This window comes from Callithrix jacchus, chromosome 11 (genome assembly GCF_049354715.1).
Source record: "Callithrix jacchus isolate 240 chromosome 11, calJac240_pri, whole genome shotgun sequence".
Lineage (NCBI taxonomy): Eukaryota > Metazoa > Chordata > Mammalia > Primates > Cebidae > Callithrix > Callithrix jacchus.
This window is the reverse complement of record NC_133512.1, coordinates 59,754,668-59,826,756: the sequence shown is the minus strand read 5'-3', so window position 1 is coordinate 59,826,756 and position 72,089 is coordinate 59,754,668.

Below are 72,089 nucleotides of genomic sequence, written 5' to 3'. Positions count from 1 at the left end.
GATGGACACTTAGGTTGCTTCCAAATCTTGGCAACTGTGAACAGTACCATAGCAAACACGGGAGTGCAGATATCTCTTCAATATACTTATTTTCCTCTTTTGAGAATATACCTAGCATTGGGATGGCAGGATTTGCTGGTAGCTCTATTTTTAGTTTTCTGAGGAAACTCCAAACTTTTCTCCATAGTGATTGTACTAATTTACATTCCCACCAACAGTGTAAAAGGGTTCCCTTTCTCCACATCCTTGCTAACATTTGTTATTGTCTGTCTTTCGAATAAAAGCCATTTTAACTGGGGTGAAATGAGATCTCACTGTAGTTTTGACTTGCATTTCTCTGATGATTAATAACGTGGAACAACTTATCATGCCTGTTTGTCATTAGCAAGTATTTTTTGATAAATGTCTATTCGGAGCTCTTGCCCATTTTTTAAAAACCTTTTACATTCAGGAGTGCATATGCAGGTTTGTTACATAGGTAAACATGTGTCATGGGGGTTGGCTGTACAGATTATTTTATCACTCAAGTATTAAGCCCAGTACCCATTTGTTATTTTTCTGGTCCTCTTCTTCCTCCCATCCTCTACCCTCCAATAGGTCCTATTGTGTGTTGTTTTCCTCTGTGTCTCACCATTTAGCTCTCACTTACAATGAGGTATTTGGCTTTCTGTTCCTGCATTAATTTTCTAAGGATAATGGTCTCTAGCTCCATCCATGCTCCTACAAAGAATGTGATACAAATGAAGTCATTTCTTATGGCTGCAAAGTAGTCCATGGTGTATTTGTATCACATTTTCTTTATCCAGTCTATCACTGATGGGAATTTAGGTTGATTTCATGCCTTTGCTATTGCAAATAGTACTCCAATGAACATATGCATGCATGTGTCTTCATAACAGAAGAATTTATATTCCTTTGGGCATATACCCAGTAATGGGGTTGCTGAGTCAAATGTTATCTGTCTTGAGGTCTTTCAGGAATCACCACACCGTCTTCTTCTATGGTTGAGCCAACTTACACTCCCACCAACTGTGTATAAGCACTCCTTTTTCTCCACAGTCTCACCAGCATCTCTTTTTTTTTTTTTTTTGACATTTTAATAACAGCCATTTGACTGGTATTAGATGGTATTTCATTGTGGTTTTGATTTGCATTTCTCTGCTGATCAGTGATGTTTGTGCCCATCCTTCTTGAAAAGCATTTCCAGGTATTTGAAGGGACTTGGGCCCCAAGCCCAATGTCGCTGTGGGTTTTGCAAACTAATAGAGATATCACCTTGGTTGTCTTGGATAAAATCTGCAAGAATTCTCTGGATAACTAGGCAGAGACTCTTGCTCTTTTCCCGTACTTTTTCCCAAACAGTTTCTCTCTTTTTGTGCTGAGCTGTCTGGAACTAGGAGTGTGGTCATGAAAGCATCACAGTAGCCACCACCACTTGGATTGTGCTGGGTCAGACCTAGTGTTAGCACAGCACTGGGTCTTGGGCACGGCCCACTGTAACAACTACCTGGCTACCACCTTCATTCACTCAATCAGCAACTGAAGCCAGTGAGGTTTGTGTCCTTTGCTTCAGGGCACTGAGTTCCCCCAGGCCCCAAACACATCCAGAGATGCTGCCTGGGAGTCAGGGATTGGAGTTAAGAACCTTAGAAATTTGCCTTATGTTCTCTTCTCCTATGGCTAAGCTGGCATTCAAACCACAATATATATCTCTTCCCACTCTTCTCTCTCCTTTGCATAGGCAGAAGAGCCTCCCTGTGAGCACCACCACCACCACTGGCCCATTGTGGGGTTCTGCCAGGTCACCACTGATGTTCACTTAAAGCCCAAAAGCTCCCCATTCATCTTATGGTGGATGCTGCCAGTCCTGAAATTCAGGCTTTGGAGCAGTGGGCTTTGATCTGGCCCCAGGGCATATCCAGAAAGGCTGTCCAAGAGCCTAGCTCTGGAATCAGGAACCTGACATGTTTGCTTAGGAGTCCACCACACTGTGGTGGAGCTGGTACCGAAGGTGAAAAATAAAGTCCCATTTACTTTTCTCTCTACTTTTCTCAAACAGAAAAGAATTTCACTGTAGCCACAGCAGTAGGGAATGTTCTGAGTCACATCTATAGTCAGCACGTCTCAGAGTCCAAGGACCACAGCATACTACTTGGGTATCTCTGATGGTTATTCAGGTGCCAAGGACTCTTCGGTCATTAGGTGATGTATGCTGCCAAGACTGGTCCTTCCTTCAAGGCAATGGGTTCCCTTTTGGCTCAACATGTTTCTAGAAATGTCATACAAGAGATAAGACTTGAAAGGGGGACACTGAGACCCTGACTGCTGCCATATCCTAATGTGGCTAAGCTGGTAACCAAGATGTAAGACCCAGTTCCTCTTTACTCTTTGCTTTCCTCCCTTTAAGCAGAAGAAGATGACACTTTTGTTGCTGCAAGTTGCTTTGCCTGGGGTTGGAGCTGAATTGGTTCAAGCACTTCTTCAGCCACCTCAGCTGACCTAGGTGTCTCCCTATGTCATGTGCCTCCTAGTCCTCTGGCTCTGAGCCCAGCCAAGTGCTAGGATTTGCCTAGAAGTTGCAGTTCTTGTGTCCTGTATTGCCTTTCAAGTTTACCTATGATGCCAGAGTACTTTGGCTCATGGTGGCAAGGCTTTCTAAGTAGCTGAAGATCTGACAGATGGGATGAGTGATTCTCCTTTGGCTAAGTCTGGTCCAAATGCTTCCTCCATGTGCTGGCACTTGCTGAATCTAACCCGGCTTTTCTTTCTGCTATGACAGAGCAGCACTGAGTTCAGTGTATGTCTCCCAGTCACTGTGCTCTCCCTCCTGCAAATGCACAGTCTCTCTGCACTGCAGAGCCACTGTCAGGAAATTGGGAAGGGGTGATGTCCATGATTCCTGTTTCTTCAACCCTTCTCTGTGCCTCTTTCAATGATAGAAAGTTAAAACCAAGTACTATCACTGATCACTTGATTTTTGGGTCTTGTGAGGGTGCTTTTTTCTATGCAGTCGTTAAAATTTGGTGTTTCTGCAGGGAATATAAATGGTACAGGCTTCTATTCTGCCATCTTGCTCCATCCCTCCTCTTCTTCCTTTTGGTATAGAACCCTCAGAATTTTCACGGATAGTCAAATAGAGCTATTTTCTTTTGGCTTCCTAGGGTTTCTAATTGATTTATTTGCAATTCCGTTTGGTAGACCAGATTCCACTTTTCTACCATTCACCACTCACTTCGGTACTATACTCGGCCAAATGCCAACATTCATGACTCTTTTTTGATATCTATGGGCTCCTCTGTGTATGATCACTAAACCAGATGATCTCTAAGGAGTCTTCCAGCATTCAGTGGTTCTGGGAAAACACTTGCAATGACGTTCATTCCTCTATTAGTCAATATTGCAATTACTAAGTGGGTTTTCTGATTTTCTCAAAACTTAAGAGGAAGTTTGAAATTGTCTTGGCTTTAAAATTCCCAGATGTCTTCTGCATGTTAAACCTATCAAATATTATTTAAGAGATGGATGGCATATTGTGGCTTCTGTAATAAAATACCATAAAACTGATGGCTTAAAACAATAGATTTTTCAGTCTTTTACAGTTCTGGAGGCTAGAGATCCAAAATCCAGGTGTCAGCAGGACCACATTCCCTCCAAAGACTCTAGGGGAGAATTATTCCTTCCCTCTTCCTGTTTCTGGTAGCTTCAGGCCTTTTTGGGTTGGTGGTTGCATCATTTCAATATATGTTTACATCTTCATATGACCTTATCTGTATTTTTGTCTGCTGTCTCTTACCAGGACACTTGTCATTAGATCTTGGGTCTCATCTCAAGGTCTTTAGTCCCATCTGCAAATATTTTATTTGTAAATGAAATCACATTCACAGGTTCTGGGGATGAGGACTTGGATATATGTTTTGAGGAGTCACTATTGAACTCATTTACTACAGGTGGCTACATAAACAATCATTCACTTACAAAACATATGCAGTAGAGATATCTCATACTCTAAAGAAAATAATCATATTGCATTTTAACTACAAAAAATGAAAAATTTAAGGTGTTTTAATATGAATTGTAAAGCTATAATTTAAATAGCAATCTTTTCAATCTATCAATATCTTCTACATTATCATATCATTTTTATTATTGTGAATTCTGTTCTAATTTTGGAATCTGCTCCTTTATAAATAGATAACAATTATTTGCAAAGAAGTCTGGGAAATAACCCATTTTTTCTTCTGTTTAAATAAACAAGTAATACATAAATACAATCTTAAAATTGAACACAAAAGTATAGAGAAAAAAATTATCCTCCTTCAATGCTCCTTTTCAATTTCTCTCTCTTCCTTAGACAAGTAACAGCTTAAAATTTCTTTCTGAAATGTTTGGGCATTCATAAAGGGCAGCTGTTTGTGGACTTTTTTGTTTATTATAAATGAGATTATGCTTGGTGAATTGCATTTTCCCTTTACCAATATCTCTTGAAGTTATCTCTGTCTACATAGAAATCTATATTATTTTTGTAACTGCACAATATTGACAGAAATAATGTGCCATAATTTATTGATGGGCATTTACTTTCAAATTTTTGATATCATAAAAATGTTTTAATGTAATATATCTTTAAGAATGTACAAAGATTTCTATAGGATATTTAGAGGTAAAATTGTTTGGTCAAAGTTAGGCACATGTCCAGTTTGATTTATCCTGCTTATTTGTCCTCCAAAATGCTCTGTGAACTGGACAATTATAGCTAAAAAATAATTCTTACCTGGTCAATTAACCAGCAATATTCTTCTATGATTGCTTTACAAATCATGTGGACAAGATGATATGTATGTATATGTATACATGCATCTGTATATTTATATGTACATGTATCTGTGTATATCTATAACACACTGAGGTTTTTTTTTCTATCTAGGTGTTATAGAAAGTCACTCAGTATCAGCTGGATAAATTTTAGAAAAAGTCACTTCTGCTAATATACTCTCTCTCCACTCAAATAGGCTAAGCATCACACACTCAAAAAAGGAAAAAGAGAGCCCCTTTTTCAGTGTAGTAAACCCCTGAGCCCCTCACCACCAAAAAAAAAAAAAAAACCTAAAAGAAAAAAGTAGCATCTGTTCTGCTTTATTGACCAGAGCCATGGTCCCAGGGCAGAACACTCTAACAGCTCAAGAATTCACCCTCAGAATGGAGGCAGTCCAAAATATCTAATGGAGGCAACTTAAGTCAACACAAGAGTTCAGTACAACAATGCCATCAGAACTCTGGGCTTTTTTTTTTTTTTTTCAAAAGTTCTAGCAAGAGAAAACTTGCTAAAAGCTATAGGTAACATGAATTCCAAGGTGATCTGAATAAAATGAGTGCGGTACCACAAATTATGTATTTAGATGCTTTTCAGCTAATCTAGGAAAGGGAGAATATCTTTTCCTCAGGCAAAAGGTTAAACTGGAGTGACAGTAGCAAAAAACTTACTGTGGTGCCTCAATAGCTGTCACTCCTGACTTCTGCACTCGGCATAATTATACCAACATAGTAATAAAAATAATTCCAAAGCATTTGAACATCATATATCTTTAAAACAGGTTGACAACTAAGGATGCACATATTTTGAAGGTAGTGAATTTACAGCTCTTTAAAATGCAGCAGGAAACTGCATTTCTAAAATACAAGAGTACATAGAATTATTTATCAAGTCATTATAGAGTATTTACAGGCTTGGAAAATTTATGTTCTATTAAGTAGAGTTTGCTTCCATCAAATTATTCCTTATGCAGAGCTTCAAATATCTTTCATCCAACCTCAGTAAAGTCCAGTATATACTTTCTGCTTCTGAAATATCCCCGCATATATCCTTATCACATATTTGCAAAATAAGGTGTCAAGCAATAAAAACCTGATGCGTTGTATTGCATGCAATTGCTTTCTGATGAAAATCTAAGATGCATAAAATGTTGTGTTGTTGCAGAGTTTGTTTTATTTACAACAAAGCAGAAATGTTAGTCAAGTTAAACATGAAATCAGCTGCACTAAAGATTAGAATACCCTAGGGATCAAAGACATACTTCAGGATGGCTGAGCACTGACAGTGACATATTTCAGGACAAAGGGATTTTGTACTGGGGGAATCATTCTATTCTGTCAACTAGCAAATGGGGCAAGTGATTATTTTTGCATTCTTCTTTTTTCACCATTTGGAAATCAAAACTGGTTTTAACTGTTCTGTGATTTTTTTTTAAACCAATGATCTAATACCTTTTTCCCTGCTTGTTTTTACTCACTTTTTGGTTTTTTTCTTTTTGTGAGATATAGTTAATAGTCAGTAGTATGCACAAACTTCAAATGTTCAGTTTGATGAGCTTTGACAATTACAGATAGTCATATAACCAATATTCAAAAAATACATCTTCAAAAATCATTTGTGCTGTGTTCCAGTCTATTTCTGTCTCCATCCCCACAACAATTGAGATTTCTATCAGCATAGATTACATTTGCCTGTATTCATACTTCATACAAATGAAATCCTACAGTGTATACCTTTTAATCATTTAACATAATGCTATTGATTATCCTCCATGTTGCTCTGATTCTCCATGTTGTTCTGCATATCAGCAGTTTTGACTGCTAAATAGTGGTCAATTGTATGAATATACCACAGTTTATCTATCAAGTCTCCAAGTGTTGGATATTTGGGTTTGCGTCTAGTTTTGATTATATAAATCTGGTTGCTATGTTTGCTGTATTTTTACAAGCCATACTAATATCTATGAGTAGTATTGCTAGGTCACAGACACTGCCAGTTTTCATAACCATTTTTATCACTTTACACTCACCAGCAATATATGAGAGATTCTTCAATCCACCATCCTCATCAAAATTATATGTTTTCAGCCTTTTTTTTTAATTCCAGCCACTCCTGTGGTTTAGTATAGCATCTCATTGTTGCCTGAGTTTGCAGAGCTTTATAACTAGTAATGTTAAAGACTTTTTAAATGTACTTATTGTTCATTCATAGATTTTTCTTTTGTGATGTCTCTAAGTCTGTTGCACATATGGTAATTGGGTTGTCTTTCTGTAGTTGATTGGTAGGAATTTTTTTTTAATTATTCTGCATATAGGTCTGTTTTAACTGTTTTGAATTTAACTTTAATATTCAAAGAAAATCTTTGAATTTTATTTCCCAGTTTGAGGTTTAATTATTAATTTTTCATGGAGTCTTTTGATGAGAATATTTAAATTATTTAATTTTAATAATTAACTTCTTGTCTTTTATGGTTTATTTTTGTGTGTGTTCTATCAAGTAAATCTTTGCCTAATCTGAGGTCATGAAGATATTTTTCTTTTTTCTTCTAGAAGCTTTATAAGTCTGGTTTTATGTTTCCATCTAGGATCCATTTTGAATTAATTTTTGTATATGGAATAAGAGTCAAAACACATTTTCTTCCATACAGATATCTATATGTTTCAGTAACATTTGTTGAAAAGACTTTGGCCAAAGAATTGCTTTGGCACTTCTTTGAAAATCACTTGACTGAGTATCTGAAGTCGAAAATCACTTTGCGGAGTATTTGTGTTTTGTTTCTCTTCTATTAATTTGTCTACACTTATGCCAGTCCCACAGTTCCCTGATTACTTTATGTTTATATAGTAAATTTTGAAGTCAGATAGTCTAAGTTCTCCAATTTTGTTCTTTTTGAATATAGTTTTTGCAATTCTATTTTCTTTTCATTGCCGTATATGATTTAGAACTATCTTGTATATTTTTTCAGAATAGCCTGTTGACATTTTGACAGAAAATGCATTGAATCTATATATCAATTTAGGAAGCATAGGCATTTCTACGATGTCGTGTTTTCCTATGTAGGAACATGCTATACTTCTCCATTTATTGACATCTTTTATTCTTTCTTATCTAAGGTTTTTTGATGCTATTATGTATTTTTAACTGTTATTTTCCAACTGACAGTGGGATGGCAATTTGCTCTATGGCTGTGGTCCCTGTAATTCCAATTTACTACAAGAGCCCACACACAGTTATTAAACATGTATTAGCAGTTCAGCTGGTTTCTGTCTATCCTGTCTGTGATTAATTCTTCTTCTAGCAAAGATAACAGTAATAAATCTCTTCTCTCCTATAAAGAGCTCCTCACTCTCTGGTGTCTTGTTCATTTGGGTTTCTTTATGTGGTCACCTTGATGGTGTTTTTTAAACTATCATCTTTTATACTTTATCTGGATTGTTTGGGTTATTAATTTAATACTAATGGCCTTTTGTGACTTTTTACATCCAAACTAGAAATCAACCAGTGATGTAGAGTACTTTTTAATAGTTTTAAGGTAATCTTCCTCTTTATGATGTCTGAAAGTGCAGAAAGGAAAGGAATAAAATAGTGGCCAGGAATAACAAAATTATGAAGAAAACTGTTTACTCAAAACTTGCTATGCGCTAGGTCCTAGATTTAGAAGTATCACCAAATTCAGTTCTTAGAACAACCCTATGAAGGAGGTATGATATTCATTATTCTCATTTTACAACTGAGTAAACTGAAATACATTAGTAGTTTGTCTAATGAAACATAACTCTTAAATGAAAAAACTGAGATTAAAATACAAGTAGTCTGGATTTCAAGCCTACATTCTCACCACCTTCTCTTCTATTTCACTATATGAAATCTTATCATTTCTACATTTATCCTCATTTCTGAAATACAATACCTATCTGGAATTTTTACTGTAAATGCTCATTTCTTTTTTGAGTTATGCCACTTCCACATTTTTCATGTGTATAGTCTCTTACACTTAATATTTTGATATAATAGATACAACTTATTAAATGCTCATATAAAAGATATTGTGTGTTATCAATAGTTTTGTGTATTTATTTACAAATCTCACAAAAAATCTTAAAGATAGATGGCATTATTCTCATTCTATTTTGGGGTCCAAATTAAGGCTCAAAGCAAGCAATTTTCTTAATTCACACAAAAATCAGTCAAAGGTTAAGATTGGAATCTGACCAATCTTGGGTCTAAAACCCATGGTCTCTCTCCTGCTTCCTGTAGCCTCTCATGAATGACTCTCCAAGTCTTGTGAAATCATCATCACTACTCCCTTTCCCCATCTTTTATTAGGTACTCTACTGGATATTTGTTTAAATGCCACTCCTCTGTGTATCATTACTTTATCTTTCTTCTGCTATTTTAAATTCATTTGTTTGAAGTTAAAGTCTCAATGTCTACTTAAGTCTTCTTTGAGAGCTATTATAAAAACTGAAATTTAGATTTAAAAACATAAGGAAACAATCATTAATGAAAATGAGTGAAAGAAGTCAACCAAGCAACCTTTCAGATGTGTACAGTAGCCTGGGGTCTGGCGCCCATACTCTGGACAGGACCTGGTTCTCAACTACTGGAGTTGGGAGAAATAATGCAAAATCTCTCTGCAGATGCTCAAAAAGGTATGAAATTACATATGATTCCATATTACCATGATTATCATTTTTTTCAAAAACCATTCACCCCAACTTTATCTACTTCAAAATACAATACACCATTAATGTCCATTTTAACTTGGATTTGACAGAAGGAAAGGAGTTCAAAAAGGCTCCCGAACTCCTCAGGGTTGACTATGAGACTTGTGCTCCACCACCATGACTGTCAGTAAAACTTGTCCAATTCTAGCCTCGTAAATGAGAAATGTGATGCAGTTTCCACATGCATATAGTTTCTTGAATCATTTAGATAAAAGAAGAAAAATTCTATAATAAGAGCTTGCAATCAGAGAGACTGTCACTTGATCTGCTAATACTCAATTTATGGTAGGCTCTACGCAAAAATCTATAATCTGTAATTTTGGGCCTATTTCTGAAATTTAATGGCACTTAACAAGATTCAAAAAGATTGAACACTTATCTTCATTCTCAGTACAGAAACTCTTCAGAGAAAAAAATCTGCTACTCTCTTAGGACTGAATCTCATTTCAGACACATGTTCCTTTCAACAGCCCATGTGTAATTATTTAAATGTCATTAAATCCTGCAAATGTGTTTGATAAAGTAATTGAAATTAATTCATGTAATTTATTTTACTTTCAATGATGGAAACGTGTGCACATAAATGTCACTGCACTGCTAAACCCACCGGATGGCAGCTGAGTTTTCTTTCTGAGGATTTCTAGTCAGTAGGGATTTTAACTTTCAAATGCAAAAATTTCTCTCTTCCAGCACATGAGTGGGCTGAGGCACTGATTAGCAAGTTGCATTAATAAAAAACTTTCTCATTCAATCCTCTGACCACAGAGATGAGGCCAGGACGTTACTGAGACCAAGTTCCTGCTCTAAAGTGAACCCTGTAATACTATCACAAATTGTACAAGCACCTTTTAAAAACCAAGGAAGACAATAGCCGCAAATAAAACCCCTTTAGGAACTGAGTTTTGCATGCCTGGAACAGATGCTACTACCACTTGTAGTCAGTAAGCACTTACTTACAACAAAACTGCTACAGACAAAATGAGCCAGTAACTGACCCAAACTAGTGTTCACAATGTTGCTTCAAGATCTCACTTCCTATACTTCCCTACATATTTGTTCAGGTGAAGGTACAACCTGCCTTTTCTTGAGGAACCTGCCCTTTGGTCCTCTTACTAAACACAAGAGTGCAGACAGTCTTTGGCTGGTCTGATATAAAGCTGATTTGTCATTGCCATTTGTCTATAGCATACTTGTTACAGAACAAGGAATGTGCTTTCAAATAAAGATATGAAATCTGGCTTGATGAAACACAAGGAGTGAAGGAGCACTTAGTCCTCACCTATGTACTTGTAACATACTATTCAGTCTGTTGTGGAATATAATAATCTACAATTGACCTGAGCAAATACTTCTCTCTGACTGGGAACAGTGGTGATAGAATATTCCAGCAATGTTAAAAAGGAAGAATGTGGTTTCTCCCTATGGTGTAATCCCAGGAGGAGTTCACTATCCTTCCTATTTCAGAATTACTGGCAGTTGAAAATTATCTTTAGTTACTATATTATCTTCTTAGATTTGAAGACAAATGGATCAAATATCTAATTTAATGCAGAGTCATTTAATTCTACTTGTTACCTATTCCCATGTATGCAATTGACTTTTGAATTTCATATCAGAGAGTATCTTTACAGCAGATTAATATCTAAACCACTAGAAAAAAAAACTTTTGTAAGTGAAGATGTATATATGCTCAGACATATTTTAAAAACTTATATTCTGTGAATACTACAAATGTCAAATGACAGAAAATAGGAAATCATATTGAACTTTGTGATTAACATTCTAGTAATAACTACAGTGCACAAAAACACAGATGTATATTCATTGCCATAACAGTTTCCTTAAATTACATGATTTATAGCATATCTTATCACAAGTCATATTCTCCTTAATTACTCATTTTACCTCTAAAATATCCATTTGTAAATATGTGGACAGAAAGTCTATTTTGTATTTGGATTGCACAATCTACACAAATGCAACCTTTAAAGCAATGTAACCATTAAGTAAAGCAAATGACTAAATTTCTCTGTTGCACTCTCAGCAGTACCATATAAACTTGAGGGCTACTGGCCTAAGGGCATGCTTGAGCAGGCTGCTCTTGCCCTCCTTCAGGTCTGCCCCTCCACGTGGGTAAGGAAACTGCAAGGCCAAGGCTCTGGGAACTTGGAACTCTGGAATTACTAAGTAGGCAGCTACGGACCAAAGTGTACACACATGTGTACATAAGGCACCAAGCACCCTGTGATGCAAAATAGATCTTGGCAAGAGAACTAAGAAACCATAGGCCTGTATCTGGCTATCCCTATGAAGATTTAAGTGGTCTAAGAATCTCCAATTATTCCAGTTCATTACAAATGCATACTCATCAAGGAAGGAGAGCTCATATTTTGTAATCACTTTGTTACCTTGATTTATAACTTTTCAATATTTAGATATATGATGATATATAAATTGCTCTTTTTAGTTATACCTTCATCGTAATACAGTTGGAACCAGGTTTTTTCTGTAACAAAGACCCCAGTCTTCCTAAGCATGACTCACTTTTCCACTTCACTGCAGAATGATTTGATCACAGGCTCTGAAGAACTAAAGAGAACTGCCTATACATAATACATCATAAGTGCTACAATATGCAAGCAAAAGAGGAAACATGCTGCACACATATATTATCAGATAAAGTACATCCAAGAACATAAATGTATTATTCATGACATGAAATGAAGTGATTAATGTCTTTAAAACTACACTGCTCCCTACCCATGAGACATAAAATGAAGAATTCTTTTAAATGTGTAGATGATGACATTACAATCTTTACTAAATAAATTTTAAACACCAACAGGAGCTATGAGAAAAAAACAGCCAACTACAAAATTACCTAAATGACATTTTATCAATTTTAACAAATTTTCTCTTGCTTACTAAAAATCTCATAAAGTCAAAAGATATACAGAAAATTAAAGATTACAAGGGTATAATTCCAGAAAATACATTGAAAAAGAAAGAGTTTATCCTTAAAGACTTTGCCACAATATACTTCTCTTCAAACAGCTTGAGAGAAATCTTCATCACGGAGTGAATCAAATGGAATATGGTAGAGTGGTAGCAGAGGCAGAATCTATCTGCATTAATGCATGGAATGTGTCGGCGACTTGACATTTTAACTTATTAACCATACCTGTACCACATTTGAAGACTATAAGAAACTCGCTTTAAGTCAAAGGAATGAGAAATCTAATATTGATGAGAATTAAACATTCTTTTTAGCTAGTATCCAAAGTGTTATACCTAAAATGGCTCACTAAAGTAACATGAAAATGCTTTAAAAACAGAATACTTGATGATTCATAAAAATCATTAATTTTTCATTAATCATTGTGTTGGACCAAAATTTTATCATGATGAAGAATAATTTTGCTACCAACAGAAATGTAGCATATAGTGCATATTTCCTGTGCATATGTTTTGCTCTTTTTAAAGTATGTAAAAATAGACTTATATTCTTTAATTTTTATTATAATTACATAACTACAATAAACAGAAGCTTAGATTTGCTTCTGACTGGCACCAACAGACTCAACATATATTGTCTGAAATTTTCAAAATCAGATGCAGTAAGATTAATAAAAATTAAAATAGTTTTCCTTCAAAATTTTGATCTTTTAAATTTTTTTCTTTTTAATTATTATGGATACATAATAGTTGTATGTATTTATGGGGTACACATAATACTTTGATACAAGCATACAAGGTACAATGATTAAGTCAGGATAATTGGGATATCTGTCACCTCAAGTATTTATCATTTCTTTGTGCTAGAAACATTTCGTATCCACTTCTCTAGTTATTTTTTAAACATACAATAAATTGTTAATTATACTTGCTCTGCTGTCCTACAGAACACTAGATCTTATTCTCTAACTACATTTTTTGTACCTCTTTCTATTCCCCTCCTCACTACCCTTCCCAGCCTCCGGGAACTATCATTCTGCTATCATTATGAATTGATTTTTTTCACTTCTCACATATGCGTGAGAACAATCAAATGCTTGTCCTTATCTGCCTGGCTTATTTTACTTAACATAATATCTTCCAGTTCTATCTATGTTGTTGCAGATGACAGGATCTCATTCTTTTTTATGGCTGAATAATATTCCATTGTGTGTATGCATCACATTTTCTTTATCCAGTCATCCATCGAAGGACATTGCAATGATTTCATACCTTGGCTATTATGAATAGTGCTACAGTGAATATGGGAGTGCAGATATCTCTTCAATATACTGATTTTATTTGTTTTGTATATAACCCCACAATGGGATTGCTAGATTGTATGGTAGTTCTATTTTTAGTTTTTTAAGGACTGTTCTCCAAAGTGGCTATAATAATTTACCTTCCCATCAATAGTGTACAAGGGTTTCCATTTCTCCAACATCCTTTCCAGCATGCATTATTGATTTTTTTTTTATAAAAAGCAATTTTAACTGGGGAGAGATATCTCATTGTAGTTTTGACTTGCATTCCTCTGGTGATTAGAAATGTGGAATATTTTTTCATGTAACTGTTGGCTATTTGCATGTCTTCTTTTGAGAGATCTTTTGCCCATTTTTAATTGGATTAATTTGCGTTTTCTTCTGTTGTGATGTTGAAACTTTTCTTTCCTTGTACTTTTCTAAACGCTTGGTAATGTAAAAACAGAATATCAACAATGTAGAATTTTACTTGTATGGTCATACAGATGCATTTCAGAAAAAAAGAGCTAAAAGCATACTACAAAATAAAAGAAAATCATTATCAATATTCACTAATAATTTTGTAAAATCTGAATCCCTAGCAAAAATTGTTCTTTGGTTAATTTGAACTCTTACTTGTGATATATTTGGTTTTCTGTATTAAACTGTAAAAGAAATAAGTCTAAACTAAAAGGGAGTGAGTAAAGGAAGGAAGAAATAAAATAATATTCCACTGTAATCAGAGTAGAAGACTGTACTAGCTACATGGGAAGGCATTTGTGCAGTATTCTTCTCAGTTTCCTTTACATTTACCCAGTGATTGAAAAGACAGCATCTACTGTAGTCAAATGACGCCTCTACTTCACAGAAATACAATAGTACAGGGAAAAGTTTTAAGTTGCAGTAAGATTATTTTAGCTTAAAGTACAAAGAAATTGTTGAAAAAATAATACTCTACACAAAAAAAAATTTTGGAAGGAAAGACATAACTGGTCTATTGTATATATATTTCTTGCTAGCAAAACACAATCTATTTTCTAACTCACTAGGTGATTTGCTCTGACCTAAGTTGAACCTTACATGTTTCTTCACTGAGATTTAAAAAAGCTAAGATGTACTACTTTGCCAACACAGACATTATTGCACAATTATTTACAACATAACGTTATCATTTCACTTTAATTATAGCTTAGTTTTCCTTTTGCATTTTTGAAATATATGATTCTAACTGCCTTCTGCATGAATATAGATTTTTTAAGAGTCAGTGGACTTTTTAAATAAATAAATTGACTTTCATTTTCACACATAACTCAAAAATGGCAGAAAATATTTTGTTTCAATTTTTTAAAAAATGACCTCAGCTGAAACCCAAAAGTGTCAAGTTGATTTTTTTTTCAAGAAGTTTCCTTTCAACAAAATGGTTTCAATATTGTTTAGACATTCATAACCCCCAGTCAGTTGTATAAAAACTCATGAAGAAATTCTGCAACATAAACATGAAACTAAACATAATATGCAAAGACACAGGTGCAAAGACATGCTTTTGAAGATGTACTACAGCACCAAAAGAAAACCATTTTAAAAACTGCTTTGCTCTCTCGAGAAAATTAAATAAAACAGACTCAAACATGACAAGCAAATATGCTTACATGCTTACATGAAAAGGAAGATTATGAGGTTAAGTTAAAATATTTTGTTTAAATCTTTGAAGAGCTAAAAATGATATTAGAAGTCACATAAGCTTAGAAGCTATTGAAAAATAAAAGTAGAATCAAAAGTGTCAAAAAAATCAAATCACTGCTTTGGATAAAGAGGCTTTAAAAATCACTCAGAATATGATGCAAAGGAAAGTAAGAGACACTGAGAACAGACAGCACAAATCCACATTTAGGAATAGGATTTCCTGGAAAATCCTATTTGAAAACACTGCCGTGTGTGTACCTATGCAACTGTCTTGCATGCTCTGCTCATGTACCCCAAAACCTAAAATCCAATAAAAAATTTAAAAAAAATATCTAAAGCATATTTAAAAAGTATTTCCCTGGTCAAATATAAACTGCATTTACGTCAAAATAAAAATCAAACATTAACTTGAGGCAAGCAAAAAATGAAACACAGCATGCTAAAACTTATGGGGTATGGCAAAAGCAGTTCGAAGAGGGGATTTTATAGTGGCAAATGCCAACATCAGGGAAAAAATAAAGATCTCAAATAAACGACCCAACTTTACACCTCAAGGAACTAGGAAAAGAACAAACTAAGCCCAAAGTTATTATAAGGAAGGAAATAACAAAGATCAGAAAAGATATAAGTGAAATAGAGTCAAGAAAAATAAGGGAAAAGATCACCTGAACTAAGAGTTGATTTTTTGAAAAGAAAAACAGAATTGACAAGACTTGATCTATACTAAGAAAAAAGAGAGAAGACTCAAATAAATAAAAAATTGAAGTTATTTAATGAGAAATGTCATTTTGGGTGAATCTAGTGAAATTATGCAATTTTTGAGAACAAAGAAAGAACCCTGCAAGCATCCAAAGAGAAGAGACATTTCACCCACAAAGAAAAAAGCAAATTGATCACATTATTTTTCTACTTGACTTCATTAAATGCTAGATAATCTCTACCAACATTTGCATGTATTAAAAGGAATTGGTTCTGACTCATGAAATCTGTAGTCTACTAAATCACCACTCTGGAAAACTGGCAAGGGACAGAAATTTTTTATTTAGAAAATAATGTACGAACTACATCATTTATGTGCCATTTCAAGGGAAAAGAAACTGTTTGAAGATACACACCAGTAAAAGAACAGAGAAATTGAAATCTAGAGCCCACAAGTGATTAATTTGTTAATGAGTATGCAGGCAAGAGAGAGAGAGAGAGAAGTATAGTAATAGTGGAAAATCTCGGTACAAAATATAAATAAGAGAGATTAAAGAAACTTAAAGTTTTCTGAGTCTCAAACTTATGCAGAAGTCAATAGTTATCACAGCTGATATTCTGAGTAATACAGAATCCTGAAAGTTTTTTAAAGTCTTAGAATCAATCTCTAGCAATTTGAATCCTTCCAAATTAAAAAAGAAAAAAAAATCAAAGAAATTCAGGCCATAAAATAAAACAAAGAGGAAAAAATATTAAACAAGGTTGCAATATCAGTAAGAGGCAAATTCGAATTTATGATACGAGCTTCAAAGGAACAAAGAATGATACTTCTATAGATAAAAGGACAGTGTTCAAAGGCTATAAAACTGTCATCAACTTTTCTGCATCAAATAAAGGATAAAAAGCATAAAGCAAAAAAGGATTGTAAACAAAAGTTGACATTAATGGAAACATGATAATGCAGTAAGAGCTTGCTTAATTGACCTTCTAGATTAATTGACATTGTCTATTCCTCTGTCAAATATACAATATATCCATATCCACATAAACGCTAACCACTGACAGGTTTCTTCCACTGTATGTGCATGCCCTTCTGCTCACATCAATCGACTTGTAGGCTTAGCAAGACAGTTATGTTTCTCCCAAACATGCTTATGTTTGTTATACTTGATATTGATATTAGGCATAATATTATATATAAAATATTATATATTAATGAAATAAATGTGTAAAATGTTTGTACTTGATTGAAACTAAATAAAACACTTTGAGACTTTAATTGGTTCACTTAAAATGTTCTGTGAAAATAGGTGTAAGAAAAACAAATGTAAATTATTGGGAAATATGAACTGCAAAAACCTAGACGTCTTATTGTACATTCAGATCACTTTCAAAAATGTCTCTAAATTCTCATTTCACTTAAAAGTCCACAATCAAAAATATTAGATCTTACATATGGGTATGATTTAAGCTACATGAATAATAGAACTCCAATTCAGGGCCCATACTCCTAGAAAAGCCCTGCATCACAGGATTACCAAACAAATGTATAATTAATAATAAGCCAAAATAAAAGGCTTTCAATATGTACAGACATTCTTCTTTACTGCCTTAGCAGACATTTTTGATTAATTGATTTACTCCAGTCCTGATGTTAGATACAGGGCTTCTATTGTTGTGAAATACTTTAATACTCCTCTCTCAGTATTTGGCATTAATTAGTCAAAATAAAGTGAGCTTATGGAAATGACTAATAATAACAAATAACACAGCATATAAATTTGGTTTTATAGATTTATGACTAGACCTATTCCCTAAAAAAAAAAATACTCCTCTGTAAACTTTCCTTGACTATTTATAAACACTGACCACATATTATACCATTTGCTATAAAACATACATTTTTACAGTAGTGATATAAGAGTTTACATTTTTTGGCTATGGTGCAAACATGCTGATGCTAGAGAATATCTTCTGTGTTTGCGGACACAAGGGATTCAGAATAACTGAAGCAGAATGGCCTTATAGGCCAGTCATAAGGACTTTATTCAAAATTTGAAGGTTTAAATAAAAGGAAAATTATCTACATTTTTATTGTTTTCTTTTTAAAAATTTCAAGGAATAAAATGCATTTGTATGGATTTTACTAAATGCACAGAACCATGTAGCTACCACATGTTTCAGTATCATAAAAAGTATTTTAACTAATATTTTACTAAAGGCACAGAATCATGTATCCACCACATGTATTAGTATCAAAAAAATATTTGAACAGTCTGACAGTTTCACCAGAAATAGGATGAAGGAGTCAAGGACATGGATAGAGGAACTGGTTAGGAGGCTATATCAAAAATCAGAAGTAATATATGGCTTGAACAAAAATGGTGGCTGCAGAGGTGGTTTAAAGTTTCTATATTCAATAGGAAATTTTTAAGGGTAAACCTGCTTGATATCTTGCCAGAATGAATGCCAATTAAAAGGGAAAGGAAGGTTTCAAGGATGAATCTAAATAGTTTTAAAAAGCATATAAAAGAATGATTTTGAGATGTAAATGATAGAAGGGTGAGTTCAAGTCAAAACATGTTAATTTTGAATTGTCTATAAGATGTCTAAATCATGAATGAATCACTATTTGAATATGATTATCAAGTAAAGAAAAAGGTCTTGACCCAAGATATAAATTTGAGAGCTGTCAGTATATAGATGGCATTTAAATTCATGCGATAGGATAGCATCACCAACGAACTTTGCGTAGAGAGGAAGGAGGTCAAATGTCTCAGCTTTGGATGATAGAGAGGTTGGAAAGATTAAGAAGAACCAACAAAGGAGACTCAAAATAAGCAGTCATTATAAACAAGGTAAGTAATATTTTGGGGGCCGAAGCAAGAAAAATGTTCCAAGGATGAAGGAATAATCAACTGTTTCATATTCTGTAGATAGGTCAGTTAAGATAAGGACTAAGAAATGCCACTGGGTTTAGCAACTTGCAGGCCATTGATGACCCCCCCAAGGACACCGTTAAAAGAGTTCTGTGTACACAGTCTGACTGAAGTAGGCTCAATTCAAAAGAGAAAAGAACAACTGCAGCCAATGCAAAGAGCCAAATCTTTTGAATATCTTTATTATAAAAGAGAGAAATCATGGTAGTAATAGTAGGAAGAAAAAGTAGAAGCAGTTTGATTTGTTTTTATAAGAATGAAAAAATCACTACATGCTCATCCACAAGATAAACAGAAAGGAAGAACTGATAATACAAGAAAAAGAAAGAATTGCTACAATGAATTTCTCAGAAGGATGAGAGAAAATGAGACCTTGTGTACAAGTAGAGGGGTTTTCTTTGCTAGGAGTTTAGACAATTCTTTTACAAAAACGGAGCTCAGGCAGAACACATGAGCATGAATATAGGTGGGCAGAGAGAAAAGAATGGACAGACTCTGGCAAATCCTCTCTGATTGCTTTCCTTTTATCATCAGCAGCAGACAGTGAGAATGAGGGAGGAGGTGATGGAAGTTTTATAGAGAAAAAAAGGTCTGAAAGATTATGTGAAAACTGAATATACGAGGGAAATATAGTCATTGGTCATCATTAGGGAACATTTCAGTTTAGATGTCATAAATTTTTGTTTTGTTTTGTTTTTGTTTTTGTTTTCACACTGTATCATGTGACTTTTTTTTCCTTTTTTTTTTTTCTTTTTTTTTTATTGCATTTTAGGTTTTGGGGTACATGTGCAGAGCATGCAATACAGTTGCATAGGTACACACAGGGCAGTGTGTTTTGTTTGCTTTCTCCCCTTCACCCACATTTGGTATTTCTCCCCTGGCAATCCCTCCCCACCTCCCCCTCCCACTGGCCCTCCCCTTTCACCCTATAGACCCCAGTGTTTAGTACTCCCCTCTCTGTGTCCATGTGTTCTCATTTTTCATCACCCGCCTATGAGTGAGAATATGCGGTGTTTCACTTTCTGTTCTTGTGTCAGTTTGCTGAGAATGATGTTCTCCAGATTCATCCATGTCCCTACAAACGACACGAACTCATCATTTCTGATTGTTGCATAATATTCCATGGTGTATATGTGCCACATTTTCCCAATCCAGTCTATCATCCATGGGCATTTGGGTTGATTCCAGGTCTTTGCTATTGTAAACAGTGCTGCAATGAACATTCGTGTGCATGTGTTCTTATAGTAGAATGATTTATAGTCCTTTGGGTATATACCCAGTAATGGGATTGCTGGGTCAAATGGGATTTCTATTTCTAAGGCCTTGAGGAATCGCCACACCGTCTTCCACAATGGTTGGACTAATTTACACTCCCACCAACAGTGTAAAAGTGTTCCTATTTCTACACATCCTCTCCAGCATCTGTTGTCTCCATATTTTTTAATGATCGCCATTCTAACTGGCGTGAGATGGTATCTCAATGTGGTTTTGATTTGCATCTCTCTGATGACCAGTGACGATGAGCATTTTTTCATATGATTGTTGGCCTCATATATGTCTTCTTTTGTAAAGTGTCTGTTCATATCCTTTGACCACTTTGAATGGGCTTGTTTTTTTCCTGTAAATCTGTTTGAGTTCTTTGTAAATTCTGGATATCAGCCCTTTGTCAGATGGGTAAACTGCAAAAATTTTTTCCCATTCTGTTGGTTGCCGATGCACACTAGAGACTGTTTCTTTTGCTGTGCAGAAGCTGTGGAGTTTCATTAGGTCCCATTTGTCTATTTTGGCTTTTGTTGCCAATGCTTTTGGTGTTTTGTTCATGAAGTCCTTGCCTACTCCTATGTCCTGGATGGTTTTGCCTAGATTTCCTTCTAGGGTTTTTATGGTGCCAGGTCTTATGTTTAAGTCTTTAATCCATCTGGAGTTAATTTTGGTGTAAGGTGTCAGGAAGGGGTCCAGTTTCTGCTTTCTACACATGGCTAGCCAGTTTTACCAGCACCATTTGTTGAACAGGGAATCCTTTCCCCATTGCTTGTTTTTGTCCGGTTTATCAAAGATTGTATGGTTGTAGCTATGTTGTGTTGCCTCTGATGCCTCTGTTCTGTTCCATTGATCTATATCTCTGTTTTGGTACCAGTACCATGCTGTTTTGATTACTGTAGCCTTATAGTATAGTTTGAAATCCGGTAGTGTGATGCCCTCCGCTGTGTTCTTTTTGCCTAGAATTGACTTGGCTATGCGGGCTCTCTTTTGGTTCCATATGAAGTTCAAGGTGGTTTTTTCCAGTTCTGTGAAGAAAGTCGATGGTAGCTTGATGGGGATAGCGTTGATTCTGTAAATTACTTTGGGCAGTATAGCCGTTTTCACGATATTAATTCTTCCTAACCATGAACATGGAATGTTTCTCCATCTGTTTGTGTCCTCTATGATTTCGTTGAGCAGTGGTTTGTAGTTTTCCCTGAAGAGGTCCCTTACGTTCCTTGTGAGTTGTATTCCAAGGTATTTTATTCTTTTTGTAGCAATTGTGAATGGCAGTATGTTCTTGATTTGGCTCTCTTTAAGTCTGTTATTGGTGTAGAGAAAGGCTTGTAATTTTTGCACATTGATTTTATATCCTGAGACTTTGCTGAAGTTGCTTATCAGTTTCAGGAGTTTTTGGGCTGAGGCGATGGGGTCTTCTAGGTATATTATCATGTCGTCTGCAAATAGAGACAATTTGGCTTCCACCTTTCCTATTTGAATACCCTTTAGTTCTTTTTCTTGCCTGATTGCTGTGGCTAGAACTTCCAGTACTATATTGAATAGGAGTGGTGAGAGAGGGCATCCTTGTCTAGTGCCGGATTTCAAAGGGAATGCTTCCAGTTTTTGCCCATTCAGTATGATATTGGCTGTTGGTTTGTCATAAATAGCTTTTCTTACTTTGAGATACCTTCCATCGATACCGAGTTTATTGAGGGTTTTTAGCATAAAGGGCTGTTGAATTTTGTCAAATGCCTTCTCTGCGTCAATTGAGATAATCATGTGGTTTTTGTTTTTGGTTCTGTTTATGTGGTGAATTACGTTTATAGACTTGCGTATGTTGAACAAGCCTTGCATCCCCGGGATGAATCCTACTTGATCATGATGAATAAGTTTTTTGATTTGCTGTTGCAATCGGCTTGCCAATATTTTATTGAAGATTTTTGCATCTATGTTCATCATGGATATTGGCCGGAAGTTTTCTTTTCTTGTTGGGTCTCTGCCGGGTTTTGGTATCAGGATGATATTGGTCTCATAGAATGATTTGGGTAGGATTCCTTCTTTTTGGATTATTTGGAATAGTTTCAGAAGAAATGGTACCAGCTCCTCTTTGTGTGTCTGGTAGAATTCGGCTGTGAACCCGTCTAGACCTGGGCTTTTTTTGAGTGGTAGGCTCTTAATTGCTGCCTCGACTTCTGCCCTTGTTATTGGTCTATTCATAGTTTCAGCTTCCTCCTGGTTTAGGCTTGGGAGGACACAGCAGTCCAGGAATATATCCATTTCTTCCAGGTTTACTAGTTTATGCGCATAGAGTTGTTTGTAATATTCTCTGATGATGGTTTGAATTTCTGTGGAATCTGTGGTGATTTCCCCTTTATCATTTTTTATTGCATCTATTTGGTTGTTCTCTCTTTTCTTTTTAATCAATCTGGCTAGTGGTCTATTTTGTTGATCTTTTCAAAAAACCAGCTCTTGGATTTATTGATTTTTTGGAGGGTTTTTCGTGTCTCAATCTCCTTCAGTTCAGCTCTGATCTCAGTTATTTCTTGTCTTATGCTGGGTTTTGAGTTTTTTTGATCTTGCTCCTCTAGCTCTTTCAATTTTGACAATAGGGTGTCAATTTTGGATCTCTCCATTCTCCTCATATGGGCACTTATTGCTATATACTTTCCTCTAGAGACTGCTTTAAATATGTCCCAGAGATTCTGGCATGTTGTGTCTTCATTCTCATTGGTTTCGAAGAACTTCTTTATTTCTGCCTTCATTTCGTTGTTTATCCAGTCAACATTCAGGAGCCAGTTATTCAGTTTCCATGAAGCTGTGCGGTTCTGGGTCGGTTTCTGAATTCTGAGTGCTAACTTGATTGCACTATGGTCTGAGAGGCTGTTTGTTATGATTTCATTTGTTTTGCATTTGCTGAGCAGTGCTTTACTTCCAATTATGTGGTCAATTTTAGAGTAGGTATGATGTGGTGCTGAGAAGAATGTATATTCTGTGGATTTGGGGTGGAGAGTTCTGTAAATGTCTATCAGGTTTGCTTGCTCCAGGTCTGAGTTCAAGCCCTGGATATCCTTGTTGATTTTCTGTCTGGTTGATCTGTCTAATATTGACAGTGGAGTGTTAAAGTCTCCCACTATTATCGTGTGGGAGTCTAAGTCTCTTTGTAAGTCGTTAAGAACTTGCCTTATGTATCTGGGTGCTCCTGTATTGGGTCCATATATGTTTAGGATTGTTAGCTGTTCTTGTTGTATCGATCCTTTTACCGTTATGTAATGGCCTTCTTTGTCTCTTTTGATCTTTGTTGCTTTAAAGTCTATTTTATCAGAGATGAGGATTGCAACTCCTGCTTTTTTTTGCTCTCCATTTGCTTGGTAAATCTTCCTCCATCCCTTTATTTTGAGCCTTTGTGTATCCTTGCATGTGAGATGGGTTTCCAGGATACAGCACACTGATGGGTTTTGGCTTTTTATCCAATTTGCCAGTCTGTGTCTTTTGATTGGTGCATTTAGTCCATTTACATTTAGGGTTAATATTGTTATGTGTGAGTTTGACACTGCCATTTTGATGCTAGCTGGCTGTTTTGCCCGTTAGTTGTTGTAGATTCTTTATTATGTTGATGCTCTTTAGCGTTTAGTGTGATTTTGGAATGGCTGGTACTGGTTATGCTTTTCTATGTGTAGTGCCTCTTTCAGGAGCTCTTGTAAAGCAGGCCTGGTGGTGACAAAATCTCTGAGTACTTGCTTGTTCGCAAAGGATTTTATTTTTCCTTCACTTCTGAAGCTCAGTTTGGCTGGATATGAAATTCTGGGTTGAAAATTCTTTTCTTTAAGGATGTTGAATATTGGCCCCCACTCTCTTCTGGCTTGTAGAGTTTCTGCCGAGAGATCTGCTGTGAGTCTGATGGGCTTCCCTTTGTGGGTGACCCGGCCTTTCTCTCTGGCTGCCCTTAGTATTTTCTCCTTTATTTCAACCTTGTTGAATCTGCCGATTATGTGCCTTGGGGTTGCTCTTCTTGCGGAATATCTTTGTGGTGTTCTCTGTATTTCCTGCAATTGAGTTTTGGCCTGTCTTGCTAGGTGGGGGAAATTTTCCTAGATAATGTCCTGAAGAGTATTTTCCATCTGGGATTCATTCTCTTCATCACATTCTGGTACACCTATCAAACGTAGGTTAGGTTTCTTCACATAGTCCCACATTTCCTGGAGACTTTGTTCATTCCTTTTTGCGTTTTTTTCTCTGATCTTGGTTTCTCGTTTTATTTCATTGAGTTGATCTTCGACTTCTGATATTCTTTCTTCTGCTTGGTCAATTCGGCTATTGAAAGTTGTGCATGTTTCGTGAAGTTCTCGTATTGTGTTTTTCAGCTCTTTAATTCATTCATATTCCTCTCTAAGTTATCCATTCTTTTTATCATTTCCTCAAATCTTTTTTCAAATCTTTTTTCAAGGTTCCTAGTTTCTTTACGTTGATTTAAAACATGTTCTTTTAGCTCACAAAAGTTTCTCATTATCCACCTTCTGAAGTCTAATTCTGTCATTTCGTCGCAGTCATTCTCCGTCCAGCTTTGTTCCCTTGCTGGTGAGGAGTTTTGGTCCTTTCTAGGTGGCAAGGTTTTCTGGTTTCGGGTGTTTTCCTCCTTCTTGCGCTGGTTTCTTCCCATCTTTGTGGATTTATCCACCTGTCGTCTGTGTAGTTACTGACTTTTTGATTGGATCTCTGAGTGGACACCCAGATTGTTGATGATGGAGTATTTCTGTTACTTGGTTTTCCTTCTACCAGTCTAGCCCCTTCGCTGTACGACTGCTGAGGTCCACTCCAGGCCCTGCTTGTCTGGGGTGCACCTGTAGCGGCTGCAGAACAGCGAGGGATGCTACCAGTTTCTTTTTCTGCTATCTTTGTCCCAGGATAATGTCTGCCGAATGTCAGTCTTATGGAAATAGAGGGGTCAGGGAGTTGCTTGAGGAGACAGTCTGTAGGAGCTCAAGTGCTGAGCTGTGAGCTCTGTTGTTCATTCAGGGCTGCTAGCCTGCTATGTTTAGTTCTGCTGCAACCTAACTCGTAAGAAAACCCCTTTTTTTTCCTCAGATGCTCTGTCTGGGGGGGGGGGTTTGGGCTTTCCTTGTGAGTGTCCGCCTCACTGTCCTGCCCAGCTAGGAGGCAGTCTAGTCACTTTTTGCCTGCCGAGGCTCCGCCCTGCTGGTGTGAGGTTCGCCCTTTTCCTGCAGGCTCTGCCCTTCTGCTGTGGTCTCCGCCCTGTTGCCTCGGGCTACGCCCTGCGGGAGTCTATCTGTTGTACCGGGTTGCCTCGGCAGCAGCATGGGCGTGTACCTCAGTAGGGGCTAATTGCCTCGGTAATGGCTGACACCTCTCCCCCGTGGAGCTGCACTTTAAAAAAAAAACCTATTCACCGGGACTGTTTGGAATCGCCATTTTGTTTGTCGCACTGCGCTCCCCCAAACGCTGAGTCCCTGGGATTTCCTGGGCTGGGTCACAGTTCAAGACCCATTCAGTCTCAAGTTCAGCCCTCTCGGGTCTTAGTTTGTTGGTTCAACAGGGCACCCGTAACAGTGCACTTTTGTATGGAGCGCTGTGGAGTGCCTCTGTGCTCCGGCACGGGCCGGAGCTGCACCAGCTGCCAGCTACGCCAGTGGAGACCTCTGCCTGGCGTCCCGCGTCTCTTTTATACCTGGGAATTTCCCCGTTCTGTGGGCAACTAAGATACGTCTGGAAATGCTTCCTCGACTCACCCTCTTTGTGCGTCCAGCGCGAGCTTCAATCCTGGGTTGTTCTCACAGCGCCATCTTGAGTCCTCCGAGATGTCATAAATTTTAAGTGAGATAATGACAGTGAGAATATTGCAAGATTTTCCCCAGCCATGTTCAACCTTGCATGCAACAGTCTCAAGGTAGGCAGACAGATGGATTTCACTAAGACTGCGATTTTCCAGGAAGTATAAAGAAGCAAGAGAGAGACAATGAAGTTGTAGATTTATGGCAAAGGGATGATTACGATGAAACATGGAATTATCACTTAATAAGAAAGGGTGTACAGACACATGCTGAGTTAGGGACAAGAAACAGGTGGTAGATCCATTATTTTCAGTTCCCTGTGATGGGTAAAAGGATCATTGGAGTATTGGGGGAGTTGACTGAAATAACAAAAGGTGATAGAGAATGAGAGGCTTGAAATGAAAATTATAGAAGGGATATGTTGACAGTAATGGCAAAATCTAGCCTATAAACAAGAGTGAGGGATAGAAATAGGACCAATAGATAGAAATAGGTCAAGGGGATGAGAGGCCAAAATATCAGGTAGATGATCTCATAGATGTTGACAGCACCAGGAATTACAGCAGGCAGTACTAGTGTTGGAGGAAGAAACAATAATACAAGAGTTTACTTTTTCAGGAAATGAAGAGAAATTAAATACAGACAATAGATAACTACAAAAGGAAGGAATAGCAGGTGGTAGAGTATACTAAGAGGAGATTCAAAACTGGAAATTCTTTTAGCTAGGGGGAAAAGAAAATTATAGTCATCAATGAGGAGCTAAGAAAACTCCTACAGTCACTCTAAGGAAGCAGCTTCAGAAAGAAAGCAAGGGCCTAAGATAGCTCTCCAGCCTGTTACCAAGGCATGGAAGGAATCCAGAAACTCTCAAATACCCTCAGGAGGGTTGTGCAAGGTAACCGATGCGATGATTAGCAGGGGGTCAACACCTGTAACCATGGGCAGCAGACCATGCAGGCTGGAGATCAAAAGGAAATCACAGCCAGACCTCAGGAATAGCCACTGAATTTTGAAGAGCTGAAGTAAGGTCAAGACAGCAGATAACATTACAGTTTCTATCCAAGCCAAGAGAAGAGAGATCACTTATTCTTCAGTCTCAAATTTCAGCAGAGGAGGCCAAAAAAGCAAAACCTGTGACAGATTAATAATGTACCCCACTGCTGCAGAATTCAGTACCAATCCAGAAAGCAGTTCAAGGGCACACACAGAGCTCAGACCCTTTCTCTGCAGTGAAGAGAGACAGTGAACACCCTTGCATACTCACTCTACCTTGGGAAGGAATGTGAGGAGATAGAATTCTGAAAATCTGAACATACTCTCAAAGGGAACTGTTGTAACACAGTCAGTAACTTGTGATAAAGATTAGATTTATAAAAATGAAGAACCCATGTCTTCACAGATCTGAATGCAGAGACCCTTGTAACACATGTATTGAGTAAATAAAAATAAAAGTAAAATAAAGAACTATTTATAGATAGTTACGGATTCTTTTATATATAGACAGGCTATCTTCAGCTAAGCTCTAAAATCAGCCTCAAATGTTCAATCAAAAACTGAGTTCTGATCTTGTGGTCTGTTTAGAAGATTTAGGTCAGGAGTATGAAACAGATTAAATCACACTGCAGTAATGAAGGTCAAACATGAAGTGATCACAGTGTATCTAAGAAGAATCAGGAGATCAAATGCTGGAACATTACAATGCTGCAATTCTAGGGGAGTACGAGGAGGCCACGTCATCCTTCTAGAAAATGGATTCTATCTGGGCCAAGTGTCCGGGTTCTCACAGGTTCAGTGGCCAAAAATGTGCTGCCAACAGGGATGGAGGTAGAACAAGTACATTACATTCCATGTTCATGCACGCAACAACCCCGGTTCCCCTGACCTAGGAGTGCTTCCTGTACAGGCTGACAGCAAATAGGTAATCCTTTTTAATATACTGGTTTGCTTCAAACTATAAGCTTTTAAGGTAGCCAAGAAAACTATATTTATATGTGAAAAAATAGATCATAAAGCCTGGATTTAAAAAAAAAAAGAACTCAAATCTTGTGAGATGTCGATAGAAAATAACAAATGGTAAGAACAACCTCAATTAAACCCGGCTGATACTGCAAATGTCCTTATCCAGATTCCCAAGTCTTGTTAATACACTTAATAATCCTAATAATAATAACTAATGTCTATGAGTACTTAACATTTTCCAGGCACTAGGCTATAACACTTACAGATATCATCTCCTCTAATTCTTACAATAACCCTATGAGGGATTTGTTGGTTTTATCCCTATTTTATAGATAAAACTGATGTTTGGAGAGGTTAAGTAATTTGTAGAAAGACAAATAACAACTAAGAAGTGAAAAAGAAATTTAAGCCCAATAATTTTGATTTCAGGGCCCATATGTTTTACAAGTGAACAGTAACTCCCATATGATTAGCATTTATAGAAGACTTAAAGTCTTGTTATTAAAGACTTAAACTTTATAGTTGTTTTGCATACCTCACCTTGTGTGCCTTAAAACAACCCTGTGAAGTAGGGAATGGTATTATCCTCATTTTTCAGGGGAGAAAATTAAGGTTAGGAGAGGTACTGAGCCCAAGGTTATCTCCTGCTATACAGAAATGAAGCAGGAAGTGTGGAAAGAGAATTTAAAACAAAGAACACTCACTCATGTTTTATTTGGGATTTTTTATGTATAATTTTAAAGAACACAAAATAACATGAATTTAGTAACAAAAATACATCTTCCAAATCTGGCCAAATTCTTGTCTAATCTAATGACTATGGCATCAATCCTTTCTATTCCTAATGAGTAAGTAAATATCTGAAGAGATGCTGTACTTAAGACACAATGTACCAGAATGCTGCACTTGCCTAACTTATTGGTGGTGGCGTTACTCATCTTTCACAAATGCCTCTTCTTCCCCAGATGCCACTGCCAAACTTGACTAGTCACATTGTTGAAAGAATACACGCAACTGCCCAGAGAAAAGCATCTACTTCTTCAGTTACCAAGTGACTCAGAGAGTTTAAGAGAAAGGGAAACAAGAAGTATCACAGGTAGGGACCACATATTCATTGTTCAGGAGTGCTCCAGTTATAGCTGCCATCCCAGTAGCGTGTTTGGTTTAGCATTTGTCCAGGACTGAAGCATCATGATTTGTAAGATACACGATATAATCATCCTAACCATAGTCAAGATCGTTTCATCTATGGCTAGGTCCCCTTGTTTAGAAAACTTGTCAGCCACATCCTTAACAGCTTATGACCCAGACAGCCTTGCTGCAGAGATTCAGTCCAGGATGTGACAGAAGGCATGGGAGGCGAAAGGCAGAACAGAAGCAGCAACATTGGAGGACCAAGTTATCATTAATAAGGCACTTCTGCAAATCTATTTCTCCCTATGTTCTAGATTCATTGAATTGGTTCAGACGGGAAAATAGAACTGTATAGGTGAATATTCATTTTATTAGAAAAATTTTAGAATCTGCTCTGCCTAAAATGTGAGGAATATGTGTATTTAAAGGTTAATACTGGAAGATTGATACTATCATATCACAACTAAGAAATATACAACAGTTATGGTAATATAGTCCTAAAATGCTCTATTTTTCTCTTCTTAATACTACTTAATAATAAATAATACATGTGGAATAAATGTATTATTTAATATAAATGTTCAACCTTTTGAAACTCCTTTTATTTTCATCATTTTATCTGTTCTCTATAATATCTGGTAGGTAATAGGGAAGATATCTTATTTTCCTGATATATTTATAAAATCACATTTTTGCCTTATTCTCAATAAAAGGATACAAAGTTTCAGTTAGACAGGACAATAAATTTTTTAAGGTCTACTGTACAACATGGTAACTACAGTCAATAATAATGTATTGTACATTTCAAAATTTCTTTGAATAAATTTTAAATGTTTTCACTACAAGAAAGATAAGAATTGAGGTGACAGGTACATTAATTAGCTTTACTTGATTATTCCATATTTTTAAATATATCATAACATCACTTCATATTCCAAAAACATATACAATTATAACTTGTCAATTTACACTAAAATAAGGCATATTTCAGAAACCAGAAATATGCCCTTTAAAAAGTTCTGACATAAGTTTGAGTAAGATGATAATACTGATATCATGTTTTTTTGGATTTTCACAATCCTCTTTAAAAAGCTAACAGAAGTGAGGCAAGATGGCCAAGAGGAGACACTACTGGAATGCAGCTCCCAGTGAATGAGATGCAGAGGGCTAGAGGACTTCACACTTCCAAGAAAGGTGTGGGTTCATTTCGGTGGGACTGGCAAGACTCTGAAAACAGCCCAGGGAAGGAGCCGAAGCAGGGCGAGAGCTGCTGGGGAAGGGTGAACTGAGACAGAGCAGGGCGCATCCTGACCTGGAACGTGCAGCCAGCTCAGGGGGTCGAGGACTTCACCCCCTCGGTACTCCCTTTCAGATCCTGTGCTTATCTCATCCCTCCTGCAACCCATGGTCCATGAGAGCCCCGCCAGACTGAGGGGTGCCATGGGTTGTTGATGCAAATCTGAATGACAGCTCCCACATGGTGCCACAAGTTGTCAGCAAGGACCTGGGCAGAAGTGTGGACCAACACCAGTGGGACAGAATAACCCATTCCATAAAAAGAGGCAGAGGTGAAAGGAGGCAAACAGGCCATAATGCCTGGCAGGCCCCACCCCCAACAAAACTTAAACTGAAGCCTGAGCTAGAGAACTTGGCAGCAAATACACCAATTTGACCCCAATGGGAAGATAGAGCTCTGGGAAGAAGAGACACCATTGTGTCTTGTGTGAGAAGGTGGGGCTAATCTCACCTGCAAACAAAATCCAGGGTAAGACTACTGACCCCACAACCTGAATGAATCCAAGGAAGCCCAGCAGTGCCTATACAGGCCAAAAAACATATAGCCCCAACCACAACAGAAAGGACATCCACTTAGAGATTCCTTCGGAAATCACCAACTTCAAAGATCAAAGGGAAATAAATCCACAAAGATGGGAAGAAACCACTGCAAAAAGGATGAAACCATCAAAGACCAGATCACCTCTTCCCCTCCCAGGGATCACAGCTCCTCACTATCAAGGGAACAAAATAAGACAAAATGAGTTTGATGAATTGACAGAAGCACACTTCAGAAGGTGGATAATAACTTCTCTGAGTTAAAAGGCCATGTTCTAACTTCCCCAACCTAATAACGCAGGCCAATATTCAAATGGAGGAAATACAGAGAATACCACAAAAATATTCCTCAAGAAGAGCAACCCCAAAGCACATAATCGTCAATTCACCAGGGTTGAAATGAAGGGAAAAAATCCTAAGGGCAGCCAGAGAGAAAGGTCAAGTAACCCACAAAGGAAAGACCATCAGACTCACAGTGGATCTCTCAGCAAGAACCCTAAAAGCTAGAAGGGAGTGGGGCCCAATGCTCAACATCCTTAAAGAAAAGAACTTTCAACCCAGAATTTCATCTCTGGCCAAACTAAGCTTCATAAGTGAAGGAGAAATAAAATCCTTTAAGGACAAGCAATTGCTGAGAGATTTCATCGCTACAAGACCTGCCTTACAAGAGCTCCTGAAGGAAGTACTAACATGGAAAGGAACAACCAGTACCAGTCACTGCAAAAACATTCCAAATGATAAAGAACAGTGATGCAATGAATAAACTGCATCAACTAACAGGCAAAACAACCAGCCAGTAACAAAATGGCAGGATCAAATTCAAACATAACATATTAACACTGAATGTAAATGGTCTAAATGTCCCAATCAAAAGACACAGATTGGCAAACTGGATAAAAAGTCAAGACCCATCAGTGTGCTATATTCAGGAGACCCATCTCACATGCAAAGACTCACATAGCCTCAAAATAAAGAGATGGAAGAAAATTAACCAAGCCAATTGAGAGCAAAAAAAAAAAGTAGGGGTAGCAATTCTAGTCTCTGCTACAATAGGCTTTAAACCAACAAAGATCAAAAGAGACAAAGAAGAGCATTACATAATGGTAAAAAGGATCAATGCAACAAGAAGAGCTAACAATCCTAAATATATGTGCACCCCAATGCAGGAGCACCCAAATACATAAAGCAAGTTCTTAATGACCTACAAAGAGACTTAGACTCTCACACAATAATAAGGGGAGACTTTAACACTCCACTGTCAGTATTAGATCAATGAGACAGAAAGTTAACAAGGATATGCAGGACTTGAATGCAGATCTGAATGAAGCAAACCTAATAGACACTCCACCCCAAACTCACAGAATACACATTGTTCTCAGCACCATACTGCACTTACACCAAAACTGATCACATAATTGGAAGTGCATCACTCTTCAGCAAACGCAAAAGAACGGAAATCATAACAGTCTCTCAGACCACAGTGCAATCAAATTAGAACTCAGGATTAAGAAAAGCACTCAAAACTGCACAATCACATGGAAACTGAATAACTTGCTCCTAAATGATGACTGGATAAACAATGAAATGAAGGCAGAAATAAAAATGTTCTTCAAAACCAAAGAGAAAGAAGACACAATGTACTAGAATCTATGCGACACATTTAAATCAATGTCTAGAGGGAAATTTATAGCAATAAATGCCCACATGAGAAACAAGGAAATTGAAAGAGCTTAGAGGAGCAAGTCCAAAAAAAACTCAAAAGCAAGCAGAAGACAAAAATAACTGAGATTAGAGCAGAAATGAAAAAGATAGAGACAAAAAAGCACTTCAAAAAATCAATAAATCCAGGAGCTGGTTTTTTGAAAAGATCAACAAAATAGTCCACTAGCTAGACTAATAAAAAAGAAAAGAGAGAAGAACTGAATACATGCAGTAAAAAATGATAAAGGGGAGATTGGCACCAATTCCTCAGAAATACAAACTACCATCAGAGATTACTACAAACAGCTCTATGTACATAAACTAGTAAATCTGGAAGAAATGGATAAATTCCTGGACACTTGTACCCTCCCAAGACTAAGCCAGGAAGAAGTTGAAACCCTGAATAGACCAATAACAAGGTATGAAGTTGAGGCAGCAATTAATAGCCTACCAACCAAAGAAGGTCCAGGTCCAGACAGGTTCACAACCAAATTCTACCAGATGTACAAAGAGGAGCTGGTACCATTCCTGTTGAAATTATTCCAAACAATACAAAAACAGGGAATCCTCCCTAACTCTTTCTATGAGACCATTATCATCCTAATACCAAAACCTGGCAGAGACACAGCTAAAAAAGAAAACTATAGGCCAATATTGATGATGAACATTGATGCAAAAATCTTCAATAAAATACTGGCAAACTGAATCCAACAGCATATCTAAAAGCTTATCCATCATGATCAAGTTGGCTTCATCCCAGGGATGCAAGGCTGGTTCAACATACACAAGTCTATAAATGTAATCCACCACACACATAAACAGAACCAAAGACAAAAACTACATGATTATCTCTATTGATGCAGAGAAGGCCTTCGACACAATTCAACAGCCCTTTATTCTAAAAACTCTCAATAAACTAGGTATTGACGAGATGTATCTTAAAATAATTAACTCTAGATGGATTAAAGACTTAAACATAAGACCTGGCACCATAAAAACCCTAGAAGGAAATCTAGGCAAAACTATCCAGGACATAGGAGTAGGCAAGGACTTCATGAACAAAACACCAAAAGCATTGGCAACAAAAGCCAAAATAGACAAATGGGACCTAATGAAACTCCACAGCTTCTGCACGGCAAAAGAAACAGTCACTAGAGTGGATCGGCAACCAACAGAATGGGAAAAAATTTTCGCAGTCTACCCATCTGACAAAGGGCTGATATCCAGAATTTACAAAGAACTCAAACAGATTTACAGGAAAAAAACAAACAAGCCCATTCAAAAGTGGGCAAAGGATATGAACAGATACTTTACGAAAGAAGACATATATGAGGCCAACAGTCATATGAAAAAATGCTCATCGTCACTGGTCATCAGAGAGATGCAAATCAAAACCACATTGAGATACCATCTCACGCCAGTTAGAATGGCGATCATTAAAAAATCTGGAGACAACAGATGCTGGAGAGGATGTGGAGAAAAAGGAACACTTTTACACTGTTGGTGGGAGTGTAAATTAGTTCAACCATTGTGGAAGACAGTGTGGCGATTCCTCAAGGCCTTAGAAATAGAAATTCCATTTGACCCAGCAATCCCATTACTGGGTATATATCCAAAAGACTATAAATCGTTCTACTATAAGGACACATGTACACGAATGTTCATTGCAGCACTGTTTACAATAGCAAAGACCTGGAATCAACCCAAATGCCCATTGATAATAGACTGGATTGGAAAAATGTGGCACATATACACCATGGAATATTATGCAGCAATCAGAAATGATGAGTTCGTGTCGTTTGTAGGGACATGGATGAATCTGGAGAACGTCATCCTCAGCAAACTGACACAAGAACAGAAAATGAAACACCGCATATTCTCACTCACAGGTGGGTGATGAAAAATGAGAACACATGGACACAGAAAGGGGAGTACTAAACACTGGGGTCTATTGGGGGGAAAAGGGGAGGGCCAGTGGGAGGGGGCGGTGGGGAGGGATAGCCTGGGGAGAAATGCCAAATGTGGGTGAAGGGGAGAAGAAAAGCAAAGCACACTGCCATGTGTGTACCTACGCAACTGTCTTGCATGCTCTGCTCATGTACCCCAAAACCTATAATCCAATAAAAAATTTTTTAAAAAAATAAATAAATAATGAAAGCTATTTATGACAAACCCACAGCTAATATCATACTGAATGGGCAATAACTGGAAGCATTCCCTTTAAAAACTGGCACTAGACAAGGATGCCCTCTCTCACCACTTCTATTCAATATAATACTGGAAGTTCTAGCCAGAGCAATTAGGCAAGAAAAAGAAATAAAGGGCATTCAAAATAATTGTCACTATTTGCAAACGACATGATCATATATTTAGAAGACCCCATCATCTCAGCCCAAAACCTCCACAAGCTGATAAGCGACTTCAGCAAAGTCTCAGGATACAAAATCAATGTGTAGAAATCACAAGCATTCCAATATACCAACAAGAGACAGAGAGCCAAATCATGAATGAACTCCCATTTACAATTGCTACAAAGAGAATAAAATAAAATACCTAGGAGTATAACTAATAAAGGATGTGAAGGACCTCTTCAAGAAGAACTACAAACCACTGCTCAGGAAACAAGAGAGGACACAAACAGATGGAAAAACATTCCATGCTCATGGTTAGGAAGAATCAAAATTGTGAAAATGCCCATATTTCCTAAAGTTATTTATAGATTCAATGCTGTCCCCATTAAGCTACCAGTGAGTTTCTTCACAGAACTGGAAAAAAATACTTTAAACTTCATATGGAACCAAAAGAGAGCCCACATAGCCAAGATAATTCTAAGCAAAAAGAACAAAGCTGGAGGCATCACTCTACCTGACTTCAAGCTGTATGATAAGGCTACAGAATCAAAACAGCATGGTACTAGTACCAAAACAGAGATATAGATCAATGGAACAGAACAGAGGCCTCAGAGGCAATGCCACACATCTACAACCATCTGATCTTTGACAAACCTGACAAAAACAAGCAATGGGGAAAGGATTCCCTGTTTAATAAATGGTGTTGGGAAAATTGACTAGCCGTATGCAGAAAGCAGAAATTGGACCCCTTTACTGACACCTTACACTGAAATTAACTCCAGACAGATTAAAGACTTAAACATGAGACCTAATGCCATAAAAATCCTAGAAGAAAACCTAGGCGAAACCATTCAGAACATAGGCATGGTCAAGGACTTCATGACTAAAACAACAAAAGCCAAAATAGACAAATGGGATCTAATTAACTCCAGAGCTTCTGTACAGAAAAAGAAAAAATCATTAGAGTGAACCAGCAACCAACAGAATGGGAAAAAATTTTTGCAATCTACCCATCTGACAAAGGGCTAATATCCAGAATCTACAAAAAACTAAAACAGATTTACAAGAAAAAAACAAACCCATTCAAAAGTGGGCGAAGGATATGAACAGACACTTTTTGAAAGAAGACATATAGGCAGCCAACAAGCATATGAAAAAATGCTCATCATCATTGTTCATTAGAGAAATTCAAATCAAAACCACAGTGAGATACCATCTGATGCCAGCTAGAATGGCGATCTCTAAAAACTCTGGAGACAACAGATGCTGAAGAGGATGTGGAGAAAAAGGAACACTTGTACACTGTTGGTGGGAGTGTAAATTAGTTCAACCATTATGGAAGACTGTGGCAATTCCTCAAGGATCTAGAAGTAGAAATTCCATTTGATCCAGCAATCCCATTACTGGGTATATACACAAAGGATTATAAATCATTCTATTATAAAGACACGTGCACATGTATGTTCATTGATGTGCTGTTTAAAATAGCAAAGACCTGGAACCAACCCAAATGCCCATCAATGATAGACTGTACAAATAAAATGTGGCATATATACACCATGGAATACTATGCAGCCATAAAAAAGATGAATTCATGTCCTTTGTAGAGACATGGATGAATCTAGAAACCACCATTCTCAGCAAACTGACACAAGAACAGAAAAACAAACACCCTGTGTTTTCACTTACAGGCAGGTGATGAACAGTGAGAACACTTGGTCACAGGAAATAGAACCACAGTCACTGGGCTAGGTGGGTGGGTGGAGGGGAGGGACAGCGGGGGAGGGGGTGGGGAGGATGGGAAGGTTAACACCAGGAGAAATGCCTGAAGTAGGTGATGTGCTAGTTGGCAGGGGATGGAGACAGGAAACCACCATGGCATATATGTACCTATCCAACAGTCGTGCAGGATGCAGGATGTGCGCATGTACACCAGAGACCAAAGTACAATTTAAAAAAAAAAAGCTAACAAAATCAGAAGTGAGTGCTAATCAGTGGAGGGTTTCTTTTTTGCAATGATGTGACTGTGCAAGGTTACATAACCTGTGCATATACTAAAAAGCACTGAATTGTGACCATTAAATGGATGAATTGTATGATATGTGAATTGCCAATAAAGCTGTTATTAAACAACAGACACTTATTTCTCAGTTACGGAGGCTGAGAATTCCAAGATCAAGATGCCGGTAGTTTTGGCTCCTGGTGGGGGCCCTCTTCTTGGCTTGCAAATGGCCACCTTCTCACTGTGTTCTCATGTGGTAAAGAAAGAGCAAGCTTTAAAAAGCTATTGTTTTTTAAAAGCTAACAGAGTAACTACGATGTTATCATGGGATAAAGGAGGCCACAGGCATTCCTGTAATTAAGAGGGAGAGTCTATTTTCCTTGCCCTTGTGTCTGGGCTGTCTTAACGGCTGTTTTGAATAATGGAATATGTGAAAGTGGTGCTATGCCAGTTCCAGGCCTAGTTTTTAAGAGCGCTGACTTATTCTATCTTGGTCTCTTGGAGACACTGCCATGTTAGAATTTTATCTTGAGGTCATTCCAGTGTAAGGAAATCTAATGTGGAGAGAGAAAGAGAAAAAAGGATGGTTGGCCCGTCTTCAGGTCTTACAACTTTCAACCATTCAAGCCATTTTACCAGCGGTTAAGGTTACACCATTATAAAACAGAGACAACCTGGTCAACATGGTGAAACCCTGTCTTGACTAAAAATACAAAAAAAATTAGCTGGGCATGGTTGCGCGTGCCTGTAATCCCAGAGGCAGGAGAATCGCCTGAACCCAGGAGGTGGAGGTTGTGGTGAGCCGAGATCGTGCCATTGCACTCCATCCTGGGTAACAAGAGCAAAACTCCATCTCAAAAAAAAAAAAAAAAAACAAGACACCCATGCCAGGCTGTGCTGTACCATGCCTGAATCTATGACCCAAAAACATCTTGAGATATAATAATTGTTCTCAGGCTATAAGCTCTTTGCATGTTTGTTATACAGCAACAAACAGAACAGATTGCAAAACAAAGTGATGAAATATCCTATACATCCCAGTATAAGAGCAAGAGAGTGTGAAACACTAAGAGTACCAAGATTCTAGGAAGAATAGCAGCTGTGCAGGAATAAATAATGAGGATACAAACAGAATTCTGACAAATTCTAAGGGTCAAGAAACCCAGGAATTTCCAAAAAGCATTCATTCCCAAAGGAGGAGGTTTCCACTCAGGATGGAGTGTTTAAAAGACGAAACTGAGCTGTAACTTCAGGGAGACTTCGGGAAGTCTGTAAGACTTCCTACTTACAGATTAGTACAAGGAGATGGCAAAAAAGTCTAAGGGTGTTGGGACAGACTGGGCCCTCTGGGATCTCAAGAATATGCAAAGCCCTACAACAAAGAGAAACTGCTCGAAACAAAACACCACTTGTTCAGAATAAAAAACTCATGGGTGACAGAGGGATAGACGATTTAGATTCCAATGAAGGAGGAGAGTAGAAGAGATGGGTCTCAGAAAGTATCAGAGATTCGGCTATGTTGATAACTTTTTTTTAAGCATATCACAGTGAAACCTAAGAGGAAACCTGGAATTATGAAGCAAGAAAAGCAACCCTGACTTTCATTTCTGCTAAGCAAGAACTTGCTTCTAAAATACAGGAAATTGCTTTTCACTTAAAGTGAACAATTAAAAAGATTGCAGCAAATGCAACTAAAAATATTGCAAGGTACCAAGGAGGAGAAGAAATCTAAATCATACACTAATAGAAAATAATTCACATCAGAAAAATATAGCAACAAAACAGAGTTGGGATCCAATATAGCCAAAAAAACACTACAAAATTATTTAAGCTGTTAAATAAAAGATAAATCTGAATTTTAAAGTGCTGTCAATGTTGATGGACTTAGGGATCATTAAGCAACAGACGTAGATGAAAGGAAATGAGGATTACACTAGAACAAACCAATAAACAGAAATTAATATCACAGAATGTATCATTGTGAAATAGAGGGAGAGAAATGAATAATTTTTTAAGTTAGAGAAAATAATAAATATAACAAAAAGGCAAAAACAATCTAACATGGATACTCTAAAGAATTCATAAAAGAAACTGAATAAGTAGAACAGGAGAAATACTGGAAATATGTAATTCATGGAAACATTTCTGAAATAAAAGAATTAAATTACATAAAGGACATACAATAGGAAACTAATATAAAATTTGATATGTTTTTCTTTTTTTGAATGGGGTCTCACTCTGTTGCCCAGGATGGAATGCAGTGGCATGATCATGGCTCACTGCAGCCTTCATCTCCCATGCTCAAGTAATCCTCCAACCACAGCTTCCCAAGTAGTTGGGTCCACAGGTATGTACCACCATACCAGACTAACTTTTATTATTATTTGTTGAGACAAAGTCTCACTATGTTGCCCAGGCTGGTCTCAAACTTCTGGGCTCAAGCAATCCTCCCACCTAGCCCCCCGCAAAGTGCTGTGTTGATAGGCATGAGCCACCATGTACAATCAAATATAAATTTTAGAACTGAAGAATAGTTAAAATTGTTAAACTTAATAGGTTCAAAAGCACAATAGAAAAGACAGAGAAAAGAATCTATGAACCAGAAGATAAAACAATACAAATTACCCAATCTGAGTAACAAAGAAAAAATACTTGAAAAAAGTGACATTCAGGGACCTGTGGAGCTATAATAAAACATTTAACACTCAAGAAATTGTAATCTCAGAACAGGAGAAAGAGGATAAGTTTTAAAAATTACTCAAGGAAATAATGGCTGAACACTTTTCAAATGTTGCAAAACACATAAACCTATAATTAAAGAAGCCAAGTGATAAAAAATAGAAGATATTTAAAGAAATTCACATCAAAAGACAAAGTGAATCTTCTGAAAATGAAAGGCAAATTTTAAAAAATCTTGAAAGCTGCAGAAGAGAAATGATTCCTTTTCTATTGGAGAAAAACATTTAAATGACAGTGGATTTTTTTTTTCTTACAAATCATGAAAGCCAGAATGAAGTAGAACATCTTTCAAATACCTAAAGAAATGAATTTTGAACCGAGAATTCTATACCTGATGAAAATAGCTTTCAGGAGTGAAAAAGAAATCAAAACATACTCAGATAAAGAATTATTACTAGAGTAATTTATCACCAGTACACCTACCTTAAAAGAGTTACTAAGGTAAGTTGAATTTATAATTTTAAAATTCTCCCAAAAAGGAATATTCAAGTCCATGTGATTTCCTTCTATAATTCTAATAAATGTTTAAAAAATTAATTCGGTTGGGCACAATGGCTTAAGTCTGTAATCCTGTCTCTACTAAAAATACAAAAATTAGCTGGGCATGGTGGTGTGCACCTGTGGTCCCAGCTGCTCAGGAGGCTGAAGCAGGAGAATTGCTTGAATCCAGGAGGCAGAGGTTGCAGTGAGCCAAGATCGCACCATTGCACTCCAGCCTGGGTAACAAGAGCAAAACTCTGTCTCAAAACAAAAAAAAAATTAATTCTACACAATCTCTTCCAGAAAGTGGAGGAAGAAGGTACACTTTTCAATTAAGTTTATGAAGTTAATACTACCAAAACACAAATCAGCAAAGGATTTTAAACAATGAATTCACACATTGATTTATACAGTAAAAAAAAATAGTAACTTGAGTGAAAATAATTTAGCAGAGGCCAGGCACGGTGGCTCATGCCTATAATCCCAGCACTTTGGGAGGCCGAGGTGGGTGGATCACGAGGTCAAGAGATCGAGACCATCCTGGTCAACATGGTGAAACCCCATCTCTACTGAAAATACAAAAAAAAAACTAGCTGGGCATGGTGGTATGCACCTGTAGTCCCAGCTACTAGGAGGCTGGGGCAGTGAGACAGGAGAATTGCTTGAACCCAGGAGGCGGAGGTTGAAGTGAGCCGAGATAGGGCCATTGCATTCCAGCCTGCGTAACAAAAGCAAAACTCCGTCTCAAATAATAATAATAATTTAGCAGAATTGGTGAGAGAGGAATCCATATAAAGGGCAGATAATTCAATCAAAAAGGAAGTATGAGTCCAAGAAACAGATTGTGATTGTCAGAATTATGGCCATTGATAGATATGGATAGAAGAGAACAGATCAAAAGAGACTTGAGAGAAAGAAGTCATGAAATTTGGAGAATTGCCATTAACAGGAATTGGAAATACAGGAGTAGGAATCGTTTTGTAATGAAAGTAAGTTCACATTTGACACTCTGTGGACACTCTATGATAATGAACCAACAACCCTCAGTCTCAGGAGACAGATACGTCTTCTGGAGACTTCAATAGATTAGCAATATTTAAAGACATAGAGGCAGATTGAATTCACTCAACAATCCTATGCAGAGGGCCGGGTGTGGTGGTTCACACCTGCAATCCCAGAACTTTGTGAGGCTGAGGCAGGAGAACTGCTTCAGGCCAGGAGCTTACAACCTGTTGGCCAAGAGCCGGGCAACATAGGGAGATTCCCATCTCTAAAAAAAAAGAAAATTAGTCAGGAATGGTGGCTCACTCTGTAGTCCTAGTTATTCTGGAGGCTGAGGCAGGAGGATCACTAGAGCTGAAGAGCTCAAGGTTGCAATGAGCTGACTGTTTATTGCACTGCAGCCTGGGCAACAGAGAGAGACCCTGTTTTTACAGGAAAAAAATTAAAATAATTTTTTAAATAAACAAAAAATAAGAATCCTATGCAGAGTAAAAACAGATTTTTTTTAAAAAAATCTGTTTTTAGAACATTTATTCAAGTAGCACCTTCAGGATTTTGACATCAAGCATACCGTATCACCCATGCTACTAAATATTTAATAATTTTCTTGAACTCACATATCTTTTATTTAAGTTTATTTTAAAATAAAACCTTGGCCGGGCACGGTGGCTCATGCCTGTAATCCTAGCACTTTGGGAGGCCGAGGTGGGTGGATCACCTGAGGTCAGGAGTTCAAGACCAGCTGGCCATCATGGTGAAACCTCATCTTATTATACATAATTTAAAAAAAAAAAAAACTTACATCACCACTGTAAAATCAAACCAATGTTACCTGACATAAAAATTGAGAAATGACCATAAAAGTAAATGTGGTTCTCACAGAGATCATCTCACACCAGTGAGAATGGCAATGATTAAAAAATCCGGAGACAACAGATGCTGGAGGGGATGTGGAGAAACAGGAACACTTTTACACTGCTGGTGGGAGTATAATTTAGTTCAACCATTGTGGAAGACAGTATGGCAATTCCTCAAGGATCTAGAAATAGAAATTCTATTTGACCCAGTAATCCCATTACTGGGTATATATCAAAGGATTATAATCCATTCTATTATAAAGACACATGCACACATATGTTCATCACTGTTTACAATAGCAAAGACCTGGAACCAACCCAAATGCCTATCAATGATAGACTGGACAAGGAAAATGTGGCACATATACACCATGGAATACTATGCAGCCATAGAAAAATGATGAATTTGTGTCCTTTGTAGGGTCATGGATGAATCTGGAAACCAACATTCTCAGCAAACTGACACAAGAACAGAAAATCAAATGCCATATGTTCTTACTCATAGGTGGGTGTTGAACAGTGAGAACACATGGACACAGGGAGGGGAACATCACACACTGGGGTCTATGGGGGTGGCTAAAGGAGAAACAGTGGGGGGTGAGAAGGTTGAGGAGGGATATGGGGAGAAATGCCAGATATAGGTGAAGAGGGTATGGAGGCAGCAAACCATCTTGCCATGTTTGTAACCTATGTAACAATTCTGCATGATCTGCATATGTACCCCAGAACCTCAAGTACAATACAACAAATAAATAAAACTTTTCAATAATCATTAAAAAAAAGTAAATGTCTTTCTGTTTATATTTTAATCCAGTATCACTACCTGTGATATTCCAGTGCCTGCTTCAACTCCTGGGCTCTGTTCTTTGTTAAAACAAAACGTTTTTCAGGAAAGGCTTACTGCAACATAATATAATAAGACAAACTTTCCACAATGTAAAATAATAAGAATTACAAATAATTTAAAAGGAAATATAATTGAATTTTTACTGTCTGATTACATATAATTTAACCCCTGTGATACTAGATATTATTTTATGCCCTGTCTGTGAGCCACTGAGCTACCTTCGGAATGTGACTCCCAATTTGGGAAAATATGGCTTTGCAGGAAAGACAAAAAAAGAGGGTCAGAAACGTACTCAGAGTTTCAGAGAGGGTCAGAGTTCCAAGGTGCACTAAAGGAGGAGAAATGAATCAGACACAGAATCAATAGGGTCAAGTTACATGGAATAGTGTCAAACAGTATGGAGAAGTTAGATCTGGGGATTTATAGAGGCACATTCAGAATGGCTCTCAAGAGTCCCAATGATGATTAACAAACAAGTAAACACCCACTTGCTCCTGAGCTATAGCTTAAGGAACCAAGTGAAGCTAAAAGATCTTACAGTTGCTCCCCATCAGGTAACCAGTTTGAACCTACACCTAGCATTAGCTCTCCTCCAGCATCTCTTCCTCTTCTCTCTCTGTCTCCATCCTAAGCCTCTTGCTGCACCTGATGCTTTAGTAAAGAAGTATGCTGGCCGGGCGTGGTGGCTCACGCCGGTAATCCCAGCACTTTGGGAGGCCGAGGCGGGTGGATCACGAGGTCAAGAGATCGAGACCATCCTGGTCAACATGGTGAAACCCCGTCTCTATTAAAAATACAAAAAATTAGCTGGGCATGGTGGCGCGTGCCTGTAATCCCAGCTACTCGGGAGGCTGAGGCAGGAGAATTGCCTGAACCCAGGAGGTGGAGGTTGCGGTGAGCCGAGATCGCGCCATTGCACTCCAGCCTGGGTAACAAGAGTGAAACTCCATCTCAAAAAAAAAAAAAAGAAGTACGCCAAGAGCATGTAGTGTAGGACCCGTCACCTGTGGGGACCATGTGCAACTGACCACATTCTGCCACTCAGCAGTGTCTCCTGTCAATAGAAGCTTTGTGCCCAGACTAATCCACTTTCAGAAGAAGTCAAAAGCAAGACAGCATAAGATGTGGCAGTGGAATAAAAAATCATTTAGGAAATAATAAAAATATACAGGAGCTTTAACTTGCTATGACTCCACAGTGCTGTACTTATTTTCAAATAAATGTGAGCCTTAAATCATTATGCAGACTCTGCGATGAGTATGCACTGCACAAAAAATATTAGCTTCCTTTACTCTTCCAAAATGTGATTGATCATCTTCCACTCCATCAGCACTGCACACCTGACTCATTTTAATTTGGTCAAAAATCGTTTTTATTTGCAACGTATGATCAACAAGTTACACTTTGAGGAAAATGTTTATTTAGCAAATCTGAAGGTCTTCATTTGCATTTTTTCCCTTTTTTTCACTAATCTCTGACAAAATGATATTTTTAAATTTTTCCTTATTTCAAAACCCATGAAACCTTATGGGTCACCTACATTAAACATACACAATTTCATTTTAAATTTATTAACATAACTAGTTTAGAAAGTCTTGTGTAGAATCTGAGAAGTTATAACTTCTTCCACTCAATAGTTTTCATTCTAAATAGCTTTAGTATTTTTAAGCCTCATTCCCACTGAAAAACATCCTTGAGTTAATGATATAAAATAGATGATAAACAGATGTGAAGAGAGCAACTCATTCTATACAACATTATATCTCCCAAATGTCCAAATTTCAATTTGAAACTTAAACACAAATTAAGACAACTATTTTCATAAAGACTTGAACACTGTGCATAATCAACAGAGAAAAAAAATTTTGTTTCACCAAACTACAATAAAGGATCTGAGTACTGCGAACATTTGCATTGAAATGAAAATGCAATGTTCATTCCAATACAGAGCAGAATTTCTAAAACACCGTACAACTTATATATTCTATGGTGCTTTTGTAATCTAAAGTAAACTAAGACCAACAAGCACAAACTTAGTATATTTATAAGTAATAAAAGAAGAGTTAAAAGAAACTTGTAATCACCATTCTCCTGAATAGCACCAAGAGAGAAAGCGGGGAAGAGGAAAAAGGAGAGGCAAAAATAAGAAAGGAGGGAATGAAGGGAGGCTGAGAAGAAAGGGAGAGAGGGAAGGAGGGAGGAAGAGGTGGGAACAAACGAGGAGGGAGGGAGACTTCAAACTGTGACTTTGTCATTTGGCTGTACGTGTGTTCCTTCCTCACCACTGCCTCTTGTCTGCAAGTGAATTCTTAATTATCCTATAAAACAAGGGTCAGCAAACTATGGCACACAGGCCAAATTCAGCCTGGTCTCTATTTGGTATAATAACATTTTACTGAAATATAACCCCATTCATATATTTACACAGTAGAGTTAAGTAACTGCAACAAAAAAAATGCATAGCCTGCAAAGCCTAAAATATCTATCTGTCTGATTGCAAAATAAGTTTAACAGCCCCTGCTCTAAAACATTACCCAAATGGCATTTCATCCCCTACAAAATTTTCCTCTCATGAATATTATAGTCCTGCATTTTCTGACTCACAGAAGATGGCCATATTATTTGCATTGCACTATCACAGTATTATAGGTTCTGGGGTGAAGGAATTATATGTATCTTCTCCTTACACTGTGAGCTGCTCAGGAGCAGAGGCTCTGTCATTTTAACGTCACCTACCTCTGGCCCAATACCTGCCATGGATAAAAAGCTCAATTAATGTTTGTGCATGAATAGCATAACCTTTTACTTGATGGGGAAAAAAATCATAGTACCTCCAGTAGTAAAAGAAACATATTACCATGTTGTGATAAGTCATTCTCAGGCTGTGACTGAGAAATAGGCTCAAAATTAGTAGATGACATAATTTTCATGGCTGTTTAGTTTTAAGTTTCAGTTTCCAGAGGGGCTTACTTGGTTCGGATTCCAGAAGCAGATTCTGAAAAGGAGGTGTGTGGGAAATGTACTGGGTACTGTTCTAGGGAAATATCATTTGTGACGGTTACTCCATCACAGATGATGGTAGGTGGTTGGAATGGGAAGAAGTTGAATTGCAATGCAGTTGCCACCAAGGCCTCAGCCAATCCCATACAAACTTTGGAGCTAGGAGGGTCCTACAGAGTTTTCCAAGATTGAGGCAAAAAAACTAGGCCTCTGAATCCCTGCCCAGAGCAATCACTGGCTATGGGTACATCTGGGAGGGATAGCATGGAAGAGCGGTCTGCATAGAAGCAGTCTCCTTTTGCCAAGGAAGCTGAAAGCAACTCCTTCTTGGGGGAAGATCCAGCTATGAGCCATCAGCAGGCAACAGCTAAGTGAATGTGTGCATGCCTATGTTGGCTCTGAAGAGAAATCTGAGAGGGGGCCTACAGCAGCCAGTATCACAAGGTGGAGACACTCCCTCAGAAACTCATACCTCAGAATGTATGAGAATAATATAGAACCTCAGACCCCACCAGTGATCTTTCTAAAATAGACTAAATATACACAAAAGCATTGACAGAGTCCAAACCCATGTAATCAGTTCTCCAGCCTCTGTGGCTGTCAATCTGTTATAATCTGTCCCTTCAGTCACTTAGTAAAATTACTGCAGACAGAAGAAATTGCCTCCTATTGAACTATGGGAAATCACAATTGATAATAATCTTTTAGGCCAAATTGTGAGATTTCTTATAATGTGCACAGCCTAAAGCTGATTGGCCCACTTAGAATTAGGAAGCCTAGCAGGAATGATTAAAAACCATCCATTCAGAAAGTGTTCCCAGACTCATTGCCATCTGGTCAGATCTGATTATTAAACAGTCAAGGAAACTCCCACTGGAGACACCACAGGGATAATTCTTCTGAGGCTGCCATTTAGCATTTGTAATGGCAGCAGGGAATAAGAGTGATGTACGACAGGCACTGTATGCCAGGTACCCACACATCATGCTGCACTCCAGTTACTCATCTTTCATCAAGTCCAGAGATAAGGAGATGCATGGTGATATTTTAAAGTGCTTCAATGATAAAAAGAGTGGAAGATATATACTTCTGAAAAAAGAAAGAAAACAAAAAAATATATATGCTGAATGCAGAGCAGCATGCCTGCCTCATTCCACACTGGTCAGCAGCCTCCGCTCTCCAACTAGGAACACAAATGGCATTTTTCAAACATCCCAGATGCTTCCCTGCATGCAAGACTTTCTAACCAATTTTTCAAACTAAATACAACCCTGAAATGTGGCTGCTTTCTCAATCTGCTCTGAAAGAGTATCAGCGGTTTTGATATCTTCTGGTAGGTTTAGGATCCTCACAGAACACTGCTACATATAAAAGCTAAAGAGAAATAGAAAGGAGAAAGTAGGTTTTGCCAGGGCAGTAACTCTACTAAACTCACATAAAAGGAGAGGAGACCTGCTGTGATGACATTGTTGATAAGAAAAAAAAGACATATCAACAAGACTCACCAAGAAATCCCAACTGCAACTCAGAAAGCTTCCAAAAGTTGACATTATATTCTGGTAAAAAGCGAAAAGCATCAATTACATCTACATTACTGAGACTGAGCATAAAGAGAACTGGATAAGTCAAAAAGATTTCCTGGGCTTTGCCAACATTCAGTGATTTTATCCTGGACATTTAGTAAACTATAAGCAAGAGGACACATGAAATAGGCTAATCTGACAGTTCTTAGGCATTGATTTGCAGTCATAAATGGTACACAGATAATCTTCCTATTCAAAGTTTTTCAATAAAATTCAAGTGTCAGAAGTTGGGAAAGAATTGGCCATCTGCTGTAGCTTTCTTCCAAAACTTGGCTAGTGATTGAAAGACTTCCCAAATCTAACTACAGCAACCTCACTGCAGTGCAGCTGTCATCAGCAAGCTAACTATGCTTATGGCTTTGGAATCAAATCCTCTTTACCTAATGTGTAATTTGTCTGAAACATTTTTTTTTATTATGTTAAGAACTCTTACTCTGTAGACCAAGTCTATCCTGCATGTGACAAGCATGTTTTAAACCAGTTGTTCTCATACAGGGGTGCATTTGTCCCCATGTAACACTTAGCAATGTCTGGACTCAACTAGAGTGGAGGGGGATGTTAATAACATTTAGTGAAGGGGTGTTCAATCTTTTAGCTTCCCTGGGCCACACTGAAAGAAGAATTGTCTTGGGTCACACATAAAATACACTAGCACTAACAATAGCTGATGAGCTTTTAAAAAATTAGAAAAAAACTCGTATTTTAAGAAAGTTCATGAATTTGTTTCGAGCCGCATTCAAAGCCATCCTGAGCCACATGCAGCCTGTGGGCTGCAGGTTTGACAAGCTTGATCTAGTGGGTACAGGTCAAGAATGCTATTAATCATTCTAAAATACATACAGCAGCCTCTTTCCCACAGAAAATTCCATAATGTCAAGGTTGAGAAATTCTGATTTAGATCTTGCTCAGGCTGAGAATATGGAAGCCCTGTGGAAAAAAATGCCACCTAACAGTTCAGTTGTGTGCAACATGCACATTAAGTATACGCAGTATGCACATGAAGGGCAACAGAGCTTTGCTTCACTAGAAATCTACTGAAAAGATCTATTTTAGGATCTTGTACTGTACATCAGGGTTTGCATCAGTCTATAAAGCATAAAAATAATACATTCTGCTTTTTCTGATTCCCGCCCAGGATTTTGACTCTTCAAAGACAGGAGGAATTTCACAACTTCATCCTCAGCTTAGTGACTGGGTAATATTGACTGTTTTGCCTCGTTGCACAAGATGTTTACAAATGGAAAAGTACAGATAACTTTTAACAATAAAAAGTGTGCCTATATGTTTAGTGAAGAGGACACTCCAATCCAAGATTTACATAATTAATAATGCATGCCATTCCCCACACTTCCTTATTTGGAGAATTATTTCATTATGAATTCAACCTTTTTAACCTAAACCCAATCCATGTCTCTATTTATCTGTTATTAAATATTTCTCCATTAATTCCTAACCAAATTTTAACTCAACTGTTTGCTAAAAAATTGTTATCTTTTCAATATATTTTCCTCTTCCACTATTGTCTGCTGATCAAGCATTTACACCTCCGTTCTCGAATCACTCCTATTAAGTCAGTTAAGTTCTATAGGTTTTTACTTTGATTTACCTCTTCTACTCTCCCTTCTACTTTATTTATAACTTACTTTATTTATATCATACTCCACTTCTAGGTCTCCCAGAGCCCTTTCTTAGGTGTTCCTGCTGACTTGAGGCTTTCCTTTGCCTTCCAACACCATCCCAACTGCATCTTTTGTCTAATAGTCATCTTCATCAAACCTCACTCATTTTAATCCATTTGTGTTATATTTATTTAAGACTTAAGGAGACACAGCAATGTAGTAGGTTGAAGAGGTTCTCACAGAAATTCATGTCCACCCAGAACCTCAGAATATGACTTATTGTAAAATAGAGTCTTTTCAGATGTAATTTGGTTGTACTAGATTAGGGTGAGCCCTAAATCCAATGACTGTTATTCTTATAAGAAGATGAGTGGACACCCTGAGAAAAAAAGGCAGTGAAAAGATACAGGCAGAGATTAGAGCTATGTGTCTATAAGCCAAAGAATGCTAAGAATTGCCAGAAAACACTAGAAGCTAGGTAAGTGGCGTGGCATGGTTCTTAGAGCCTCAAAGAGGAGTAAACCTTGCCAGTGTCAATGCCTTGATTTTGCACTTCTTGCATTCTAAATTCTGAGAGGGTAAATTTCAATTGTTTTCAACCATTGGGTTTGTGTTAATTAGTTATGGTAGTTCTGGAAAACCATTACAGTGGTCATAACGAAACGCTTCACAAACCTCCAACAACAGGTAGCATAATTGTCCAAAGACCCCAGCTGCTGCTCTGATACCCACTGTGGCGTTTGCTCTGAGGCCATGTTTCTCATAGGCTGCTCCCTGACGGTGACTAAGTGCAGCATCCATACAAAGCAGAACAATTCCTGGAGTCACAGACTACTTTTTTGGCCAGTTCAACTCCAAGACTCTTCCACAACCTTGCTACACTATTTTTAGACTGAATACTGTCTGGGAGGCTGTCACCCATCTTCTTTTCCTCTCCTATTTTGGAATAATTCTGCCTCCTGGTCTGACGGTCCTCTGACCTTCCCCAACTCCCTTCCTAATGTTTCTCATAAGTGTCCCCCTAATAAAATCCATACATATCAAATTGTACCTTGATGTCTACCTCCTGGAAAACCCAAACTAGCCCAGAAGAGAAAGAAAGAATCTGGTTTCTATTTTAAAAACAGAAAACAGATTCCTCTGTCTGGTTTGTGGAACATAAATTCGAATTTGACAAGATTGAAATGGAAAGACCAAATAGAAAGCTAATGCAGCAGAGCTAAAGAGAGAGGCTTGTGGCCTGCAGTATACTAGTGAGAGCAGTAGTTACAGTGGTCAGATGCCAGGTATACTTTGGCAGTAAAACTTATAAAACCTTGTGATAGATTTATGTGAGGGTGTAGGAAGAATTGGTATCAAGTTGATATCTTAATTTCTGGCAAGAGCCAATGCAAAGGTGTTAGTGACAGTCAATGAAATATAGAATGCTGGAATCGTAAATCCAAAACTAAAAACTTAAAATTTTAGTTTCATATATGTTAAGAGCAAAATTATTTGCAGATATCTAAATAGTTGTCAAAGCGAGAGTTGATTCTTTTGTTATGAAGCTCAAAAGAGCAGACCAGACTTCTACATGAAGTTGGCAGATGTAAGAATACAGCGTTTAAAGCAGAGGGCATAATTCAAATCTTATAGGAAATAATGTAGAGTTAGCAACAAAAGGGCAGTCATGAGGTCTTCCACAATGTAACAGTCAAGACCAGAAAGGGAAGTGGACAGTGGAGACTCAGACATAAGGACAAGAAGGGTAGGAGGCAAGTGTGAACATGGTGTCCATATAAAGGGAACGGAAGAGTGTATTTTGAGAATGAGTGGAGGGTCCGCTGGTCAAATACTGTTACAAATACAAGAAATATGGTTTAAAACTGTCCACTGGCTTCGGAGACAGGGAATCTTTGGAAATCTTCATGTTGGTGGAGTGGTCACAGTGGAAGCAAGATGGGAGGGGTGTGAGAACAGAATAGGACTTCAGGTCAAGTTGACTGTCAATCTGTAAACCTTTATGCCCCAAACACATATCACTGATAGAAAACTTGCATTTATAATGAAAAGATATAGCCAAGGAGATTTCCACTGTGTTTGGGATTTTTGAATGGATACCTTAAGGATTTTCCCATAGCCACTTATCAATGTTTAGTTTTCATATTTATAACCATAATAAAAAAGACAACCTTTTGTGTACGCCAGAAGGCTAACGGAAACACACAACAATAATGGAAGTTAAAACAATGTTTCTGGATAAGGAGTCAGAAGAGACAAAGGCATAGCAGAGGTATCAACCCTCTGCGTTATGTCATATGCCACATTTTGAGCTCTCGGAATTGAAAAATATTTACTACTTGGAGGCAGAACAACTATTTGGCATTTACTGGAATGAACATATCAACTTCTGAAATATTGAAATACTTCTGTACTGTTTGGTAAATAGTCTCTGTTCCAATACCCCCACAAAGCACTGTTTAAAGCATAAAATTATATTAAGATTCAATGTACAAATTCTCAGATTATCACAAACATCATCACCATCTCATCTCTCTGAACTTCTTTTCCATTTTACTACAATCTTTAGTCCTTCCTGGTAAAATCCAACTCCCCCATTTTCTTTCCAATACCATTGTTATAACCTCTTCAATGTCATTAGAGACAACATTATTCATAATATGTGGGCCACTGGTGATCACTGCCCATAATCTCAGTCTCTACTGTCACTTCGGTAAAAGCCTGATGACTCTTATTTAAGAGAAAATAAGAAAGTTCTAGACATCAGAAAGACTATCATCAGTCTATTGTTGCCTAAAGGAATACTATTCTAGTTTAAAGTTAATGAAAGCCTTAAAAGGTTAATATGGTATTCGAAGTGCAACCACTCAATATAATTATGCTTTACAGATAAAAGACTAGAAACAAAAATGTAATACAAAGTTTACTGGGATATCACTTGGCATTTATTGCAGGTAATAAAAAGGCATTTTAAGAAAAATTGCATATTTTGTATCTATGGGAAATCTACAAACACATATCCCCAAGTCAAATTAACACTGAAGTCCATGTGGTCAGAGACTAGTACACAGGCATACCAGAAATGATTTTGGGAGTGATCTCCCAGATAAAAACCACAGCAAAGAAGCATCAAAGCAGTGTCGTTGTGAACTCTACTTCAATTCTTTAAGGTACCACCTAAGCTTGGATGGTTTGGAGGTCCACACAAAGGCACTGGTTATGTTGACCCACATCAAGAGCACTGGATATTTTTGCTTTCAGTAATGAAGTATTTACAGACACATTACATGTTGCAGAAACATTCCAGCTACCTGAAGAAAGGGCTTGCATACTAAAGAGGAGAAAAATAAAACAGAACATATTTTGATATAAATAACTATGCCTTAATACAATACCAAGGGCCATGTAGCTTTCTGGCCAAGGTTTAAGATGGCAGTGCAGGCCGTCTCCACCTGGCAGAAGCATAAATCTTCAGAATATTCTAAAGGCACATGTCCTGTTTTCAGTATATGTAATGGGGAGGAGGTTTGTTCCCTGGACCTCTAGGTGTAGCTAGGCTGCCAAGTCAGAATAATAAGTAGGCTAACCCCACACATGCCCTGCTCTCTGTACCCCAGGCAGGCATTTGTCAGAGTATAAATTATTTACAGTGGTTTTCAAAGGCTCTGGAAAGTTAATATATATCCTTGAAAAAAAGAGAGAAACCCTACAACAAATATTATAGAAAACAGAGGCCAAGTAAAGGTATATCCTAAGTAGAAAATGTTGCTCTGGTTAAAAATCACACACACAAATGCATTCTTGCCATCACCAAGTGAAACATCAGATGCTAATTATTCAATTCTCTATTCCTTCCTAGTCACTTCAAAATCTAAGGACATGAATAGCAATGTTTAAATGTCAGCATTGAATCTAGACAACGGCTTAAGGCCTCATTATTTTAACGTGTCTTCACTGAGTGATAACAGACATTAAGAAATACACAATTAGGTAATTATCTTGTATTGGCTCCATCTTTTTAAGGACTCCAAGAATATTAAAAACTTTGAAAGACCAAGGATATAGCAAATTTAACTCTTCAGTGAAATGCAAGTGTAAAATAGCACTGCAGTAATGCTGACATTCTGGCTTATGGAGGAGGGTAGGGAAGGAAGGAAAGCAATCAACCATATTAACCAACAAATCAGTGACCAGAACATTTTCCACAGAAAGTAACAAAACATCTGATCATTTGAAGCTTAAATGATAAAGTTATTCCATTTCCTCGTGTAACAAAAAATTTGAAGTAGTAATTCCTGAAGTGGCTCAATAGTGCAACTATACCAAACCACTGGACTGTGTGACTGATTTGCTCAGCCTTGTAATAGCCACAAGGTGCCTGGGGCCTTCACCCAGCAAGCCCCATTGAGAGCTGAGGTGTGAGTAGATAAAGTACCTAAGGGAGAACTAAGACAGGGAAAATACTTTGCATGACAGCATCCAAAGCGGGAAGAGAGAAAAGACACAAGAGTGTCTTCTCTTCATATAACTCTCTCTTATCAAGAAGAAAAGTGTCTTCCAGAATTCCTCCCAGATTTCCAGTTACTTCTCACTTGTTAAAACTAAATCATATGTTCATATTGAGACCAATCAATGCCTAAGGGAATGGGATTGCCATATTGGATTAGAAAAACCAGCCCCACTTCCAAGGGCTTGGTAATTGAGGTCTGAATAAAACCAGAATATTGTTAGCAAAGAAAAAGGGAGTATAGTAGCAGATAACAAGCAGTGTTGGCCACAACTCTACATTTTATACTAGAGGTCAAAATATTTGTCTCTATTGGATGTTTCAAATAAAGTAGTTTCTTTTTCTTTCCAAATGCAGAGTTTTGACTTTATAAATGTAAGCAGAAGCTCTCTGGATGACCTCCTTGCTGGTATAATAAAGCACTAGGAGACAGGTGCTTGTATGCTTTCCAAGGAATTTACACCCCAGTCACATGAGACTCCATAGATTACAATCATCACTGAACTTCCTGCAAGGCAAATAATTAACGCAGTCTGCAGAACATAGAGCTATTGTAGAAAAATATGGCTAAATAGAGCAAATGCATATTATTGGCTGCCACTTCTGTGCAGTCTTCCACCTCTAAGTAGAAGTCATTGCAATAATCTGATCCAAAGATATCAAAGGTAACTGCAGCAAAGAATTTCTGTGCTGGCAAGTTAAACACTGACTATTCCCCAAAATGGAATGGCCAGTTTAGATGATATCACAAAACTAATAAAGATTATCTCCTTGAACTGGAAAGGACCCAGCAATAGCTTAGCTTGAGACATAACCAATTTACTCCATACTTTGTTACTGTGATTCTTTCTTATTTCAACTTGGATGCTTTCCTAGAATTAGTATTATGAGAATACAGTCTTATTTACAGTATGTTCTTCAGTTGTAAATCTGAAATTCTAAGTACAGTTCTGATCTCTCTATATTGTGAGCTAATTCATTCCATGTCACTGTTGGAGGGAGAAGCATTTTATGTGTCTGAGACAATAGATAAATGAAAGAATTCTTCACAGACTATTGGGAACACAGAAAGGTAAACAATTACAAGGTGGTGTGCAAGAAGAAACAATCTGGAAAAAAGGGAGCAAGTCACACATGATGTGGTAAAGCAGTGCAATGTACTCTGGGTGGGCTTTAGAGGCAGGCAGATGGTTGTTCAGATCTATCTAGGGCCACTTACTAGCTAAGTGACATAGCTTTCTCTCCCCAAAACACAGGAAAGTGTGTTAATACTACCAGGGAGTTTTGTTTTTTTGTTTGGTTTCTTTTGTTGACACAGTCTCCCTCTGTTGCCAGGCACCAGGCTGGAGTGCAATGGCACCATCTCAGCCCACTGCAACCTCAGCCTCCCTGGTTCAAGCAATTCTCCTGCCTCAGCCTCCCTAGTAGCTGGAACTACAGGCGCCCGCCACCACACCCAGCTAATTTTTGTATTTTTTTTTTTTTAGTAGAGATGGGGTTTCACCATGCTGGGATTATAGGTGTGAGCCATGATGCCTGGCCACTAGGGAGGTTTGAAGCATTAAATGAGATTAAAACTGCAAGTGCATGACACACTGTCCCACACAGGGAAAGCTAGATAAATGCTTTTCCCTTCGCCTTCTCGTTTCTCTCCCTTCCCCAGGGAGAGAACAGGTCAGATCATTCTGGAAGGCAGAAAGCTCCAGGATGGAGCACAGTGGACCAGGGCTCAACTACCAGAGATCAGAGCTCAAAATGTTTCAGTTAATTCAAACTGAAGTCAGAAGGAAGAGTTGGGAAATAAGCATTGCCTATTTTCTTTGTTCACAATTTCACAGTATTTTTTAACATGTTCATTGTGATATTGATACGTAAAGAACAACACATGTTTAATATGTACAATTTAATGAGTTTGAACATATGTGAACACCCATGATACCATCACCGTAATCAAGGTAAATAGACATATTTGCCAACTTCCAAGTTGCCTTGTGTCCCTTCGCTTTTTTGGTTTTTTCTTTGGGAGAGGGGATTGTCTGTTTCTGGTAAAAACACTTAATATTAGATCTACCCTCAACAAATTATGAATTGCATAATACCATATTGTTAACTATGGGCACTATACTGAGCAGCAGACCTCTAGAACTCAACCAGCATAACTGAAACTTGATACCTATCAAGCAACTCCCCATTTACCTTAGCCCCTAGGGCTAGAGTAGGCTTCACTTCTATGAGTTTGACTATTGGAACTCATACAAGTGAAACTGTGCAGTATTTGTCCTTTTGTGACTAGCTTATTTCACTTAGCATAATGCCTTCCATGTCCAGCCATGTCCCAAATGGCAGGACTTCCTTCTTTTTTAAGGCTGAGTAATATTCTATTGTGTATATAAACCACATTTTGTTTATTCAGTTACTTAAAGAGCTGGAGTGAGGAACCATAGGCCCCTGTGTTTGCCGATTGGTTTCACTCAAACGTAAAACTTTTCATATGCCTTCAGCACAGGAGGTAGTTTTAGAACTTGGAGCAAGCGGCCCACCAAAGTTAGGCTCCTACCCACCACAGAGAACGGCAGATTGGGATGCTGTCTTCTTTCAAGATTACACTTCTAAGGGATGGCTTCTAGGTCCTAAAGACTGTCCTCTGTCGTAAAACAGGCTAGAAGCTTTTAAAAATATTTATACTTCAAAAGGGCAAAGTAAGAATTTTTAAGTACTAATTTTCTAAAGTAACTCTCTAAAAAGGAAGGAGAGGTCCTTCTGCAGTTAGGCCATCAGGATTCAGTCAAGGCTAGGGTGACAGGAGGGTCAGAGCCCTAAAAGAATAAGGAAATCTGCCTAAAATTTATGAAAGTGAAGGAAAATGTTACAGTCACTTTAGATAGTAAGGGCCAACATTTTTAATTTTGATGAAGCCTACATTATCAATAATTATCCTAAATGGCTCAGGCTTTCTGTATCTTGTCCAAAAACAAAACAAAATAAAAAAATGTGTCTATCCTAAGGTCACAAAGATCATGTTCTATCTTTTTGCTGGGCATATAAGTTTTAGGTCTGGTATTTAAATTGCTGATCCCTTGGTAATTAATTTTGTTATGTAGTATACAATAAGCATTAACTTTTTTTTTCTTTCATATGCCTATTCTAATGTGTGTATATTAGTTATAGGGGGGAAAAGCTACCCTTTCCTCATTGAATTATCTTGACACTTTTATCATTGATCAATTAAGCACCTATGTTTGCGGAAATTTCAGAAATCTCTACTCGATTCCATTGCCAATAGGAATCCTATCTTGATTAATGTAGCTTTATATATAGTAAATCATGGATTCAGGCAGCATAAGTCATCCAATATTTTTCTTCTTTTTAGAAATTGTTTTTGCTATACTAGGTCTCTAGCATTTCAATATAAATTGAAGCATCTGCTTTTTTATTTTCTGCCAAAAAGCCAACTGGAATTTTGATTGAGCTTGCATTGAATCTATAGATCAATGTGGGGAAATTTGAAATCTTAACAATACTGAGTCTACCAATCTAATAACCTGGTACATCTCTCCATTTATTTAGGCCTTCTTTAATTTCAGCAATGTTTGGCAGATTTCTGTATAGAGGACTTGTACATCTGTTATTCAATTTGTCCTTAATTGCTATTGCAATGTTTTCACTTTACAATTATTCATTGTTGGTATATAGAAATGCAGTTAAGTTTTGGGTAATGATTGCAGTGATTTGAATAGTGGCCCCTAAAATCTGTGTGTATCCAGAGTCTTAGAATGTGAACTTTTTCGGAAGTAGTCTTTACAGCTATGATTGCATAATAATTTCAAGATGAAATTACCTCGGATTTAGAGTAGACTCTAAATACAATTACTGGTGTCCTTATAATAAGAAAAGAAGACAGAGACACGTGTGTGTGGGTGTGCATGCGTGTGCACACGCGCACACACACAAAGTCCATATGAAGATAAAGGCAGAGCCTGGAATTATGCCTGGAGCCACCAGAAGCTGAAAGAGGTAGTAAAATATTCTTTTCTGGAGTTTTCTGGAAAGGTTGTTCTATATTTTATCCAATTTTCTAGTTGTCTATGTGGATAAGTTTCATACAGTATCTTGGTGTACATTTTGCTACTAGTTTATTTTGGCATGTATGTAAGCTATCAATTTATTACTTCTTAGCTTGAAATCCATCTGTATCTTACACTGAAAGAATGAAGTGGATCTTACTTTTTTTAATTTTTATAGGCTTCGCGGATACAAATGTAGCTTTGCTACATGGATGTATTGCAGTGGAGAAGTCTGGGTTTTTAGTGTAACTATCACCTCAATTGTATACATTGTTTTCATTAAGTAATTTCTCATCCAACAACCCCCTCTGGCCTCATATCCTCTCACTCTTCCATGTCTCCAGAGTCTATTATTCTACTCTCTGTGATCATGTGTACAAGTTTGAGCTAACACTTATAAATGAGAACATGCAATACTGACTTTCTGAGTTATTTTACTTGACAATGGCCTCCAGTTCTATCTATGCTGCTATAAGAGGCATGACTTCATTCTTCTTTATGGCTGAATAGTATGGTAAGAGAAACAAAACTTTTTTACACACCATATTTTCTTCATCCAATCATCTGCCAATGGACATTTAGGTTGATTCCATATCTCTGCTGTCGTGAATAGTGCTGCAATAAACATACAATTGCACTCATCTTTTTTTTTTTTTTTTTTTTGAGCCAGAGTTACACTCTTGTCACCCAGACTGGAGTGCAATGGCAGGACACTGGCTCACTGCAAACTCCACCTCCCAGATTCAAGTGATTTTCCTGCCTCAGCCTCTCAAGTAGCTGGGATTACAGGAATGCACCATGAAATCCAGCTAATTTTGTGTTCTTAGTAGCGACGGGGTTTTGCCATGTTGGTCAGGCTGGTCTCGAACTCCTGGCCTCAGGTGATCCACCTGTCTCAGCCTCCCAAAGTGCTGGGATTATAGGCGTGAGCCACTGCACCCAGCCAGACACCTTTTTGATATAATGATTTACTTTCCTTTGGGTAGAAACCCAGAAGAAGAATTGCTGGATTACATGGTAGTTCTATTTTTAAGTTTTTGAGAAATCTCCATCTTGTTTTACATAGAGGTTGGGTCAACAGCAAAATTAAGACAGAAATCAAAACTTTTTTTGAAATGAGTGAAAGTGGAGGCACAATGTACCCAAACTTGTGGGATACAGCAAAAGCAGTGCTAAGAGGGAAGTTTATATCATCAAGTGCCCACATTTAAAAATAAAAAGTTCAAAAATTAGCAACCCAACAACATACCTCAAGGAACTAGAAAAACAAGAACCAAACTCAAAGCTGCCAGAAGGAAAGAAGTAACAAAGACTGCAGCAGAACTAAATGAAATTGAGACTGAAAAAAACAATACAGAGAATCAATGAAATACATCAGTTCGTTGAAAAGATAAATGAAATCAATAGACTGTTAGCTAGACTAAGCAAGAAAAGCAAAGAGAAGGTCCAAATAAATAGAATCAGAACGGAGAAAGGTGACTGCACAACTGAAGTGGACCTTATAAACATTCCTCTTTTGTTAAGAGGCACATTTTAGGCTTTGTCAATAGAGGGAACTGGAGAGACTGGAAAGGGGGTTCTTTCTTTTTTTAGTCCTAGTATGATTTTTTCCCCCCTTCCTCTGATGTGGCTGCTGGTGGCATGCAGAAGGCCCAGGGATGCTCACCTTTCAACATATTTCTGACACTTCAGATGGCAGTTTCCTGCAGATCAGCTTCATCACCTAATATCATACAGAACTTCTCCACCACTCAGCAATCCTCAGCCACACCCTATGCTATGGGGTCTCAATACCAGCCTTGTGTTAGGAGGGGACATCTAAATTCTTTCTTTCTTCCTTGGCTATGCTCTGTCATCCCTGGAGATGGTAACTACTCCCATATTCTTTAGAGTCAACGCTTACCCTTCTTGGCAGTTACCCACTTTTGCAAGTTATTGGTTTTTTTATTAAATATTGCCCACTCAACGGAATGACAACTTTAAAGTACTGAAAGAAAATAAACCATCAACAGAATTGTGTATACAATGTTGTCTTACAATATCATACACTATGTCTTACAAAATGAAGGAGAAAGACTTTTCAGATAAAAACAGAATATATTTTTAACAGTCCTGTGTATAAGAAAGGTTAAAGACATTTGTTCAGGTAAAAGTAATAATACTATAAAAAACTTCAATCTATGCAAGGAAATAAAAGCATCAAAAATGGCAATGAAAGTATTTAAAACCCAAGCTTTAAGTGTTCTAAAGTTCTAAACATCTATTGATTGTCGAAAGCAAAAATAACAGCAATATCTTGGGGAATAATCAATAGGTAAAATCATAATAGGTGATAAGTCACATATTCTTAGCATGAAATGTGGTAGGGGAAATTGGGAATACACTGTTGAAAGGTCTTCACATCATACATGACAGAGTATAGTATTATTTTAAGGCAGAATGCAATTAATTTAGAAAACACTTAGCAATTCCTACAACAACCTCTTTGGTGAGAGAAACAAAACTTACTTTCATGCCAAAACCTGTGCATAAACTCACTATATGGTTTTATTCATGATAAAGCCAAAAGCATAAGTAACCCGACCGTCCCTCACCCGCAGAATGGCGAAACAAGGGGGCCCGTCATTACAATGGGACACTAGGAAGATACCAGGAAGAACAAACTGCTTATATATGTAATAAAATGGATAGATATCAAAATCAATATGCCAAGTGAAAGCAACCAGTCTCAACAGATTACAGGCTGTGTGATACCATTTACATCACATCCTGAAAAAGGTGAAACTACAAGGACGGAAAGTAATTCAGTGGTGGCCACGGCTGGGGGGTAAGAAGACAGACTGATGCAAAGGGGCTTGTGGAAATTTTTTGAGGTGATGGAGGTATTTCATGTATTGATTATGGTGGTGATTCTATGACTGGATGCATGTGTTTATCAAAAGTCAGAACTGTACACTAAAAGCAATGAATCTTATTGCATGTAAATTTACCTTAACTTTTTAAAAAATGAAAAACATTTCCATTTTCCTGTTTAAATTACTAGTGTCATATATGCCTCCTGATTGAACTTTGACTGTCTATCACCACGTTTACTATATTTTATTGAGAATATTTTTGATTATGTGTTTAATTATACCTGTTTAAGTTGAAATTCCTCTGGCCATTGTTTATGACAGAAAATTTAAGGCTTCTACTCACCAGTGTTTGTTAGAAGAGTTCTAAGGAGACTTCCTACTCTGGGTTTCTCTCCCTTAACAGCTTGAGAGCTATCTTCACGTGCTCTCTCTCTCTCTCTCTCTCTCTCTCTCTCTCTCTCTCTCTCTCTCAGAAATAGCTCTTCTATGAAAGAAAAGAAAAGGAAGAAAGAGCTCCTAGGGTACCCCCTGGAGAAAAACCTTGGCTGCCATAATTTTATCTAAGCCCATAATTCAAAAAAAGGTACATGGCCTTCTCCTCAGGAATGTGCCTTGGGTAAGCATCTCATCTTTTGCAGTAAGGTATCAACCTTGTCTTCAGTGTGACTGAGTGTACAAGCACATGTCCGTGTACATAATCAGCAAAGCCAAAGAACATCACTTCAATACCTGTTAGGAGCATAACGCCAAATTCACTGCAGCCAGTATCTACCAAAAGCTTGAATGTAAAATAATATTTGTGGAGAATTGCCTAAAACATATTCTTATCTATCCTCTCCTCTGTTCTTTAAAATTTATCCCTAAGTAAAAGTAGACCATTGTAGAGAGCAACCGACCTACACAATACCACCACTGTGGCCTCTACAAATTAACGTGGCTGACTTGCTCTTAAAGATCTATATTAAGGGACGTTGTAAGAAAGAGCTCAATGAAGCTCACTGTTTTTGTCAAGGACATTGTTCACTGTGGTTTATGATGTCACTTTTCTCAGTATAATACGTAGTTGTGACTCTTTGATCAACATTTGTGATACAGAAACCAAGACTACTCCTATTCTCATATTTTTTCACTCACTGCTAGAAACTTTAAAGATAAGTCTAGCTCAGCATCAGTGATACTGCATCCAGGATTAGGAGTATACATTTTTAAGCCTGAAGAGGATAATGAACTAACCTACCTGTACTCACATTACTTTTCTTCCTTTGTTTTCACCATGTCTCATTTTTCTTACTCTTCCTAGTTCATTTCATCACACTATTTTATATAATTGCTACTTTAGAAAAGATAAAATATAGATTCCAAATTCATTCATGTCCATAGACTAGTGATTGGTTTTCTTATGAGCTAAATAAAGCAAATGTGCTTCCTGTGTTCCGGCCATGATAAAACTCACTGCTAAGCATAGAGAAGAAAATGAAATAGACATCTGCTTTAGGCTACACTTTTACAATCACTCTGTAGAATTTTTGCCCAAATTTCAAGTCTCAAAAAATAAAAACAGAGGTTCCCTTTGAAAACCCTTTCTTTTTATGACAGTTCAGATTATTGGTACTTATTTTGGCTTCCTTGCAGTAGAAGATCCACCACAGTTTTTAAAACAAGAAAGCTATTGGATGATACTATCACTAAAATCATACCCAAGGGAGCTATTAGACTAAAAGCAAAATAGAACTTGGAAAACAGATCACAGCATTTGTTGTATATGGCTACTATACATAAGAATATATAAAAGGGAGCTAATAACATTACAATATTCTTTCTCCTGAGGGCCCTAACAGTGTCATAGTAATTACTTCTTATAGTGTGTTGTTAATTAAAGCAATTTTAGTTTTACAGCATGATTTAGGCTTTCTCAAGACAGAGATAACAGTAGAGATAAAACTGAAGTGAGTGTATATTTCAAGAGACCTGGGTTCTAACTCTGTCTTCTGTGTTACCCTGAGTAGGTTACAACTTCTCTATACTTTAGTTCTCTCTATGACATCAGATGAGAGTGGCCTTGAATATAAATAAGGTCCTTTGAGCTAACAACATCCATACATTCAATAAAAAAAAATTACTGAAAACCTGCCATGCTTCTGGTTAGCAATAATAATAAAATATATGTCTCATCTTCATGGATATCATTCATGAAGGGTATCATCTAACTGGTCCGTCATATGTCTGTTTATAGGATCACCTAAATTTCTAGCAAACATTGTATTAAATATCAAATTTTAAGGGGCATTTATAAACACATAAATAAATCTCAAAGTACCAACTATAGTATTATTGAAACACAATATCTGAAACAACCTATTACTGCAACAAATACCAAAAATTATGCACTAACAGCAACATAGGTAAATTGAAGTACCCATTTCAATGACTCTTATCCTGTAAATGGCTTTCTAACTCCGAAGTGCTACCTTTCCTCCCCCCATAATCTTCCTGTCAGTTTCCTCCTCCTGTCTTCTTTTCCCATTTAGTGGCAAATTGAGATAGATTCTCAGTGCTCTGGTTAATAGGTCTTTCTGCCTACAAAATGATTTGAATCTTAAATAGGTAGTAAAACCTTATACTATCTCTCAGTCCATGTATTTTGATCTAGTATTCAAGAAGACAGCATGCATGAAGATTTCCCAATGCTTGCTTTTGAGGAAAAAGTGCATCTGTGCGTGTACATGCGTGTGTGTGTGTGTGTGTGTAAAAAAAGAGAATCCCAGTATAAAATGGTTATAAGAAAAAAAAAGAATGACTATTTGAATATAGATACAACTAAAAGAAACTGAGTAACATTTTATTGATATTGAAATGAAAACATAATTAGAATAAGATTTTCATTTTCTTCTCATCATTTTAGGGCTTGAATAAATAGAGGAAGGCAATAATCTGTCTAGAAACTCAACGACATTTTCAGTCTTAGTGAGTCCAGATAGGCTAAAGCCCAGAATCTGCTATTTGAAAATGATTTTTATCATGTTAGTGAAATAAATATTTTAGCATACAAGATGACCTCTTTTTAATGTTTCCTGCAACGCATAGCCTTATGCTGTCCTATAAAGCCTTCTTTTTCCCCAGAATGACCTGGCAACCAGCTGAAAGGACACGATGGACTGCCTGAATGATTACACCCTGGGAATATTTATGTAACTTTATGGCAGCAAAATGCTGAAAAGAGGATATAGCGGATAAAGTAATGGAAGCTGGCCTGACTTAAGCCTCATGTAATCCCTGGCATCTCCTAAATCACTTGGTAAGATTAGTCAGTGATAAAAATTCTTCAACAGTGGGCAGTTCTCTGAAAGCCTGCATCTTCATTTTGAGTGGACTGCCACGTTTAGAGAATGTATTACCTGACCCACCAAAGATACTACTTTTAAGTCCTTGACCAATTAAGTAAACAGTAAAGACAACTATTATGATGGTTTTTATTTTACTGTTACTGTTTTATAGCTGAATTACATCCCAGCCAGATTCACACTGTGAATGTTTAGTTAAAAGATTCACCAAATGATAGACACACCTGATCAGGTCAAACTGCCAGAAATAATTTTTCTTTTTACTTTTGTCTTCTGAATGACTTCTATTTCAAATGTAAAAAGGACACATTTTCCTTTCCTATCTGTGTGGCAAAAATAAGGGAATCTCAGATCACTTAAAAACTGTTTCAATTTTTATCTTTTTCAAAGAAATGAATTGCTTACTTTTTTCTGTAGACTAAGAAGAATACAAATAAAAAATTGATGCAGTACAATGTAATTCTTTAAATCATTTCATATGAACAGGGAAGATTCATAGTTATACTAAGAAAACAAAGTATTTGAGTATTATGCAAATATATCATTATAATATACATCTTCAATATAATTTGATAATTGTTAGGATTTCTGCATTCTAACATTTATTTGACAGCTTCTATCTAACCCAGTTCTTTTGTTGCAAGGAAATATGCATATACTGGTCTTAAGTCAAAAGCAGAATCTACTATCGTGAATCTTAATGGGATTCACCAAGTGGTTTTATTTATTACATTTCTTGCTAGGTGCAAGATACAGTGAAGGGAGCATTACTCTCTGTTAAATTTAAGAAGCCTGTAATATATAAGGCCATATATACAGTATAGAAAGCTGTACAGAAACTGTTTTTTCTCATGTGTGGTCATAGCCTACCAAAAATACTACGCATCAGACACAATGAGAATGCACATGTTTAGGAGCATTACTAACATTTAAATATATGGTAACAATTCAGGCACACAAATCCAGTGCAGAAAAGCTAATATTTTTCCCCATGATTCTGAAATATTGGACTCAATGTCAACTCTCAAACACATGCGTGAGAGTTATAGGTTCACCCAAAGTCAACAACATAGCTAAAGAGAAAATCACAACCGCAGCTGACTCCAATGAGTAAGAATTAAAGAGAAAAAGCCTCTTCCTATTTTGAATTTTGTTCCTAATTGTCTGTTTTGACTCAGCAGGTGAGGGATGAAAAAAAGTAAAAAAAATAAATAAATTTCAGATTTTAAAACAGCCACTGTTAATAGTTTAGATTTCATATCTAGAAGAAATTAAACAGTAAATAATACTGCCAATATGGCAAATGTTAATATTCATGTAACTATTAAGGATTAAGATAATTGCTGTGTTAGGGTTCCAGAAATCTGAGTGCTGTGATTAGGGATTTATTATGAGATTAGACCTTACCCAACTGTGGGAGAAGATAAAGAAATAAAAGTATAGAAGACTAAAGTTGGAAGATCAGTTCCATTGAACATAACAGGGGCCCGATTAAGAAGTCTATTGATGGCCGCTGACTGCATTTGTTGATGAACTACAAGTCACTGTAGGTCAGTCAGGAGAGTACAGTAATTCTCAAAAACACTGGTGATTTTTCCTTCTTCAGTTTATGACCCTGGTAAATAGCAATAGGCACCTTTGAGAAATGTTAAGATTTCCATTATAAAATGATGTGTCAAAGGACTCGGTCCTCAAAGGGACCTGGCCTCCTCTTCACTCAAAGGACTCAGTCTGAAAACTGAATCATGTTTGGGAATTGATTGAGGGGGAAAGACTCTATTGTTTCGATTAAAATCAGACTTTTGTTCCAAGACCTAGAGTTTGCCATTTAAACAATTCAAGTAAGACTAGAAGAGTCTGAGTAAGACTTCCAGTTTTACAGATATCATGATCATCAACTATCTCTCTCCATAGGTCAAATTCTAATGACTGCTTTGCTCTGCTATCCAGTATGTTAAATGCACATACCTTACTTCTGGCAATGATGTGCCAGGTTTTGGTCCCTGCCACCCAAGGACCCCATCATCTCCTTGAATGCAGGGACTATAGTTTGATGACAGCTTTTTCACTGTCAATCCTGAGCTATAGAAAATGGCAACCACAGAGCTCTCCAAGCATAATGACTATTTTTTTTCTTTTACAAATATTTCTTACAGCTTTGTTAAAAAGCATCTTCCTTCTTTCTTACAGCTTTGTGATGGAGTATTCTCTGGTCCCTTCTGAGGGATAGAGTTCAGAATTGGGTGCACAACTCTTACATAACAAATACACTTTTGCATTCCAACCTTTGTAACCATTTGCAAATCTTCCTCTATGGTAAACCAAGGAACTCCTGAAATTTCAAATTCAATTAAGGCAGGCCACCTCTGGGCCCATGTTTCAGTAAACTTACCAGGAAAACTTGGAGAATGTTACCTGCCTAAGATACAAAATTAAACCCAGAATTTCTCCTTAGTTCATCCACATCAACAGCGTCAGCCCAATCCAATATTTTATTTTTTCTTCACTGTTCCAATTTCACTGTTCTTGCCTGGTGAAGTAAGAACTCTCAATTCTCTTATCCATTTCCATACATGCACCCCAGGATTCTGTCAATGTAAATTAGTAAAATCTTGCAGTTATTTTGGCATATATGCCACCTTTCATGTGTCACATTTTGTACCTAACTTCCAGGGCTAACCCCAGGATTTTAGTCTGGTTATAGATCTAGAAGATAGTATCTGGGGGGTAGGTTCTAAGAAGGATCTGGAGGGCCTTGCAATGCTTTTACTCCAGGAGAAGCTTCATGTTCCTCAGAAAGGGGTGACTAACACCCGCAGGCAAGGGATGAAGAGCTGCTGCTTCTGGCAAAGGAGACTCAGCAGAATTTTGGTTCCATGTTCCCTACTTTATGAGCATCCGTTGGTATGCCCCATCTCAATTATTTTGGTTTTAATTCTCCCAAATCAAATTACTAACTTTTAACATATGAAACTCTGAAAGATTGTGAATTCAATTTGCATCAAAACTCAGGCAATTTTAGGACTAGACGTTGGATTTGATTTTCAGAAATCTCAGCCCTATGATTATAATAGCTAAAAGTTTATTTTAAGGCAGTCATAAAAGCATTCTAGTCCATTCCTTGAAACTTGAGACTTGAGGCCACCATTTCTTTCTTTTCTTTTTGAGACAAAGTCTCACTCTGTTGCCCAGCCTAAAGTGTAGTGATATGATGATGGCTCACTGTAGCCTCAAATTGCTAGGTTCAAGTGGTCCTCTGGCCTTAGCCTCCCAAAGCATGGGGATTGTAGGTGACAGCCACCATGTGCAGCCCATTTCCTTATTTATGCTCCCCTGAAAACTTAGAAATAGCTGAGCAACAGCATTATGATCTGTGTTTTGCACGAAACTTCAATGGCAGCAAGTATCTGACCATGCAAAGCCCTGCCTTCTATAATCACTTGATTGCAGTTGTCCACAGTTGATAGTTTAAGATTCTATTTTGTCATGGCATGGCATGGCATGCCATGCTACTACTTTTCCCTTATCTCTGGAGACGAGATCATTAATGCTTTTATATTTTATCAGATCAGAAAAAAACTTGCAGATCATTCAGAACCAATACAGAGATCCCATCCTCAAGGTTCTGTTCCTATGGTAGCTCAAAACACAGGCTACATTTGGTGCCACTGAGTAAGAATTAAAGTGAAAAAGCCTGCTTCCATTTGGGATTTTGTTTAGAATGCTCTATTTGACTAAACAGGTGCAAAACAAGCAACAATGAATTTAAACCTGAAAGTTATAGATGTTGAACACATTTTTGATGCCCAAAATATTCCATTCAGTTAAGCAGAATATAAACAACGTTCAAAACCTCCAATGTTTTCTACATCATATGTTTTAAGTCATAAAGAAGAAAGAGAAAATGACAGTGTTTTCAATATATTAAATGTTAGTATTACTGAACAGCTTGAGTGCCTAGACTAAATCCTAGGGGGGAAAAAATGAAAGATAGCTATACTAGGTTTATCAGGGAAAGGAATTTTCATAAAGGCGATGCATTTGATTAAGCAGAGCATATGGTCTAGCCGGCAATTAATACAAGCCCTGTGGTGTGATATTTGCCTGTATATGTGCGGCAAAATATCTTTTCTCATATCACCCTATTACAATAAAACGCATTTGCAGCAAAAGTAAGTGCACTGTCAGCCTGGAAAAAGCCAGTGACTGGTATCTTTGAATGCCTTGATGTATAGAAAAGATCTTCTCTCTCCTTCCCCTTAAGCTTTTAGTGTCAGGGTTTTAAAAATAGCAGAAAAGAAATCCTCTTTGAAATTGCTTTTAAGCTGATTAGCTGACACTTAAGGAGTATCATATATTGCACTGGAAGATAATAGGCATACATATATGTAGACATCCCTTTCATTACTAAAAAAAACTCCACCTTCAAAACCAGCTCTTAAAGTATTTAAATAGACAACAGAACTGAATACATGTATCCAAATGACGCTTTTCTTAATATAACTGAAGGCACTAGCATCCAACATGTCCCTCCAAGTGCCCTAGACATGGTGCCAAGCAAATGCTGGCAAACCCTTCTAAGCTTACTCTTTCTAGGTATAGATCCATGGAATAGTGCCAATAAAACATGACTTGGCTTCTTGCAACTGCTCTTTTAATGCATTGTATTCCCCAACAAATGAATGTCTCATCTCTGGTATGTCAATTTCTTTCCACAATATGGGAATCTTTTACTCTACTCATTCTCATTTAGAAATGCAAACTTTGCTTTATTCTATTCACACATACACACCAAAGGAAAAAAAAATACACTACTGCATTCCAAAATGTGTTCCAATTATACCTAGTCTTTGGATCTATTCAACTTCTTCAAGTATTAGCTCTTGCTGAACTCCCTCAAAGTACAGTCAGATTTTAAGACTGCAGGATTAGTTAAGTGCAAGGTCACATTGCAAAGTCAGTAGTGCAGAGAGCAAAGATTCTCAGAATCACTGATTTCTCTTCTCTTTTGGTGACCTTAGACGTGCCCCCTTCTTCATTCTCACCAAGCAAAAGATACCTCACTTCCACAAGGGTCTCAATCCCACCACGTCCAACACTAATGAGGAGGGAGAGATCTTCATCTTAGTAACCTCATCACAAAAGAACAGACATCTTACAAGAACGTTATTATGGCAAAGGTCAACATAGGTCTTTGTAGAAAACTAACATATAATAAAGATGTTGCTCATCAGGGATTGGAAAGGAAGTATGTCCAAATGTTCACAATCACTTGCATTATCCTGCAGCTACTGAACAAGAGAAAGGTATCACCAATGCATCTACATTTTTAAATTTCCTTAAAGGTGCCTACCTCATTTTACATAGAAGTATAAAACAACACAGAGGAGTGCTAAAATCATGAATGTTAAGACTTAATGGATTCCACAAGCTAAATACACCTGACATTATTGTCCTTATCAAGAATCAGAACAATCCAGAAACTCGGTGCCGTTTTTTCCCTATTTTGAACCATCATAGCTGTGCTGGCTACAATTGAGCCAGTGCCAGGACATTTCTCATATTTTGGTCATACAAGCTACTTATTAGAGAGTAGCATACAGAACTTTTACGGAATATAACTTACACAACACTGAGCACAGAACATATCTAAAATTTCTCCCCTTCTCACCACCAGCCACTGGTACCATTTCTATCCTAGAATTTGCAATAATCTTCCAACTTATATAATCCCTGCTCTTTTCTTTCTCTTTCAGAAATCTTCAAACTAGCAGCTAGAGGGAACTTTCTAAAGTAGGCACCCCATCATGGTATTTAGATCATATCATTTCCCTATTTATAGTAATATTTATTGATCGTGGCTGCACACTGGGTAGCTTAAAAACTTACCACTGTCTGGGGCCATCCCCCAGAAATTCTGGTTAAATTGGTCTGGAGTATTTACTGAGCTCCACAGGTGATTCTAATATGCAAACCTTGCGATGATCTCAAAGCCCAACATGAAGACAAGTTACCTTTTTAATTTCAGCTCTTACTGTGCTCCGTCATTCAGACCATCTCAAACACACTCACCTCCTCTCTGTTCCATGAAGACAACAGGCCCACCTCTGAGCCATTACACTTGCTGTTCCATCTTCTTTATTGCTTCATTCTGAGACAGCTAGCTCCTTCACTTTTACAACTTTTTTTTTAAATTTGGGATACAAGTGCAGGCTTGTTACATAGGTAAACTGTGTTATGCAGATTTATTTTATAGATTAGTTCATCTCCAGGTATTAAGCCCAGCACCCATTATTTACTTTTCTTTATCTTTTCCCTCTTCCCACCCTCCATCCTCCAAAAGGCCCTAGTCTGTGTTGTTCCCCTGTGTGTGTCCATGTGTTCTCATCATTTAGCTCCCACTTGTAAGTGAGAACATGCAGTATTTGGTTTTCTCTTCCTGTGTTAGTTTGCTAAGGATAATGACCTCCAGATCCACCCTTGTCCCTGTCAAGGACATGATACTCTTCTTGTAGCTGCAAAGTATTCCATGCTGTATGTTTACCACATTTTCTTTATAATTCTAGTTCTCAGTAACACCTTGCTAGCAACCCCTGATACTTCATACCCCTTGTCCTGATTCATATTTTCAGCAGTAATCACTACCCAACATACAGTATATCTTATTTATTTATTTCACTCCACTTGAATAAGCCTATTAGTTCAGGATGGTGCCCCCAACTCATGGAGCAATGCTATTACACAGCCAGAGCTCAATAAATGTTTATTAAATAAACAAATGGCATTTTCAAGTAATGAAAACCCTACTAAAGAGCTTTGAGAAAGCATCTAAGAGCTAAAATTGGAACATCCATTGTGATCATAAGCATTAAGCACATTCTCAACCAAAGCTGGTTACTGAAAACAACCCAGATAAAAAGTTGGCATTTACAACAAAATAGAGATATACTGTCTGCACTTCATACTTTAGACAAAAGAAACCCCTAGAGTAAAGCTTATTTCTTCCTTTGAGAAGCATTCAGAACTTTTAGGACTACTAGACATCTAAAAGCCTTCAGAAATGTAAAAATAAAAAAAAAAAATCAGAAACGGGAAATACACTGTTTATCCTCTCTTGCATATATATTCGTTTTCTATTTTTTTGTAATTCACTCATTTGGGGTCTTAGAAATTTATGTCATTGTGGAGGTGCACCCAGCCAGAATGATTGCTTTCAAGCACATGGCATGGTATCGACTTCACCTCCAACTCTCTGCTGCCTCAAGAACACCGTCCTAGAGAAAATTAACATCCTGATTTCTTTTATTTATTTATGTATTCTTTGTTTTGGTCAAGATATAAATCTTGAAATAAAAGCTCTTGAGCTTTCTACTCTGCCCAAATTTTGGAGCTAAAATATCTTCTGAATTACCAACCCAATAAGAGAGAGATTTTTTTAAAGAGAAAAAGACAAAAAAAATCATCAGCAGAGCAGAAAATTCACAAATCAGTAAATAGAAGGCTATTTCCAGTTGTACCTGTAAGCAGTGTTGCTGAAAACTAAGTCCCAGTTCCACTGGGTTTAAGCCTTCCTCTTGTTTGAAGAAGCTAACGCACTGTTCATTCCCCACTTGCCTCAGAGACAGTGAGATTGTTGAGCCTTTTGTTTAGAGAAATTGTTACAGTCTCTCAACACATCTGTGTTTTTATCGTTATCACTGTTAATAATGAAAAATAAACGGTGGTCCTTTGTTGCTCTGATACACATGCTGATAACCAATCTACCTGAATACTATAAAATTCCTGGTAGTCTCAATAAATACTTGATAAAATAATAAAACTCTCACAGTTCTGAATTCTTTTCTACTTCCTGTATATTCAATTTCATATAGGGATTTCTGATTATACAAATAGCATAAAAAGAGACTTCTAAAATTTGGATTTATATTTAAATTCTGTTCTAGTGACAAAACTTCATTCCTAAGCCACAAACAGCAAGACAAACCAGGCAAATAATTTTGCTTTTTTTTTTTCTGTTCATTCTCCCATCTGTAGACCTAAAATAATCCCAGGGGAAAATGATAAACCTATTTCCTAGCATTCTATCATTAGACG